We start from the raw sequence: 72,089 nt of genomic DNA, 5'->3' as shown, positions 1-72,089 counted from the left end.
CAGTATTTGAAGTAAATTCTCCATATATGAAATAAACATGCATATTATTTTGTTTACATTAATCCTTGACTATTACTGACTTTGCTGAAGCTTCCATCTGCCTGCCTACCTTAGAATTATTTAAATTACCAAGACAGCCAAGTGGATCTCAGACTAACATACCTCTAGTTGTCTCTCCGCTGCTACGTGCTCATATGGAAATTGTCTTTTCTTTTGAACATGGGCAGGAGAATGTTCTAGTCCAAGGAGACCATGAGATTTTCAGTCTTTACCTTTCCCCAGCCCTCTTGGCAACTCCCTGTCATTTTGTAAAACAATACTAAAATTGTCCAAATGTTCCTCACTGCCTCTTTCTACCTTCTATATTCCTTTAGCAGTGGATTTACTCTAAAGCAGTCTTCCTTGGGTTCTCGTTCCTGGTAGCTCATGATTTACTAGGGCTGAACATATGCAGAGTACATTATGAGAAACACTGGGCAGGAGGAAGTACAAGCTGGAATCAAGATTGCCGGGAGAAATATCAATAACCTCAGATAAGCAGATGACACCACCCTTATGGCAGAAAGTGAACAAGAACTAAAGAGCCTCTTGATGAAAGTGAAAGAGGAGTGTGAAAAAGTTGGCTTAAAACTCAGCATTCAGAAAACGAAGATCATGGCATCTGGTCCCATCACTTCATGGCAGATAGATGGGGAAACAGTGGCTGACTTTATTTTTCTGGGCTCCAAAATCACTGCAGATGGTGACTGCAGCCATGAAATTAAGAGACATTTACTCCTTGGAAGGAAAGTTATGATCAACCTAGACAACATATTAAAAACCAAAGACATTACTTTACCAACAAAGGTCCATCTAGTCAAGGCTATGTTTTTTCCAGTGGTCATGTATCAATGTGAGAGTTTGACTATAAAGAAAGCTGAGCACTGAAGAATTGATAGTTTTGAACTGTGGTGTTGAGAAGACTCTTGAGAGTCCCTTGGACTGAAGGAGATCCAACCAGTCCATCCTAAAGGAGATCAGTCCTGAGTGTTCCCTAAAAGGACTGATGTTGAAGCGAAACTCCAATACTTTGGCTACCTGATCCAAAGAGCTGACTCATTTGAAAAGACCCTGATGCTGGAAAAGATTGAAGGCAAGAGAAGGGGATGACAGATGGTTGGATGGCATCACTGACTCAATGGACATGAGTTTGGGTAAACTCCTGGAGTTGGTGATGGACAGGGAGGCCTGGTGTGCTACAGTCCATGGGGTTGCCAAGAGTCAGACACAACTGAGAAACTGAACTGAACTGCACATTAGCCTAGGAACTTCCAATCCTGCCCCAGACATATGTAGATGTTTACAATTCACACTGACCTTGAGGTTCATTTTTTTTTTTTTTTTGCATTTCAATTTTAACTTAATTTATTTATTTATTTTTAGTTTTTTTCATATTTATTTATTTATTTATTTATTTTTATTTTACTTTACAATACTGTATTGGTTTTGCCATACATTGACATGAATCCACCACGGGTGTACATGAATTCCCAATCCTGAACCCGCCTCCCACCTCTCTCCCCATATCATCTCTCTGAGTCATTTTTTGAGGACATTTTTGTTTATTTGTTTTTGCGTTAATTGGCAGTGAATTTTCTCTTCATATCATAGTATTCTGTGTAAGTAAAAAATCTTGATACAAAATAAAGGTTTTTTTGATATTTATCTTATCCACTGAGTAGCTTTGATAATAAAAAATTTTAATAAAAATACAAATATAATCCTGATTAAAGTAGCCAGATAATATAAGGAGGGAAAGAGAATATGTTGCAAAAATCTGTGTGTAAAAATTTCAACAACAGAAATAGAAACAAGTCAGAGATATCTGGAAATTAGTATATGGAAGACACAAAAATGTATCGTCACCGTCAATATTTTATATTAACTTCTTGAAGTAGAAATTAGTATATGGAAGACACAAAAATGTATCGTCACCATCAATATTTTATATTAACTTCTTGAATTATGAAATATTTCTCTTAGAATATTTCATGCCACTAATAGAACCAAGGACATTTGAGTAGCCCAAAGTTCTAGAACAGTGCTGTCCAATCAAATTTTCTGTTCTGATAGAAATTTCCTATATTTGTACTATTCCCTGGTGGCTCAAAGGTTAAAGCATCTGCCTCTAATGCAGGAGATCCGGGTTCAATCCCTGGGTCGGGAAGATCCCTTGGAGAAGGAAATGGTAACCCACTCCAGTACTCTTGCCTGGAGAATCCCATGGATGGAGAAGCCTGGTAGGCTACAGTCCACGGGGTCGCAAAGAGTGGGACATGACTGAGCGACTTCACTTTCACTTTCAGGAGATTTAAGAGACTTCCAAATTACCCTTAAGATTATCACCCATGCAAGCTTTCTAGGTCACCGTGTGGTCATTCTCAGGCCAGTGCCATCCTACAAAGTAACACAAGTCCTGTATCTAACAACAACCAACAGAACAAAACAACTCATCAACCAAAATAAAAAAAATTTTTTTAAAGCAATTTTTATATTTACTAATTATTTTTGGAAAACTGACAAAAATACTTAAGGGTTCTCTTAACTCTTTGCTCTTCTTGAAGACCTCTCACCATGCCTCAGGATTCCCTCTTCTCACTTCCCTTCCAAACACTGTCCCCAGCCGATCTTTTCATATCTTATGTCCCTTCACTCCGTTGGTCCCCTTATCTCACCTCTTCTCTAGACCTTTTCAGTTCTGCCTCTATACCCATCATTACATCCAACATATCAACAGGCCCCTGACTAAGAACAAGAAACACAAAACCCTCATCCCCAGAGAGAGTCTGGGCAGTCTATAATTGTGCTGTAAGAATAAATATTTGCAAGGTCTAACTTTGGGTTATATATTAGAATCATTTATAGATGTCACCCTTTTTCTACCCTCTAGGCAAGATTATTTCTAATCTGAATTTCATGAAGCCTCCAGAGTTTTAGAAAAAGCTAATGTTTACTGAATGCTTTGAGTAGTAGCAATACCCCAAGGCAAGAATAACATCTCAAGGTCTCTTCTGCCTCTTTGATCTGATGAAAAATTGAATAATAAATATGCACACTAGATATGATGGAAACCAATGAGCAAGTGAGTTTGTAAGTGAAAGTAACTATCAGAGGGAAAAACAAAAAAACAGATACCCTCCATTTTCTCTGAATTATGAACTTACCCCTTAGACTTTAGGGTTTAATCATTTGGAATTCATCCAACAAGTATTTGTTGAGATGTGACTGTGTGAGGCACTGTTTTTAGGATAATTTATATGTATTTCTAATAAAAAATAGAATGTAGTCTTTGCACATATAGAACCTACAAGCTATAAGGGAGTCAGTCAGAAAACAACTAAACTTATATCATAAATATAAAATTACCATGGATGAATGGATGGGATGAAATGATAAAATATAGCAGGATAGGGATGCTTTACTAATGCATGGCTTAGAAACTAAGACCTGCATAAAATATAGAGTAAGACATATGCATAGGTATTCTTTCATGGTTTGTAGATTTGACTTTGGTATTTATTGTTTTATATATTAAACATTGATATCTGTAAATGACCTTTGGTAAACCATAGTCTGACCTTTTGAATAGCAGATGTGATGACTTCAGGTCCTTCCATGAAACTGCTAAATGGCAGGCAAAAGTTGAGTTTGAGTGACATTTCCCTTTTTGCCTAATGAGCACTAGGAGTGCAGTTGTTTGCATTTTTGAAACTTGTCCATGTATTTCATGAAAATGAGTCAAAATAAATGAAATGCTGACATTGGTAAGGATAGTCCCATGAAAATTATACATGTTGCATTAGCCTTAGGTGCATCTAACATTAGAGATAAACTAATAGATAGTGGGCTCCACTAAAGAAAAGTTATCTCCATTAATGAAAAATAACAAAATCAAAGAGTACATACAACATGTTAGCCCTGAAACATTCTCAGAGTTGTGCCCAAAAGTTAAGATCTAATTGAGTGTTTTCAAAATGTATGCTAAGTCCTGGTAACTCGATGGTAAGGAATCCATCTGCAACATGGGAGACCTTACTTCGATCCAGGGGTTTGGAAGATCCCCTGGAGAATGGTTAGGCTACCCACTCCAGTATTCTTGCCTGCAGAATTTTACTGTCAGAGAAGCCTGACCGGCTGCAGTCCATGGTGTAGCAAAAAGCTGGACACGACTGAGTGACTTTCACTTTCACTTTGGGCTTCCAGTGGTGGCTCGGACAGTAAAGAATCTGCCTGTAGTGAGGGAGTCCCAGGTTCCATCCCTGGGTTGGGAAGATCCCCTGGAGAAGGAAATAGTAACCCACTCCAGTATCCTTGCCTGAAAATTTCCATGGACAGAGGAGCCTGGCAGGCTACAGTCCACGGGGTCACAAAGAATGGGACATGACTGAGCAATTAACACACACACACACATGCAATAGGAACCTGTTTCCTGTCATATATGTTCACTCAACTTGTGCACATTTTAAACTTCATTTAAAATTCATTATGTGTACATTACTTAGAGTATTTTTATATATTATATTTATTTCCAAGGTGTTATTTCTATTTATACCTGATAAAATGGATGTTAAGTAACTAGAGCAACATAATGTAGCTAGGAAATTGCATACATAGGTTTCAAATTCAGTATGATTTAGCTTCAAAGCTTATGATATTTTTGTGGTGAATGACTTAGTTTAAACAGTATGTTTATCATGGGTTTTAGTTGAATCATCACAAAACTATTTTCTTCCTTCATTCATGTAGACAGGAATAAAGAATGAAATTGCAGCAGATAAAGGAGTACTTGAAATATGTTCATTTTTCATGCTGTTGTCAAGGATGAGAACTTTGGATTCTATTTTCTTTTTAAAACCTAATTTACTTTCCTGCACAGAAAAGGCATCAATTTATTTTTAGATATTTAGTAAATTTTGGGGGGGCTAATCCAACAAGGAGGGTTATTTCTTAGGATTAAGTGTAGTCAGTTGGTATTAGGAAGATGGGAAGTAAAGTGAAAAATTCTATTAAAGACTTAGTGATTTGAATTTATCAAATGAAGAGCCATTCCCATTCTTTTAATGTATTTGTACTTTGATGTATATGCAAAGTTCTGTTTCGACTTCTAGACATAATTTTTGAATGTTCACCAATACCATAAGAAACATTAACTTATTTATATTTTAGGATTTATCTTTTAATTGTCTGAGATCCACATATATTGAAAGAATGTCTCCTTTTTGTGTTTAATTTTGAAATAATACCTATGGTCAATGCCCCACCATTAGGGAAAGTGCAGGTTTTGCTAGAAGTCTGAAAGTCTACACAGGAATATCGTTTTAGATAATATTCTGGAGATTACTTGGTTTAATGTAGCAGCAAAGTCAGTTTATATAGTAGTCTTCTTTGCAGAAACATGGACCTATCAGAGACTTGGTGCTCCAGTGTTGTGTGGGAAAATTATACTGGCTGATTGCAGGAGAAGTTACTGTGGGAACACATTTTATTTAGTATAGTTTTGCTGCTCAAGCCAGAAAGCTGGATGCTTTGTTTTTTCCTGAAGTCCCCAAAATAAAAATTCATGAAATCTGACATCCCACCTGCTCCCCTATCTGGGCTAAATGCTGTGGCAAACTTTTCTTGAGGTTGAAATATTTGAAAAGAAAATCAGTACATATACACATGCAGACACACACACACATATATATTAATTTCTTTACTTGAACAATGCTGTGGAATTCTAATTACTAAACTCATATACTGCTTCTTCCCAGGGAATATTGAATATTATTGTTATCAAGATATTATGCCATATGTATCCTCACTGGCTACCTTACCTCTCAGTTCTCCTTGGTGGTTGATTGCCTTAATATAGAGAAGCACAAGTCTTACATAGAAGGGATATGTTGACAAATGGTGGGTTTTGTCTTGAAAATTTTACCAAATGTATGAATTGACTTTGTCATTTATTGGGATATGTGTGTTGAATGCCCTCTGTGTGTCCATCAGGACAAGTGGTGTAATCAAGTTCAACTGTTCTGTGTCTATTTGGCTCGGCTTAATTAAAATTCAGCCCTGCTTTTGAGCAAGCCGCAGTGGTTTGGCAGACCTTCAAAGGGCTATACTGCAGCAGACAATAAAAGTGATAAAGGCACACAATAACAATCAATACAATGCAAACACCCCTGTTACTTATAAATCAAGGAGAAAGTGCTTCCTTGAAGTAATCTCATCTGCTTTTGGCAATAAAATTACAATTTTTGAAACACTTTATTTCTAAGTTTGCCTGCACTCTCCTTGTCAATGGGCTGCTTCCCCCCGCCCCCACCATTTTTGGCTACTAATGAAGCAAAAGAAAATGATAGCAAGATAAATCAGCACAGTGTAAGTCCTTTTTAAAATTTTACTCTTTATTTCATTTGTTCTACATGTGGATGAAAAACTGCATGAAGGGATTTTACCTGCATGAGGAAGAGAGCCCTAATTTATGCTTCCATTCATTCGTGATCATTGGTGGGGGGTTATATTCTTGGTGATCATCCTTTTTTATTCAGTCCACTGTTTTTGGCTGACTGCCCTGGTCCCAGATTTTCACACAAACTGCCATCTGGCATTGTCAGTGTCCCCCACATATAGCTCCTTCAGGACCTCCTGCAAGCAGACTGGAGAATTTCACAGCTTGGGGGCATAGGAGTATACATAAAGTTGCAGCCACTTCAGGATGGATTTCTCACCTACAACTGATATATCTGTCATTGCTATATGTTGAGTAGAAAGAGCTGCTTGTGTACTGGGATCTGGAGACCTGGGAGGAAGACCCAGAATACCTGTGGTTAGCTGTATATTTAACTAATCTGCATTTGAAGAATGGAGGTTGAAAAAGCCAGATAGATCTCTCTTCTTCACAGGTTCATCTTGGAGTGTTAGTGTGTAAAAATTATATGGAAAATGCTTTTATGCATGATACTGGATGCTTGGGGCTGGTGCACTGAGATGACCCAGAGGGATGGTACGGGGAGGGAGGAGGGAGGGAGGTTCAGGATGGGGAACACATGTATACCTGTGGCAGATTCATGTTGATGTATGGCAAAACCAATACAATATTGTAAAGTAATTAACCTCCAATTAAAATAAATAAATTTCTATTTTAAAAAATTCAAAGAGAGATTATTACTCTTACAGCAAAATTTATTATAGGGTTTGAAATTTATCAGTGACTGCTATCTTTCATTTGGGCAGCATATGTAAATATCACTTCACATTGTAACAGATATAAGAAAAAGAAAGTTTCACAAGCTATTAAAAATGTATACACAGGGACATGATTGTTCAGAAAGTCTGAGAATATTTTGTTATTTTCAGTCCACTGAAGCACTGTCTCTTCTCTTTGTAGGCTTTAGGTTTGATGTTTGACTTCTGGGTTTTATTCAAGCAGTGAGATAATTCTTATAAAAATATGTTTCACCATTGTCTTAGCTTTATCACTGACTTCTACAGCTGAAAGAGAGATGTGCTGGGATAGAGCCATCACAACTGTTCACAGGATTCTGGCCAGTGGAATTGCTGGTCTCAAGGCCAGGATTTTATGAACTGTTTCTATGGCTCCGTCTCACTACATCTCTTATCAGCTGTAATGGAAGCCATGTGCTTTTCACTTTCTCTTCTGTCCATTACCTACTCATTGCTCTCTTAAATTACCTAAAGGTTTCATTTTTTTGTTGTTCTGTTAAGACCACAAATGGAAAAAAGTAAATCTGAAAATGTTATTTGATTATTAAAGCAAGAACAACTACCTTAACACTTTGAAAAAAAAATTGCAAATTTGAGAAGCCAGCTCAGGTGTTAATTTGCATTGAAGATGCCATATTAAGATAAGTTAATAGTCTTTGTAAAAGACTTATGCCCGTAGTGATATACTAATACATGTACAAGAGTCAATGAAATTTCTGCTGTAGGATATTTACTATGACATTTCAATTTTGTATCAAACAATTATATAGATTCTAAATGTCTATAAGACAAAGTTGCAAGCACAACTAATACCATTTCTGTTCTTAGGTAATTTAATCAGAATCTCCAAGTGAACAGAAAATATAGAATAGTGAATGTTTATTCATTCTTGAAATTTCCATCATTTCTTTGTGTAGTCAATATTTTGGGAAAAAATATATGCTTGTAAAAACTGAAATTTTCATAAAATGTCATGAATATATTGCTGAACTTTAATATTGTTTATGGCAGAAAAATTATTTCTAGGTAGTTATGTTAAACAATTATGACATAAAACAATGACTGTCAGGTAAAATAAGTCAAGTATGCAATATATTTGGTAAAGGCTGATTTGGTCAATTTTTGTATTTTAGCAAGCATACGTCTTCTCTAATAATGTTCCTTATGTTCTGAATTATAATGTGTTAAACCTGCATTAGAGGAACTAAACAAAGGTAAAAATCTCAGAGCGTCATTTTACAAAGTCTAACACAAATAAAAACTCAAATGGATCAGCAGCCACCAAGTTGGTCCTGCTATTCTCCACTTGATCGGTTTCATTCTTTTTTTTTTTTTTTTTTCGGTTTCATTCTTGAATGGACATATCCTTAATCTGCTTTGGGCAACGTATTGAAACTTCATTAGTTTTTGTTTCAGTCTGTCCCTTTTCTGAGCCAAATCCTCCAGCTTCCCTTTGAGATCATATCTGGAATAAGCTTATATTGTTGTATTAGATCACAAAAGTTTCTTAAAGCTAAATCAAAGATCATATCATTGGTCAGTAAAGTTTCATAGGTCTGGAAAGGAGATATCTGCATCAAATGTGAATTAATCTAAAATCCTTTGACATAGTAAATAGTTCTCTGTATCTGGGAAACAGACACATATTCACTCTTTCTTTTCTTTTCTGACTCTTATCTCAAGCTTAAGTTTCCTAGTTTTCCCCCATTCTCTTGCTCACTTTTGACTTGTGTATAAGAGTGAGGTTAAAGATATATGCCATGAAGTTGCTAGAGGAGAAACAAGATATACGTGGGATCTGAGGCCAGCCACCCTGCCAGTGAACAGAGCTCTCAAACTTTTGAAGCTCTTCATAGAGCTTATGTTTTAGTCTGTAGTTCTAACATTTTCTGAGAAAGCTAGATAAAAAGTGAGAGTATTTTGTGCATGCTCACACAGATGAACACATGTACACACACATAGCAGAACATTCCATATGCAGAGTCCACCAACTACAAAGATATAGGAGACTAAGCCAGACCTTTGGACATCTACAAGTAAAGAAGTGAAATATCAGATTTGAGCACTGCTGTGTGAGTCACCCAATAATAATGATGTGTATATGTATGATGCTTTTATTTTGGACTATTTTCCTATCAAATCTGTGGGGGCTTTTGGAATAGGGATTTTTCTTCTGTGATTCCAAACACCTGAATGTCAATCAGTTATGAAATTCATAACACTAGCTTCTCTAAAAAACTGTAATTTGAAAATGAAATGGCTAAACGAGCGTGTATGGACATATATACCCTCACATACAAATGTTTTGATAATGAATGCTCCCTCTTAGAAATCAGAAATATATAGTTTGTTTGCTGTTATATCAACTTATATTTGACTTTAATTCTGTTCTAAATGTAACTCTTAGGTCTCCTTTTTAATTTGTTATGGGAGTCTTACTTTTTACTATTTAGTTGATTTTCAATATTAGTTTCAAATGTACAGCATAGCGATTCAGTATTTTGATAGATTATACTCCATATATCTTTGTTGCTTATCTGTTTTATACATAGTAGTTTGTATATCTTAATCCCTTATCATTATGGGAGTCTTTTAAAGAGATGAAATACAGCCAAAATAAAAACTAGATAGATTCTGCTGTGTGTGTGTGCATGTGTTTATCTGTGACAGCATGCACAAAATACTCTTACATTTTACCCAACTTCCTCAGAAAATGTTAAAACTGTAAACACTGAAACATTACTATCAAGAGCTTCAAAAGTTTTGAGAACTCTCAGCATATCAGATAAAATATGAAATGCTATTATAAAAATGTTTCTGGATCCCATTATGATAGTTTAAAACTGTATCAAAGAAAGATATATAGTGTGACAGGGTTATTGTTCTTCTGACCTCATACTTTATTAAAACTTAACCTTTGATTTCATGATAAATAAAATATAAAAGTCCCATGACAGTAGATTTGTATCTTATTTGTGCTCTTTCAGAAAACATAGGTTGAATTATGTCTTTAATGTTGACTGACTGGATGATTTTGAATTTGGATGTTTTTAAAGAAGATTATGTTTTAAATAGAGTTTGAAACTTGGTGGTCAGTAATGGAGCTGGGAAATGAGATCAAGCTTATCTCACCCTTAAGTTAATAAATTTTCCATTTTTCTAGATTAGATAATAAGTGTATAGGAGTTAATGCAAATTACAAAGTTTTTTTTTTTTGCTTTGAAATTTATTTTAAAAACACTACATTAAAGTGTACTTATCTGAATTACTGAGAGTTTTGGTGATCTTAAAATTTGCTTCTGAGGTAAGTAAAATTTGCTTCTGGGTGAAGTACTTAGTACTGGTCCTTAGTACTGGTCCTGCTTAACTATAGCTTTACACCCGTGGTGGATTCATGTCAATGTATGGCAAAACCAATACAGAATTGTAAAGTAAAATAAAAAAAAATAAATAAAAAAGAAATATGTAGGATATGATTTTGGCTCTGTAATACTTTTAAAACAGCTCCCTAATGACAATAAGTTAGGGAACCACTTTTCAATCATTTTATGACATTCGTTGTCTTTAGCTTGAGAGTGTAAATTATGCCTCTCTTTTTATTCAAACCACCCTCTACCATCTCAGAGATACTCAAAGGGATGGTACAGGGAGGGAGGAGGGAGGAGGATTCAGGATGGGGAACACGTGTACAGCTGTGGCGGATTCATGCCGATGCATGACAAAACCAATACAATATTGTAAAGCAATTAGCCTCCAACTAAAATAAATAAATTTATATTAATAAAAAAATTATAGAAATAACATAATTGTTATTCAATTTAGTTTAATATTTCTTGGAACTTCATTTACATAATCAAATGTTTATTAAATACTATTCAGCAAGCATAGCTTGAAATCTTGGGGATATTGTCAGAAATATAAAAACAGATGCCACTTTGCTCAAATTCTAGTGTGGAAATGTAGACAAGATAAAGATATACATGGGAAAATATCAAGTTTTGAGAAGTACTACGGTGAAAATAAATCAGGGAAACTATTTTAGACTAGATCATCAGGAAGTTTTCCCAAATGGGCCCAGATGACTAAAAGAGCCATCAATGCCAAGATGTGGGCAAGAATGTTTGAGACAGAGGGAAAAAAAAGAAAAGAAAACTAATGCAGAAACCCGGAGATTGGAATGAGTTTGACGTTTCAAGGACCTGAGAAAAGTCAAATGTGACTAGAACAGTAGCTATCAAAGGGTCATTACTGGACTAGCTGCCTGTGCCTCCGATTAGTTGAATATCATATTCTTGTTAATGTCCTTGACTTGAAAATTATGCTTTGATTAAGTAAGACCTTAACTTTGGGGGACCTTACTCTTTGTCCTATAGTTGAAACTTACCTGTAAGTCTGAAAATATTTGTAAATAAAAGTCTAAAAAGGTAACTAGAGGAACTGTAAAGCCAAAGTGAAGGATTTTAAACAGTGGAAGCAATGGAGTGCTGGGATCTAGTCTGTGTTTTAGGAAAAATATTCATGCTATGATGTGGAAAATGGTTTGGAAGAGAGAACTAATGTTCCTGGAATGACCAACAGAGGGACTGTTAACATTGTCCAGGGGAGAAATGGTGGGGTCAAGGTCAGGCATGATGGTGGTTGTGGTAAGAACTGTGAGCAAATCCATAATAGAAGACCTTGAAGTTCAAACTGACAAGGCTTGCAGATGGATTGGTTGTGTGAGAGAGTGACAGCAGTAGATCAAGAATGACTTAAGTTTCAGGCCTGAGCCATTGGATTGATGCCAATAGTAGTTATTGAGAAGGCAAAGACTGAAGTAGGAGGTTGACAAATAATGACCCATGATTAATTTTATAAGTGAATTATTAAATCTAAACAGACAATTCACAATGCTTTTATGAGTATTTGTGATTGGTAGCTTTAGTGACAAATTTAGCTTGATGGATGCCATGTTGACCGTAAATAAATTAACTCACTTGGGTAGTCTCATAGTTATCCTGAGATTTTTAATTGAATGCATTTTTGAAACATGAAACTTAACTATATTAAAGGAAATAATTAATGATACTAATTGATATTCTTAATTAGCTCTTCTGAATTTTTATGTTTGTGTGTAATTTGTCAATTAACAAAAATTCGTGGAGTGACTGCTTGTACCAGGTGCTGCTCTGATCACTGGGGATACACCAGAGAACAAAACAGACCAAAATTTCTGCCCTGATGGAGTTTGCATTCTAATATATTCTAGTAGAGGTGACCCAAACAATTTAGGAGAAATAACTTAAATGTATGGCCTATGGGTAAAATAAATACTCTGGACTTAAGCAGAATGATTCTTAAGTCATATGGTATAGAGACAGAAAGCAGAGAAGAATTGGTCAAGTGAGGGGAAGAAGAGATTGGAGTCTGGAATGGATTTTATTTTAAAATAAGATTGATATGAAAGATCTTGTAGATTGAGGGAGGAAGCTCTGAGGTGGATTACCCGGTGGCTTCGTGGTAAAGTATCCTACTGCCAATGCAGGAGATACAGAAGATGTGAGTTTGATCCCTGGATTGGGAAGATCCCCTGGAAGAGGAAGTAACAACTCACTCCAGTATTCTTGCCTAGAGAATCCCGTGGACAGAGAAGCCTGGTGGGCTACAGTCCGTAGGTCTCAAAGAGTCAGATATGACTGAGCGGCTGAACAAGCTTGCACATTCTGAGGTTAACTGTTGAAAGAGCTTTCCAGACAGAAGAAAGGTTAAATGCAAAGTCCCATCTGTGGTAGGCAGGGTGAACTATGTGTAGTCGTTAAGAGGTTAGATAAATGTGGGAACAGGCAGGTATAGAGGGCATTATGTGCATCACTGTGAGGACTTTGCTTTTTATTCTGCATGAGATGAAGAGCTTTGAGCACAAGGTGACATGATTTGCCTGGCTTAAAACTAACATTCTAGATCAGAGTGGGCCATAGACTGATATGGAGACCAATTAGTTACAAGACTATTTTAGTAATTTAAGTAAGAGAAAAGATTACCTAAACTTGGATGCTATTCCTGGAGGATAGTGAGAATTTGCTGGATTCTAGATATATTTTGAAACTAGAGCTAGTAGGATTTGCTGATGGATTGGACATAGGCTGTAAATGAAAGAGAAATTTCAAAGATGACCTTAAATGATTGACCTGAGCAGCTGAACAGATGGCATTGCCAAGTTTTGGTATGCAGAAGATGACAGGAACTGTTGATCTGAATTGTGGGCATGGTTAGAAAGTTACTTTGGAGCTGATAAGTTTGATATGCCCATTAGACTTCCAAGTGGAGATCTCAGTGGACAATAAGATGTAAGAAATCAGAGATCAAGTGAGGAGACCAGATCTCTGAGTAGCAAATATCACAGCACTTATATTTTAAATAGTTTTGTTTATGATGTTTTGCCAAGAATTGTAATGTATAAGAAGAGGGTCTTGTTAGGTTTAAATGCATTGAGGACTGATTTCCTCAATTCTTATGAGAATTTGGTTCAGAATGATTTTATTTCAAAGAATCTGGAAGATCAATCACAGGTTAATTACATTACTGTTATTAAAAGAATGGGACTTAAGCGTGAGGTAAATTTAATTAAAATATTATTCTCTTATAGGAGAATGATCATAGTAGGGAACTCTTCTTCTTTTTTAAAGTAAATTGTATGTCTTCAGCAGCACTTAATTTACAGAATGTGGAAGTCTAAACATAATAAGATCACTTCTATCTGCATCATATTATTATGGGATAGAGAAAGGAAGTACATGGAGCCATGCCATGCTAGCTTGGGTTATCTTTGAAGTCTTTGATTGGGATTGTTTACTAAATGCTATAAATGGAATATAAAAACTAAATTCTTCATGTCAGTATGACCTGGCATAGCTGTGAAGCCATTGAGTGCCCTCTGTTTTCCTGTCAAATGCGTGGAGGCAATCACATTAGCTGTTCAGTATTTATATTAAATAGTTTGAGAATTAAAACAATTAAAATACCTTCTTTTCTCAGGTCGATAGTAGGGAGAGTGTGTAGTGGCAGAGGAGAGAGACAGAAAGCTAACTTTGGGAAATATCAGTACAGCAGATGCATCCCCCCAGAGCTTCCTTTGTGCTGACATAGGTTCCCACACACTTAGGAACATCTACCAACCAAAAAAAAGTCTCACTGGAAGGTGAACTCTTAACCACTGGACCACCAGAGAAGTGGAAAGAATAGGTAGGCGAAAAGGAGGGAAATTCAGAGAAATTACTTCTCTGAAGTAGGGATTGTTTGACACTGAACAAATGATGAAAGGTTTCTTTCTTCTCTGAGGTTTTCACTTTTAATCCTTGAACTAATATTTGTATTATCACTGCCATGGTTTTTTGAGTTCCTAGTTATTAGTAGAGGGATTCAGAAAGAGAGGCAAAAACTCCTAAATAAACTCTTACACCATCCCCAGTCTTTGACAATTGATGGATTTGAGACTCTCCTTATAGAACATCTCATTGCCAAGCAAATTATTCTGCAACTATCTGTCCTCTTAATGTACCTGGAAATTGTTAGTTAGGTCTAATGTTACCCACCAGTGAGGATTATAGTCTAGATTCATTAATTCATTAGAGGTTGCAAAATGATATTTAAATTCTATTATTCCTTTTTCATAGATTAGGCAGAATACTGTCTCTAAAATGTCTCAACTGGTTACCTTCAAAGGCAGTTTGTACGGGAGAGAATGTTTGATTCTTTCCCCTTATTTACCAGTTTTAAAAATTATGAGCTGGTTTCTTAGAATCCTACAAAGATGAACAATAATTTTTATTCAATATTGTTATGAGCTTACGGATTTAAACATTTTTTTTTAATCTGGTCAGTCCATTCCATTTGATCTTCAAATTATGCCATCTTTTCAAGTTGCCTCCTGAGCTCTTTTAACATGATTTTAATTAATTGATTTATTTGATATACTTTTTTTGGCCATGCTTTGTCTTTGTTGCTTTGCATATGCTTTCTCAGTGGGGGCTACTCTCTAGTTGTGACTTGTGGGGTTAATTGCCTTGTGACATGTGGGATCTTCCTGCACCAGGGATCGAACTTGTGTCCCCTGTATTACAAGGTGGATTCTTAAACACTGGACCACCAGGGTAGCTTCTGAATTGTTTCATTATTTAACCACTGACGTCATAGGGGATATTAGGTGATATTTCATTGTGCTTTTGATTTTTATTTCTTTGGGAATAATTTTGAACATTCCTTCATTGGCCATTTGTGTTCTTACTTGGAGAAATGTGTATTAAAACCTGTTGTAAATTTTAAATTTGAGTTATTTATCTTTTCATTTGTTGAGTTATAAAAGTGAAAAGACACTATTAATTTAACTATGAATGTGTTAAATGAGAAAAATTAATCACCCAATGCTGTCACTTTAAATGTATTTGCCAGTGACTCTGGGCTTACCTAGTATGAATATATGACATCTTTATGACATCAGAACATTTAGGTTGGGTGACTATATGTCTGAGATAGCGTGGAAAAAATTGTCCATAAGGCAAACATTTTCACAGCCTTATCTCTGAGAATATCTATCTCTGAAAAAAAACACGTGAAGAAATATGTTGAAAGACATGAGCATTTGTGATATAAGAGCAGATTATAGGACATGAATTTGTTTTGTTATAAACAACAAGAAAGTGCTTTGAAGAGGTTTTTTCTTGAAATAAATTCTTGAGGAAAGTATTAGATAAAAAGATATTATTCCAGATTTCTTCACATAAGTGTACTCATTAGCAAGATATCTCTAATAGTTGATGTGCTGATGACATTTGGTCTATATTTTTGAGAGCTGAATGGAACTTTGTGTTTCCACTGTTGGGATGGAATGTGGTTCAAAATGAGACTTAGGATAGCTGATGGACGTTTTGCCCCCTTTTAGGTTCATCATTTATTTTGGTATGATTTCAGAAGGAGGAAATCATCTTATTGGCGTACTGTCTTATATAATTTATACAGTGTACTCAGTATGTGATAATGCAGGACTGAGTCAAGTGAGAGAGTGTGAGAGTTAATTTTATTTGCAAAGAGCTTCCCTCATAGCTCAGTCAGTAAAGAATCTGCCTGCAGTGCAGGAGACCTGGGTTCAGTTCTTGGGTTGGAAAGATCCCGTGGAGAAGGAAATGGCAACCCACTCTAGTATTCTTGCCTGGAAAATCTCATGGACAGAGGGGCCTGGCAGCTACAGTCCATGGGGTCGCAAGAGTTGGGCACAACTTAGTGAATAAACCACCACCAGGTAACTACAGACATGTACAGTTTTTAAACTGAAAAGGAATTGATGACAAAGCCAAGATCTTGGTTATCCTATTTACAGTTTCTTAGTATGCTTCTGAAAAAGTTGAGTGCCTTCCAAGATCCTAAGGCTCTTCCCATCCCCAATCCTCCCGCCCCAACCAGATTTCTTCCAGGCAATAGTAAATACACCTGGTATGCAAGGGAAAATATTCACTTTTAAGCCAGTTTTGAAGGAATCTCCAAGACATTGAAAGGCGCCAGATGGTGTGCAGACCATTCTATAAAGTTTACGATTACTTTGGTTAAAGCAGCTGGTCTCTGCAGTGAAAAAGTTGTCATGGCAGAAAAATCCCCTTTTCCCTCAGTGCAGCTGGGCTTGTCCAAGGAAAGCCTTTCCCAGGCTAGTGTTCTGTGTATGTTTGGCATTTGCAAGTCTGTTGTACTTCAAGAAGGTAAACCAGTTTTGTTGAACCAAATTCACAGAAAAAACACAAATGAGCTCCTATTAAGGTTTTTTTTTTTTTTTTCAGCTCAGTATGGCTTAATTGCCTTTTCCCCTCAAGTTTTGCCTCTTCACAGTCCTTTTCTGTCTTGCATCAGAAATAACAACTGAGACTATTCAGGAAAAAAAAAATGGCATTCTTCCAAAAGAGAAAGTGAACTTCAACACAATTCCTAGATTCAAAAGGATTGCAAAGGAGAATTATTTCTGCTAGCTTTGGTCATTTGACAGCTACAATTCTCCTTCTCAAAGATGTCATCTTAAATCTCCTTCAACATACTAATGAGAATCCTGCATTTAGTTCTTTCATGTTTGTGATGAGAGAGAAAGAGAGAGAGAGGGAGGGGGTAAGGGGAGGAGAGAAAGAGAACTTTTACTCTGTTTATGTGATAAGTTTCAATGTAAATAGCTGTTCTTTTGCCTTGAAAATGTTATTATTGCATCCACAGCCTATGGATTTTAAATTGACGTTCAATGTGTTTGCAAAAAATGATTTTGGAGTGAATCTATATATGTAAAATAACAGATTTTATTGCAGCTAAAAGAATATTTATCAGAATAGAATCATAAGTGTTCCTGTAAAGAATGGATCTATTTTACTTTATCAGCAACTAAAACAAAGGTTAATGAGTATGATGTTTCTTTTCTGTTGTGTGTGAAACTTGCAGTGTTCTACCCTGTTGAGATTTATGGTATGGAAGACAAAGCAAGTGCTATTCCAAGCCTTCTTTCACAGCAGAGTGTAAACTTGGGCCGGAACTTATCTGGTCAAAAAGTAAGTTAAAAGAATGTGAGGGAAATCCTTGAATTTCACACTTTTCCATACCTTCCAGTCTCTAGCTCAGGAATTTAGCCAGCGTGATTAATGATCACTGCTATTTGTGAGCTTTCCAAGTCCCTACAGAAATAATGAACTTGACTCTTCAGCCACGTAGAAGAAAACAGGCTGTGAGAGGTGCAAACACCATAACACATTCATGATTATGAGCTCTTTGTGCTTTGAAAGAGGAGGAAAGAAGGACTATCATCCCTACTCATTACATAAATATGCCTTAAAACATTTTCATCACCCTCTCTTGTTTCTTCTCCCACCTTTCTGCCCCCCCCAATACACACACACACACACACATCCATGCAGAATCTCTTCTCTGCTTTTTGATTATTCCCATCAAAGCCTAAGTCTTCTTAATCTTGCCTCTTTTTTGCCTTCATGTGAGGTCAGTCAATCAAGCCTACTGATTACTTTGACAAAAATATCTTTCAGATTATTTTTCCTCTGTTATATCCTACCTGCACCTCATGTTGGTGTTATTCTAACCCCTTAATTATTTTATGCTCCAAACCCTCTCCCCGTCTGGGGTCCTGTAGCCTCTTCTGTGTCCTTTGTTTTAACCCCAGTTGTTTCTTTTCTTGACACTCTTCTGACTCCACATCCGGGGTTGTACATTTCCTCGTTCCTTGTTCTCTCTAGTAGGCATATGTCTTTCTCACATTTACCACTTCCATCAAAATGCAATTTATAATGCATGTTCTTTCATCATCCTCCTCAGGCCAGCCTCATATAGTAATCGTATTCTTTACTTTTTTTGTGGAGATGAGAATCCATTCTGCTCAACTGCATGCAAGGGTTTTGCTCTGTAACATCAATCATGTCTTAGACTCTTTAAAGAAAAGACAACTTTGCAACATGAAGAAGCACTGACTGTAAATTTCCTGCAATTCCACTGATTCCCCAGTTCCTCCAGAGCACTCTTGGAAACTATATTCCTTATAACCCATTGAAAAATTTAAATGTATCACTTGGTAGAAGATTTCAGAGATTAGTCTGCTGGTTTATCCTGGTGCTATAAACCTCGTGTTGACCAAAGAAAGAGAACATTTCCTGAATCTCCCTGTGATATGATCAAGAAGTGGGGAAAATTAATTTGCATCCCCTACCAGTGTTTGTATAAGATGCTGCTTAGTGTCTGTCCCAGTTTGGAGTGTTCTTTTGACTAGAAAAAGGATTAGGTATCACCATGGGAGAAAGGCACAGTGTGATGAGGTTAATAGGGATTTTCACTCACATCCCATGTTTTCAGCTTGAATATGACAATTCTTTCTCTCTCGTTCCCACCCCAGAAGCCCAACAGGTGAATGGCAATAATATGACACCATCTTGCTTTTTGATTGCTTGCTAATTCACTTCTACTCAATTCCAAGGCTGTTGAATACAGACCCTATGTCTTATTCACCTTTGTGTGCCTACAGTTATCTCTGAGCCTTATACACAACAGGTGTTCAATCACTGTTTGCTGAAGAGAATTGTCATTTTCGAAAACTAGTCTATATAATTGACTCGGATGATTTCTGTTTATTCTACAAAAGGATTTTCTATCCTGATTTCCCTTAACCAGTATCATACCATTCACAATTCAGCATGCTCTTCCATCAGACCAGAAAATGTAGATGAACACAGCTGCTCAGGTATTCCTCATTTTTTTCCTTTGAACTAATTTTAAAGACATTGATTATCTCTCTTATGGAAAGTAATTATCCCATTTTGTGGTAGATCCCTTCTTACAAGTATGTCTTCCAGTGGACTGTGATTTTTTTTTTCTCTTTTCAAAAAGGAGACAATTTCTCAGTATTCTCAAGATTTAGCAATGTGTTTGATAGTTGTTGGTTGATGCATTTTTGCACAGGTTGATCTCCATGTGGTCTTTTCATGCTTTTTCTGTCCTCTCTTCAGATTGTGTTTAGTTTGTCATTGGATTTGTGTCATAGTCTCTTAGCCTTCTGCACCCTTTCACCACCTCCATCTTTCTTTCTATTGATACATTTCTCAGGTGAGACATGTGATTGTCTTTATTTATCCTTCTCCTTAAGGACAATGTCACATATGACATAGTATGCATTACCTGATCTGGAAAACAAGGCATAACACATTTGGGAATAGTTCCATAAATTTCACTATAAACCAAAAGTGTTTTTTTTAAATCCTACTTAAAATAATAAGTTTTCATTTCTCCCTGGTACCCAAGATGCCCTCACTTCTTAATAATAAGGAAATAAATAGGTTATTTGACTATAACATCTGGAAAGAGCCTTAGGGAAACTACTTGGTATATAATTAAGGTACAGAGAAGGTAAGAAGTTACTCTATATTCACACAAGTCGTCAGTGGCCGAGTGACTATATAGCCCAAGTCTTCTGGCATAATTATAAGGCCACATATCAATCATGGTGACTCATGGCTTTAATCACATTGATCTTGTCTTTAATTGTGTGGATTCCACAGAAAAAAAGATGGTAGCATCTTCACAGGTTAAATGAGTGAATACTTGGTGGTACATACATTTAAATGTGATCTTAGTAGATTTGAAATTTTTAATTTTGTTTTTAAGGAAATATATTTAAATACACATGCTTTAAAAAACCTTTAAAAGTTAATCTAAAAGGCAAAAAACTTAAGTGAATTTATGGAAATTGAACAAACTTATTCAAAGTAACATTAAATGCAATTTTTTTCCGAGATCATCAAATATTAAGATAATACATTTATCAGCATTATTTTTCATATTATAAAATTGAAGCAATTTCACTTAGAATGTTCTTGAATTGTAAATGGTTAAGACATTGTAGTAAATTTATACAATCAAGGATTTGGAAATTATAGACCTTCAACTATGTGCTATAGCATGGATGAAGCTTACAAACATAATCAAAAGAAATGAGACTCAGAAGAGTACTTCCTATGTGATTCCATTCATATGAAGATATAAATTTTCAATCTATCAGGTTAGAAATTAAGATAGTAGTTATTACTGAAAAGAGGGAAGTCATAGTGATTGGAAGGTGTTCCGCAGGAGCTTTTGAGTTCTGGTAATATTCTGTTTCCTGAACTGGTTGGTAGTTATACAGGCATGTTCATGCTGTGATAATTAAGCTTGTGATGTATATACTTTTTTGTATCTGTGTTTTTATTTAAAACAAATTTTAAAAAATCAGGAAAATTATTGAATACCATTGGCTTTTTTATGTATTATAATTTTAATTTAAGGGTTTTTAAAAGAGTCCTATTTCTTTCTTCAGTTTCTTTCTTATGTTTTAACTGAAATATCTAAAGAAAATTGTCTTGGTAAAGACGACTTTTGAGGTTGGAAAATTGTTTGAAACTAGATGACAGTTTTTTTTTTTTTCTGGTGACAGCACCATTAAAAAAAATTGCCAATGTAATCTGCCCTTGCACAACATAAAATAATTAATTGAAGCTTAAGAAATGTAACTAGTTATACTGTGTGTCTGAACATGCACATACACACATTTACAGTTTCATAAAGTGAAGCATTCATTGTAACGATGGCTTTATGTATATAATGTCCGAAGATATGTTTTAGGCAGAGGAGGCAAAAGGGGAAAAATGGACCCTTCCTGAGAGAAAATATTAACACAAGCTGGAATCAAGATTGCTGGGAGAAATATCAATAACTTCAGATATGCAGATGACACCCCCATTATGGCAGAAAGTGAAGAGGAACTAAAAAGCCTCTTGATGAAAGTGAAAGAGGAGAGTGAAAAAGTTGGCTTAAAGCTCAACATTCAGAAAACGAAGATCATGGCATCTGGTCCCATCACCTCATGGGAAATAGATGGGGAAACAGTGGAAACAGTGTCAGACTTTATATTTTTGGGCTCCAAAATCACTGCAGATGGTGACTGCAGCCATGAAATTAAAAGATGCTTACTCCTTGGAAGAAAAGTTATGACCAACCTAGATAGCATATTCAAAAGCAGAGACATTACTTTGCCAACTAAGGTCCGTCTAGTCAAGCCTATGGTTTTTCCTGTGGTCATGTATGGATGTGAGAGTTGGACTGTGAAGAAGGCTGAGTACCAAAGAATTGATGCTTTTCAACTGTGGTGTTGGAGAAGACTCTTGAGAATCCCTTGGACTGCAAGGAGATCCAACCAGTCCATTCTGAAGGAGATCAGCCCTGGGATTTCTTTGGAAGGAATGATGCTAAAGGTGAAACTCGAGTACTTTGGCCACCTCATGCGAAGAGTTGACTCATTGGAAAAGCCTCTGATGCTGGGAGGGATTGGGGGCAGGAGGACAAGGGGACGACCGAGGATGAGATGGCTGGATGGCATCACTGACTCGATGGTCGTAAGTCTGAGTGAACTCCGGGAGTTGGTGATGGACAGGGAGGCCCGGCGTGATGTGATTCATGGGGTCGCCAAGAGTCGGACACGACTGAGTGACTGAACTGAACTGATGGGATCTTTGAGGAGAAGTGAAGACCCCTCCTTTGAGATTGCTTATGTAAGATTTTGGGTGCCTAAAACTTTCACGCAAATAAAGCAATGAGGAAAGGAACTCCCAGCATAAAGTACTCTGTGTAACAAACTTTGGAGGTGAAAGCATAGACTTCCACATAGAACCAAGTGGATATGTGAGGGTGAATTTATAGAGAGGTGGGGATCAGCCTGATACATTTATGAGTTCAGTCTGCATTTAATCAGGAACTTGTAGATCCTCAAAGATTTGAATCAAGGGAGGTTTTTCAAAATGATAAGTACCTGAAAGCAGAAAGACTTTTTAAAAAGTATATAAACAAGGGAAGGTTTATATGGTTACAGTGATCAGGGTACATCTGAAAGACTTTGCCGCAATAAAATTGGTGGAACTTGTGTTTTGATAGGAAGTATGAATATTGGGAAGTCACTGTGGGTGATTTCTGAAGTTTGTTTTCTAGGAACTGCTACATAGTATGTCACAGACATAATGGGGAAATGCTTTTAAAGGGATTTGGGTTCTTCTAAAATTTTACTCAGTAAGTTTGAATGAGCTCCAATATGCATTGTGACTATAGCAATTTTATTCGGTTCTACAATCTCAGTACATGTTACTGAGTTCAGTTACTTGAAAATGAAAATATACTTGACAGTAAGCTGATGAGATATATGCTAATTTTATAGCATGGTAGATTAGAAATCTTATAATACCTGTTAAATGGGGAAATGAGGAAAAGCAAAACTGTATATTGTGAAAGAGGCCCCTGTTATATATGTAAGGTATAATTGGTTTAATAAATGCATATGATTAATATATATTATCAGCTTTGAAAACAAAGATGCATATGTTCATTACATATTTTAACAGATTTTTTATATGATAGCAGATCTTTGAAATCAAAGTCTTTATAGAAAATGTATTAGTTTTATGTATATACTCTAGTAAGTAAGTAAGTGTTAGTTGCTCAGTCGTGCCCGACTCTTTGCAACCCCATGGACTGCAGCCCACCAGGCTCCTCTGTCCATGAGATTTTCCAAGCAAGGATACTGGAGTGGGTTGCCATTTCCTTCTCCAGGGGACCTTCCCAACCCGTGGATCGAACCCGGGTTTCCTGCACTGTAAGCTGATTCTTTACTGACTGAGCTACAAGGGAAGCCCTAATAAAATAGAAAAAACTGATTTGGGCTATTTTGCAAATGCTAATAATTATCCAGAGTAGGTAAGGGACTTGATGTATAAAATATACCCAATATCTTACAATAAATTTATCTGGAGAAAACTACTTTTCTTAGGCAGTGAACACATAAAGAATGTGATTTAAGTCTTACCAAAGAGAAGATTAATAGAAAATAAATTATCTTCATAAAGGGATAAAATAATCCATGAAGCATTACTAACAAACACAGATTCAATTTTAGTGAAAATCTTTGGAAAAATTCTTATAAATCTCATAAGATCTATACCCAACATAAAGAGAAAAAATTCTAGTCAGCTCCAACTGTGGCTACTCCTTGTGGTTGTAATAAGTACAGAGTTTTGCTGACCTTTTAAAACATTTAAGTGAGCCAAATCATGTTGTTTAATGGGTTCCACCTGACATTTTGAACTTGTTTAGAGACATAGCAAATAGAGCTATTAATAGTGTGTTGAACTGTGAATTAATATGATCTATCTGAAGTCATTTGAGTTTTTGAACTTTATTAGAATGGAGAAAAACAACTTAAAGATTTTGAATAGCATGGACTTAAGAAGTTTGGTAGACTAAACTACCTTAGAATTAATTATGCAAAAATGAAGCATTTACTCAAAGGATCTGTTTAACAGTGCTTACTGTTGCTGTTTTATAAGGCTTTTTTTTTTAAGCATTGTAGTAAAAAAAATTCCCTCACATTGCCAGTAATTTGGAAAATTTATAACAAATGTGATAAAACACTAAAATTATAATGTGTGTTTATCTGCATACACACATGTGTATTTTATATATATACACAAACACACTGTGTTTCTAAAAGTACAGCTAGGGTATGGAGATCAAGATGGTGGAATAAAAGGACATGGAGCTCACCCCCTCCCACAAATATATCAAAAATACATCTATGTGTGGAGCAATTCTCACAGAATACCCACTGAACCCTGTCTGAAGATCTAATACAACCAAAGATGCAGGAAAGATCACCATGTAACCGGGTAGGACAAAAGAAAAAAAAGTTAATTGGGATGGAACTTGTGCTCCTGGGAGGGACCTGTGAAAGAGGAAAGATTCCCTCACCCTGGGAAACTCCTTCACCAGCTAGGATCTCAGCTGGGACAGAGAGGGAGCTTCAGAAGCTTGGAGAAGAGTGCAGCAGCTGTCTTGGAGTGGGCAGGACAGATGGTCCTTGCCACTTTGCTGCACTTACCAGCCCCAGATACCTGCCTGCTGGTGTGTGTGGTGCCTGGGTGCTAAAACTCTGCCTTTAGTGGACAGACTCAGGAAAGAACTTGGTTTGTCTGCATGGAGACAGTCTAAAGGGCCTGGTTTGTGGTCTGGACTGCAGGTAGTGGTTTGTACAGAAGAGAGCACAGACCTGACATAGGAGTCATACCCTTTCCCCTTGCAGTGAAAGTGTGGAGTCCTAACCACCGGATGACCAGGGAAGTTCCTACTGACACATTATGATACTCCTAGTAGATCATCCAGAGAAGGCGATGGCACCCCACTCCGGTACTCTTGCTGGGAAAATCCCATGGACGGAGGAGCTTGGTGGGCTGCAGTCCATGGAGTCACTAAGAGTTGGACACGACTAAGGAGCTTCACTTTCACTTTTCACTTTCATGTATTGGAGAAGGAAATGGCAACCCACTCCAGTGTTCTTGCCTGGAGAATCCCAGGGACAGGGGAGCCTGGTGGGCTGCCATCTACAGGGTCACACAGAGTCGGACACGACTGAAGCAACTTAGCAGCAGCAGCAGCAGTAGATCATCTTTCCTGGACCAAGAAATTCACAAGAAATAGATATCTGAACAGACTAGTCACTAGAAGTGAAATAGAATCTGTTAAAAAAAAAAAAAAGTCGAAGTCTTGATAGCTTTGCTGGGGAATTCTACCAAACATGCACAGAAGAACTTATGCCCATCCTTCTCAAACTCTTCCAAAGGTTGAAGAGTCTCCAAAATCATTCTGTGAAGCCACTGTTACCAAAACCAAAGAGACTACCAAAAAAAATTATAGGCCAATATCTTTGATGATAAAGAAGTAGAGTGCTAAAGAATTGATGCTTTCGAACTGTAGTGCTGGAGAGGACTCTTTGAGTCCCTTGAATGGCAAGGAGATCAAACCAGTCAATCCTAAAGGAAATCAACCCTAAATACTCTTTGGAAGGACTGATGCTGAAGCTGAAGCTCCAATATTTTGGTCACCTGATGCAAACAGCTGACTCACTGAAAAAGACCCTGATGCTGGGAAAGATTGAAGGCAGGAGGAGAAGGCAACGACAGAGGATGAGATGAATTTGAGCAAACTCCGGGAGATGGTGAAGGACAGGGAAACCTGACGTGCTGCAGTCCATGGGGTTGCAAAAAGTTGGGCATGACTTGGATACTGAACAACAACAATAATATCTTTGATGAACATAGATGCAAAAAGTCTCAAGAAAATATTAATGAACCAAATCCAACAACACATAAAAAGGATCATAAGCCATGATTAACTTGGATTCATCCTAGGATCAAAAGCATGGTTCACAATATACAAATCAATGTGCTACACCATATCAACAAAAGACAAAAACAACATGATCATCTCAATAGATGCAGAAAAGCATTTGATAAAATTCAACATTCATTCATCACATTTAATCTTTCCAAATAGTGTATAGAAGAAAAAACATGTCTGAACACAATAAAAGCTATTTATAACAAATCTACAACCAACATAATACTCCACAGTGAAAAGTTTAAAGCCTTCCCACTGACTTCTGGGACAAAATAATGCTTATTTTTATTCCACCCTCATCCTTCTGTTGAACTCAGTTTGGGAAGTCTTAGCCATAGAAGTAAGACAAGAAAAAAAAAAAAAGGTAAATGTTAAGAAGTAAAGCTATTATTTTACCAGCAGGAGGAGAAAGGGATGACAGAGGATGAGATGATTGGATGGCATCACCGACTCGATGGACATGCGTTTGAATGAGCTCCGGAGGTTGGTGATGGACAGGGAAGCCTGGTGTGCTGCACTCCGTGTGATTGCAAAGAGCTGGACATGACTGAGTGACTGAACTGAACTGAAAGTTATTATATGCAGAAAACATGATACTCTACATAGAAAACCCAAGAATGCCACACAAAAACTATTAGAACTGATTAACAGATTCTGCAAGGTGGTGGAATACAAGATTAACAAAAAGAAATCTCTTTAATTTCTTTCCTGAACAATGAAATATCAGAAAGAGAAAGAAAAAAATCACCTTTAAAAAAATCACATGAAAAAAGCTACTTAAGAATAATCCTGAACAAGGAGGTGAGAGACAGATAGACAAATATCATATGATATCACCTATTTGTATAATCTAGGAAAATTATAAAAATTAGCTTATTTACAAAATAGAAACAGATTCACAGATATAGAAAACAAACTTATGTTTACCAAAGGGGAAAGGGTTGGGAAATGAAAAGTTGGAAGCTGGGAATTAACAGATACACACTACTATATATAAAAAAGACAAACAATAGGGACCTACTGTATAGCACAAGGAACTCTATTCGATATTGTGTAATGACTTATGTGGGAAAAGAGTCTGAAAAGAAGATATGTTTACAACTGAATTACTTTGCCATATACCTGCAAGTACCACAAGCTTGTAAATCAACTAGAATGTTTTTAAGTGATACTAAATGCATGCTGTATATATTACTACACAATGTATGAGATTGGAATTTGGTGTTTTTTTTCTCCCATTTGAAATTTTAGCACACTAATACTGGTGAAACTGAGTATATGTTCCTTTAAGGTCTTATAAGATGAGATTTTTGTGTCATATTTTATCTGTCCTTTTAAAAATAGTAAACTTTGCATACTGAGACTTCCATGAAAGCAATTGCGGAAAGCACTTATATAGCTCCAGAGTTTTCATTATGGATACAGAGTAGTAAAAATCAATTCATTCTTGTTGCAGCAAGAAAGATGTTTGAACATTATTTTAGCAACTATTACTTTTGAAACCAAATTCTTAGGGGAAGATGGTCTGCATTTTCCTCCATTTGGATTTGTCCATGTTTGTGAACAAAGACATGTATTAATTAAAATGTTTTAAAATACAACTAAGATAAATATGTGAAAGCCCCAATAAAGGACCATGCTTCATCATCATCGTAATTCCCCTTGTCATTGTAAATGTACATATTTACAACAAGGTTGACACGTATAAACACTCAATTATGCACCTTGATGTTAGAACTTTGGAAAAATCTAGCTTACTAAAATAAAATCTTGTAAATGGACTGTGATTTAACAAATATATATATATATATGTATGTATACAGACACATATACTTATAAATATTTCTGTGTTAAGAAAGAGATGGAAGTCATGTTTCAGCTATAAACTCAGAGGTAATATCTTGAATATCTCTATTTCTTTTCCCCCAAATCCATCTCTAGTCATCCCCGCTATCATGTGTACCTTTGGATTAATATCTATAAGGAATGTGTCAGGGCTTCCCTGTCCTGTCTCTTCCAGGTGGATGTGGTCAGTGAAGAACACCAGAAAGAGTTTATTGAGAGGGAGAATACTCAGCGCAGCATATTTGTTTGTCTGATTCTCTTTCTGCCAGGTAGTTTTTGAAGTGGACTGGTGGTCAGATCCATGATCACAGCTCGTGTCAGAAAGCCCTCTCTTCTCAACTCACCCTCCATAACGGTGTTCTGATGTCTGTTCCATACCTTTGCTTTGTTTTGACAATATTGACAATACTGTTTTTAAAAATTAAAGTCTCAGATTTCTTGGTTCAGTGATGGAAATGTCTGGAATCTACTGATTGAAATGTCTGAAAATGTCTGGAATCTACTTCTAATTGGTGCTGAAAATCTTGCAGTGACAGTGGGGCTTAATTCCAAATACACTGAGATTTTAAATTTATATCATTTATATATTTATAAAATGTCTACATCCATTCATTTTAATCATAATAAAATACATATCAAGTAGTTGAGTGGTTTTAAAGGAAAACCATTCATTTTACTGATGTTTAAAATGTTATGTGTAGGCCATTTCAAAGTTTGGAATTTGTGTGTGGGAATGGGTATGAGCTTTACTAAAGAATTACAGTCTACTTGTAGAATACTTTTAGGTAAATATCAGCATTTTTGAATTGTACACTCTTTAACACTGGCAACATTTCTAGTAGGACAAACATGTAAATTGTGAAAGTACTAACTGAAGAAATATAATTATTAATAAAAACTAAGTGTCTGTTCAGAAATGCATTTTTAGAGACGACAGTTTTGGCTATTGGTCAGGTATGAAGATCAGTGACCTCTTTCCCCCAAAAATGAATAATAAGGCTGGACAGTATCAATTTAGCACTTTGCAAATTGACCCAAATCATGTAGTCATCTGAGCGGTCATTAATAGCTTTGAGTATAAATTAAAATTGTTTAGTAACATATAGATGAGGGGAAGCAGTGTCACACTGTGATGAAGAGCTACATCTCTGGGCGCAGGCAGCCAGGCTCAAAGCCTGACTCTGCCACTTGATTTTGTGATCATGGGCAACTTATTTATCTCTTCAGTTTTCTCATCCGTAAGATGGATTCAATTTTAGTACCTTTCCTCATAGGGTTATTATAGGTATGTATATGATATATATTAACCATTTTGAGACATGAACATGATAAGCATAATAAATGTTAGCTGTTCTTACTTATATATTTCACCACAATATCTTACTTGTGAGAAGGGAGGAAAAATCCAGTTTTATAATTATTTAGAATAGTCAACTTATGTGTCAGTGCCAATAAACGGATTTAATCATATATGGTACACATTAAATATTCAAAGGGATGCTCCTGTCCAGTAAATGTATGTGTCAGTTCAGTTCAGTCACTCGGTGGTGTCCGACTCTTTGCGACCCCATGGATTGCAGCACGCCAGACCTCCATGTCCATCACCAACTCCCGGAGTTCACTCAGACTTATGACCATCGAGTCAGTGATGCCATCCAGCCATCTCATCCTCTGTCATCCCCTTCTCCTGCCCCCAATCCCTCCCAGCATCAGAGTCTTTTCCAATGAGTCAAGTCTTCACATGAGGTGGCCAAAGTACTGGAGTTTCAGCTTTAGAATCATTCCTTCCAAAGAAATCCCAGGGCTGATCTCCTTAAGACCAAGGGACCGGTTGGATCTCCTTGCAGTCCAAGGGACTCTCAACAGTCTTTTCCAACACCACAGTTTGAAAGCATCAATTCTTTGGCACTCAGCTTTCTTCACAGTCCAACTCTTACATCCATACATGACCAATGGAAAAACCATAGCCTTGACTAGATGGACCTTTGTTGACAAAGTAATGTGTCTGCTTTTGAATATGCTATCTAGGTTGGTCATAACTTTTCTTCCAAGGAGTAAGTGTCTTTTAATTTCATGGCTGCAGTCACTATCTGCAGTCATTTTGGAGCCCCCAAAATAAAGTCTGACACTGTTTCCACTGTTTCCCCATCTATATCCCATGAAGTGATGGGACCAAATGCCATGATCTTCATTTTCTGAATGTTGAGCTTTAAGCCAACACGCTGGTAAAGTAATGCTCAAAATTCTCCAGGCTTCAGCAATATGTGAAAAATGTATGTATAGCCCTTGTGCTGTTAAGAGTACATGAACACAGAGCCTATAGGAACCAACTGACACAGGGATGTTAAATAGTATGGCCATGTTAGAAAATAGTGTAAGCTTTGAAAAAGTTAAAAATACATCTCTTATATAACCTAGTCTTTCTACTCCTGGGTGTTTACTCGTGAGAAATGAAAGCATATGTCCATGCAGTGTTGTCCATGAATGAAGAAAGCAGCTTTATTTTGTAATAGTGAAACACTGGAAACAGACCTGATGTTAATGAACAGACAGATGAGTTGAGTTTTTCAAATGGTGGTTATTCCATATGTGGAATCCAAGTCAGTAATAAAAAGAAAAGAACTATAGACACATTTAAATACATGAGTGAACCTCAAAATGATCATGCTGAGTGAAAGAAGCCATACAGAAAAAGAATACAGGTGGTATGATTCCATTTCTGTGACATTTTTGAAAATGCAAACTAATTTATAGTGAATAACTGCAGGCGAGTGGTTATATAAAGACAGTGGAAATAGGATAGAAAGAGAGAGATTACTAAGAAGCTTGAGGAAACTTTTGGATGTGATATATGTACTCATTATTTTTATTATGCTGATGGTTTCCTGGGTGTATACATAGGCTTCAGTTCAGTTCAGTCACTCAGTCGTGTCTGACTCTTTGCGACCCCATGGACTGCAGCACACCCGGCCTTCCTCTCCATCACCAACTCCCAGAGTTTACTCAAACTCATGTCCACTGAGTCGGTAATGCCATCCAACCATCTCATCCTCTGTTGTCCCTTTCTCCTCCACCTTCAATCTTTCCCAGCATCAGAGTCTTTTCAAATGGGTCAGCTCTTCTCATCAGGTGGCCAAAGTGTTGAAGTTTTAGCTTCAACATCAGTCCTTCCAATGAACACTCAGGACTGATTTCCTTTAGGATGGACTGGTTGGATCTCCTTGCAGTCCAAGGGACTCTCAAGAGTCTTCTTCAACACCACAGTTCAAAAGCATCAATTCTTTGGTGCTCAGCTTTCTTTATAGTCCAATTCTCAAATCCATACATGACTACTGGAAAAACCATAGCCTTGACTAGATGGAAGCATATCAAATTCTACTCATTCAATATGAACAGCCTTTATATTTATATGGCAATTATAGCTTAAGAAATCTGTTTTTTAAAATATATTTCTTCCATAGGCTAAATGGATATAAAAATTCAACATTTTCTTGAGTTGTTTTATTGCTGGTTTTTAATAGTGAGCTCAATTGGAATTTTCTCTTTAAAATTTAAACTTCAGGTTAGGTTCATTGTAAAAAGATGTCCTGCATTCTGTACAAGATTATTTATGCAAAGTAATAGATTATAAATTAGAAAAAGTGATATTTTATATTACAGTATTTCAGTTGATTGTGTTTTCTCTGTTAGGTATGGATTTCAGCAAGTTCAGTTCATGTAAATAGTTGTTTCCGTGCAGCTTCAATCCCACGTGCATATCTACACTGCAGTTCTTTGGAGAGGGGAGGTTATTGAAAATGTTATCCTAGAATGATTGATTTTACATACAGTGATTGAGTTGTAAATTTTTAATTTTTGTGTATATTATAAGGAGACTTGATTCATTCAAAGGGAGTCATGTGCATACAGTTATGATAGGAGCCATTTTTTTTATTTGTCAGTTTTTGGATAAAACTGGTTAATAATAAGCAAACTTTGGTAGGGTATTTTAACATAATTCTGAATATTCCATATTTCAGTCTGCCAAATACTAAAGTTATCAGGAATGTAATACTTTGTCATTATGTTAGGTCATCTATGTAAAATAGGCTCCATTTATTCCAAAATGAGAATTACTTTGAAACTTCTAATGCTTAGATATTTAAATGCTATGATTATGCTGTAATGAATATTTAAATCTTTGGAGTCAGACATAGTTGCTGCTAATGCCAATCAAATCTAGGATGACCAAAGAAACCCTGCTTTCATGAATAAGTAATCTTTCTCCCCATGAGTTTTCTGAATAGTCTGAGAACTCATGTGGGAATAGGGAAAACACTATTTGAATGACATTTTATCTAAAAAAGTGAAGCAACTACAGGAGCAGATGTAGTGTATTAGAGTCTGCTTGACCTGTTCACAAGGCTTTGTGAGTTTTGAACTCAAAATAAAATGCTTTCTTTGATTTTAAACTATAGCTAACAATATCAGATTGGTGTCTGAATATATAATGTCTTTATTATTCTTAGGAATTACATATTGGTAATCAGATATGAATTCTCAAATAATTTAATGGTTGCTATTTTAAGTTTATGATGGTAATAATGTTCTTGTACAAATAAGCTTCCTAAGTTTCAAAGGTCAGTATGACATTGCAGCTTTGCCTGTGAAATTTCGTAGTAGGCATGTTACTCTATTTTAAAACATTTTCTAAATATCACAGTGAACTGTATGAAATTGTTTAAAATTTGAACTATATTATATAAGTATTCTACTGGTGGTAGATGTCAAGATAGTTCAGTTCTAAGGTGTATTATTATAAGAAAATTTCTCAACAGGATAATTAAAGGTAAGTACTAAGAAAGACCTTATATTAGACTTAAATCTCTACTAATACCAGTGGACTTGTAGTCTCTTTGGGGAATATTCCTGACGTCTCAGGATAGAGCAGTATCCATTGTTTCTGTAAGGCCTCTCAAATCCATCACCCAAAGACAGGGCAAGAAATATTATCTTCAGAAAGAAGCTCATCTTGAAAACTAGAGCCTTGTGTATCAAAAGTCTTATTCCTATGGAGGGCAAAATTTCTCCAGTGTAACTCAAAAGAAAATGCAGAAAAGGGAATAACTATTACTGCTAAAAAAAAAAAAAACCATTTAAACAATGATAGGAAATTTTGTGATTTGTACTATTACTACTAAACTTTGCACATCTCTCATAAAATTTTAATATTTATTACACATCTAAGTAGTGTGCCAGAGGAAAAGATATCCAAATATTTATAGATATTAAGCAGACCTGCATTTCTTGATCATTTTATTATTCAGTGGATAGAGGAAGTGGTCATTAGACATGTATATAACTGCTAATAATACAGAGTAGATTACAATAAGTGCTATGCATTTATTACCATTTACTAATTCAGTAACTATTTATAGTCTGGCTCCATTGCTGGGAAGATCAAAATGCCTAAGGTGTGATTCTTGGTCTCAAAGAGCTCAGAGTGTAATGTGGAAGATAAGCACACCAGTATAGAAGAAAAAATCAATATTATCACAGGGAGTGTAGGCATACAGCATTGGTATCCTGGTCTCTTCGGGAACAGGTGTTCTTGCGGAAATTCTTTCTAGAGGTTTTCCCTGTTGTATAGGGTGTGCTTGCAAAATAGAGTGCAATAGAGGGAGTAATTCAAAATGTGCCACCTTTTTCCATTATTGTTGCTCTTTCAGAGAAACCTGTGTAGATATTTAGCCCAATAGGATCAAATGGGTAAAAACACCATAAATAAATTTAATAGATTTCATCTTGAATTTTGTAAACATTTGGAAATCTAGAACAGCATTTAGATACTGTTCAAAATAATTAAAAGTGAAATAGTTTAAATGTCATCATAGGTTGAATTTCTATACAAGTAAGAGGCTTTATACTTATATCCATACAGAAAAGAAGCAGAATGTGTATTTCAGTGATTGTCCTTTCAGTGTGCCAATGTATCATTTTGTTGAGGTTTTTACATACCAAGTATTCAAACATTGTATGTATATGTGTTATATAACATCAGTATAGTAGCTGTAATGCATTTCAAGCTTGAAGCCAGTTGTATGGACTTAATTGTGATATTTGAAAAATCTTTTTAAACAGAATAATATATAAACATATATGCACATACATATATTATATATGTATTTCCAATAGATGTCTGAAAGTTATATATCCTACAGTCATATGTTATTTCACAAGAACTGACAGTGAATTGCAAGTAAGAAAAAGTATTTTATTTTATTATTTTTAAAAATTGAGGCTTTGGATTATATTTAATAGTAAATCAATGCTTCACTTTTTTCCTTTACTTTGAACATTGTATTGAATGGATATAACTCTTTCCTATAAACTCTGACCACATATGATTCAGTGTGAAAATGTTAGAAGCAAATTGAATAATGAAAAAAGGTATAGAATTTCTCTTAAAATGTACTAGGACATTTTAAGAGAAAAGAAAACATGGAAGAAACATTCTGAATGAGTAGTGGCTCACTCCCACACATTGTATATTGCCTCCATGAATTAATTGAAGGTGGATTTGTGTGTCCACAGACTCCTTCTATAGACTAGAAATGACAGTCAAGTCTCTACTTGCTTACAGTAAATGATTCTCTCTTAAAAACCTTTAATCATATGAATATCACCAATGCAAAAATAGGATTCAGATCAATCAAAAAGTTCTTCTTTGATGCTTTAGGAACTAGACATTACTATAGAAACAAGGGACTTTAGTCTATAAGGTTTTAATACCTCTGCTCTATTTACCATTACAACAGAGGTTTACAAAAGGAGTCCTAAAGGTTTTGTTTGGATTTTCTAGAGCTTCAGCACAGTCATGGTGGATGTCAGAATGAAGGAACCTTAAGTCCATGCAGGAGAAAAAAACAATAAGCCAGACTTTAAATATAATCTCTGTTCATTGAGGATGACCATCACCGCATGCATGTAATGGACAGTTTTGGATGTTTCCAGAATATAATATTTATAGAGGGTTTCAGTTTTCTGTGACATAATATTATTTAGAAGATCTACACTGATCATATCATCAGTGATGGTAGGTATGTAGCTTATTTTCAAAACAGTTGATATGCCTTAAAAATATTGAATCTCCTCTCTGCTAATTACGATCCTATTGATCATCCAAGTCACTAATTTTCCTTGACACTCATTACATTCCATTTTCTCAATGCAAAATTGTCTATATCTATATGGACATATCGTTTATTATTGTTTTGTAATAAAATAATAAAATATTCATTTGTATGATCATGGAAATCATTAAATCTGACTCAGTTCTCAGTATAATTTTCCCCTTTCACCACCTCCAATTCATGATTATCAACCTTTGCATTGAAATTTTCTGATTAAAGGAAATTCACACTGTGCTAATTTCCAAATTTCAACTCTGATTATCTCTCTCTTTTCCTGTAGCAGCTGATCTGTGTCTTCTGTTTTGTTGCTTTATGGATCAAACCAGTTTTGCATATTATGTCTACTAATGTTTAAGTTCATTCAACTAATCACTACTCAGTGGGCTTACATATTAATCTACCGATGCACTATTTATTCATGCATCACAAATACATTTGGAAAGCCTACCATATTCAAAGAATTCTACAGAGACCTTGAGAAATAGAAATGAATATCTGGTCTTGTTATCCCAAAGACTGCAAAGTGTAGAGAGGAGAGAAGATACTTAAGCAGGTAATTATAAAATTATGTGATTGATGCAGTAATATGCTTCTTCATGGAATGTTATGGAAACATTGGGGAAGAGTATCTTATCCTGGCCTGTTAGGAGAAGCTTCATGAGTAATCAAAAGGTGACTCTTAAAGTACAAGCAAGTGTTGGCCAGGTAAGAAGAACATTCTGAGATGAAGGGACTTGAGCAGACACAGTGGGGGAAGAGCAGCATCGTGCTTGCAGGGAATTATTAAAATTTAGTAGTTTAGTAGTTGCACATCTTAAAGCATGAGACATTTGATATCAAGGTAGAGTTAGGCAAGGGTCAAATCATGGAATGACTTTTAAATCATGTTCAAGAACTTGGACTTCACCTGTGGGTGATTGTTAACCACTGAAGAGTTTTAAGCAGGAGAGTGATTTGGTCAGATTTATATTTTAGTTGAATCTACTGGCTGTGTGTCACAAGGATATGTGGAATAGTCCAGAGAAACAGGGATGGCCATGAGTATTGGGACTCTAGGAATTATTATGTGAAAACAGAACTAGATCAAGTACAAAAGACCATATGTTGCCTCAGATCCGTGATTCAGAAAGTAGATTGCCAGGTGCTAGGGAGAGTGTGGAATGGGGGGGTGACTGCTAATTGGTGCAGGGTTTCTTTGTGTGGTAATGAAAATATTCTGGAATTTGAATTGTGAATATACTACAAGTTGTGAATATACTAAAGAGCAGTGATTGTACAATTCACAGGAGTGAATTTTATGGTGTGTGATTTATGTCTCAAAAGAGCTGGCATTAAAAAAGTCCTTAGTGGTGACTGAAAAATGGAGAGAGATGGAAATATATAAGAAGACTTACACGTTTCTTGTTTTGGTGACCAGGGTAATGCTTGTGCTACCAATATAATAAAGGCTTCCAGACAAGGGGAGATTATTGGATGGGAGTGGTAATGAAATTGGGGGTAGGTGATGTTGATTTCAGATATAGAGAGTTTGAGGTCTGTTAAGCATTCTCTTGTACCCAAAATTGTGGTTGGTCTACTCCACAGATATAAATTTGGTAAGACTTATCCTAGGGTTTCAGTGGCTCCCCCAATTTTTCTGCTTCCATATATTTCAGAAGTGCAACAGAATTTCATGCATCCCTCTTGGCATGACAGTGATTTCCATTTCAGAAACAGACTGTATTAGAATCTACCATGTGGAGAATTATAGTTTAAACAGGGCTGCCTGTCAGAGATGTGTTCCATAGGGAATTTCTGGCCATGCTTCCCATGTCCCTCATTGGAAATTATTGATATCAATGATGGTCAAAACCATGAGGTTAGGTCCCATCGCCTAGAGTTTTATGTCAAGTGAGGAGAACATTTAATGGTCAGAAAAAGAAGTGTAGTACAAAAATGCTCACATAGAGAATGAAAACCAACTGGAGGAAAAATACTTAGAAGATCTTGTTTTAAAATTATTATTTATGTACTAAATGAATAAATAAGGAAATGAGTGTAATTTCCAGGAAACTAATGAAAGAATTTTAGGAGTGATAGAATGATCAAGTATTTTGTAATTAAGAGATAAGTTCAGTAAGATAAAATTGAAGCATATCCATTGGATTTGATGATTAGGGAGGGATTAGGTGGCCTTAGTAAAGCTGAATTTCAGGGATGACTAGGACACAGCCAGGAGGAGGGGAAGACAATGGGTGTGGACTATACCCCTAGGAAATGTGGGTGGTAAAGGAGAGAGGGATTGAGAACTTAGGAGGGTTCTGAAAGAAGTTTTAATACAACATTTTCAATATCAAGTAATTCTCATAAATAAGATTTCCTGTGATACTATTCAGGAATCATATTTAACCAATTTTTAACTCTTCTGTGATACCAGAATTAGATTGCCACCAAGTTTCTGATCATTTCTTTTCTTAATTAATGTAATATAGAAGTCTTTAAGGGGCCATCCATTCAAAATGTCATCCATCTATGTATTCTATTTAACCCTGTACTTGGAGGTTAAATTCACGTATCAGTCTTTTTTTTTTTTTTTTGTAGAATTGACTGATAAAACCTGGGACTTTAGTGATGTCATATCTGTAAGAGACATGTCAGAAATTGATGACATTTCCATTGTTAGTAATTCTGTGATGTTCTGTTTTATTCATCCCATTCGATTTTCTTGGTAAATCTTTGCTTTAAATCATAGAAATAAAAGTTCCACAGGTATTTGTTACACAAGCTATACATATTAATATTTTAAAATATTTCATTATGCACTGTTGAAGCACATATTTCTATCAATACCAGCATGTCTGTCATTGAGAGGTATCCCCTTTCCTTTTCTTATTTCGTACTTTCTTCTTTGATTCTTCCCTGGATCCCCTTTTATTTTCTCTATCATTCAAAAATGTAAACCAGTTTTATTCAGTGTCCTCCTTGCCTGTGACTGAAAGCAGGGTGTTGTCTTTCTGTTTTGTAGAACAACACCAACAAGTTTTATTTAAACATTTCGTTTTACTTTAAGAATGGAGAATTCTAGAATGAGGATCTATTGTTCCTATTTTTTTTCAATACCTGTATACTGACTCCTTCACCTGTTGCCCACAACTGTTCATTAAACTGTGCTTTTGAAATGCAAAAATCCTTTTATTATCAGTCTAGTGGCATTTGATAGATCATTATGCCTGAAATTCAGGCAGAAGTAGAGATGGTTAATCACTCCTTTTTCCACTTCTTGGCCTCCTTTCTAAAGTCTCTTCCCTGCATGATGTCCTGATTCTTTCTTTGCATTCCACTGTCACATCCACCCGCTCCTTCAGTGGTCCTTTTCATTCCTCACTGACAGTGTTTGTGTAAATAACACAGCTGCTTTTTCTGCTATTCTTTATCCCTGTTCACTCCCACCTTGCTCAAGACACTTATCACCCTCTCTGTGTCACCAATTTTGCAATGTAGATCACTCTCTAATCTTTGTCTCCTTCTAGACCCTGTCTGCTTGCTCTGACTTTGACTTGAATACTTATCTTTCCTACTGTAACTTTAAATTTGATATGTTTCAAGCTGTATTTGATAGATAAGTAGATTTCTTGCTCAGTAGAGAGGTAGCCTCAACACATGTCATAATATGAACCAAGAAAATATCATTTCAAGTACAGAATTTAATTGATCAGGATATAGAGAAGCCTCAGCTTGATGCTTTATGGTGACCTTGATGGGTGGGTTGGGGTTGGGTGGGAAGGAGATCCAAGATGGAAGATATATGTGTACATATGACTTACTCACTTTGTTGTACAGCAGAAGCTAACACAACATTGTAAAGCAACTATACTCCAATAAAATTAAAAAATGGTTTTGTTTAAAAAAAAGTGAACATTGAGAAAATAAAAATTCTTTTGAAATTCTCTTATGTCATTCCAAACATTGCCCAAAATGGTTTTGACATGCACATCAGCCACAATGATATTAAGTGTTTATCATTGTGCATTTTGAGTTATCAGAGCCATAATAGAGGTAATTAGTCTAGAAATCCCATATTGCAATTAAAAAACAAAAATCCAAATTTCTTCTTTGAAAGGATTATGCTTAAACCTGCCATTATTCTTCTCACCTAACACCCAAAATTGCACCTCATTTAATTATTTGTTTCCTGATTGAGCAGTAATATAATGCACAATCTTGTTTAAAAAAGTATTACAAGACAGAGTAGATTATATTTAAGCATTTATCACAAACCTTTAGGCTTTATAGGAATAGCAAAGTACTGTTGATTTTAATGTGTCACATTGTCATCATTCTTCTGATTTAAAAAGCAGATGGAATTTCCAATAAACCATTCACTGCAACCCACACTTGTTAGCATGATCAATTTATCACACTTGTTTTACAAAGTTGTAAGAAAACCCCACAGAAGGGTGTTACTAAAAATTACAGCTGATGTAAGCTTTTCACATTATGCCAAAGGAAGGGCAGTTGACACTACCAAGAAATAAACTCCACTGCGGCCTCCTTAATCATTTGTCAAGATATATTACGTCCTTGTCAATATCACGGGGTAAACACTGTCATTAATCTGCAAGTGAGGAAATAAGTAACCATGTCAGTGTTTGGATGCCTGGCTGTTAATGGAAATTCATCTTACTGCATCTTTCTTCCTTTTTAATTTTATCCTATTGTTCAGTTTCCATAAAATGTGCAGTTACATTGTAATGTTTGGAAAATACATATAATGCATTATTACAATGTTGGCCATTGTGAAATTTGCTGGGTGTGCTTAGTAAGACAGTCACTGACAATGCAGTAGTTAAGCTGAGCCAGCATAGATTAGTCTAAATGAGAACTCACCAGCCATAAATTTAACAAAGTGTTCATTTTCTGAAGTGATTGCTTTATGCATCTGCAAATAGAAAATAACAGAACATTCAACTTCATTTTTTTCCTAGAAAAATAAAAACTTGGATCTCAAATACCTTTTTTTAGACCCTTTAAATAGTTATTTTAATTTTAGATGCTATCGCTGATGTGTTATGAAAAAGAGGGATATTATTTACAATGGAAATGAAATGGAATTGCATTTAAAGCTCCTATTATTTGACTTAAATTGCCACTTATGTCTTGATACCTTCCAATGGAAAATCTATCAGTCATCTAAATTAATTAGATGAATATTAAATGAATGTAGTATATGATAATGTTTTATGTCCATCAGATTTTCCTATAAAATCCAGTGGCATGATATTTCTCCTTTGTGGGATTTCTAGTTAAAACCAATATATTAGCAATGTATCCTGTTTATTTATCAATAGCAAATCAGTAACAGTTACCTTCAAAGAATTAACAAATGAGAAGCATAACCATGAAAATGTTTAAACTCCAGGAGATAACATTGGCTGATTGCCCCAATATAATAAAGAATAATAAAACAGTATTTATTGGGTTTATATACAACCCACCTGCAATGTGGGTGACCTGGGTTCAATCCCTGGGTTGCAAAGATACCCTGGAGAAGGGAAAGGCTATCTACTCCAGTTTTTTGGCCTGGAGAATTCCCATGGACTGTATAGTCCATGGGGTTGCAAAGAGTTGTACATGACTTAGTGACTTTCACTTTATCTGTGTCAGATACTGTGTGTTATCTCATGTAATCCGCTGAAGAACACTATAAGATATGTATTATCATACTGATAAATTAAATGCCCTTCTTAGGACCACTCAGCTTAGTAAGTCATAAAATGTGAATTTGAACTCAAATGTGCCTGGCTTGAAAATCTCAACTGTTATGGAATGGGTTGTACTGCTTCTCAGAGCATTTGCTCAAGGAAAATATTCTTAGATTTTACTTTGAAAAATGTCAGATATGCTATGCCTAAGTCATTAAAGCATCTTAATTAGACATGAGGTATCTGCTTTCATGAAATCCTATATTTACTTCTTAGAATTGTGATAGGCTATTCTTTCATACCGAATATGATAGGCTGAATCACATAGAGATTAACAGCACAGATTCTGGATACCAAATGCCTGGGTTCAAATTACGGCAGTGATGTTTTGAGGATGTGTGGCTGTAGGCATGTTACTGAACTGTTCTGTGCATTGGCTTAATGACTTGTAAAATAGGCATAGTTATATTGGGTTATTATGAATATTAAATGTGATGATAGATGTATAGCAAATGAAACAAGGCCTGCAAAATAGTAACTGTGTAGTGAACAGCAGCTGTGGCTTACAATTTTAAGAAGCAGTGTCTCCAGCTCATGTGTTTCTTAACATGAATGAGAATATGGATTTCACTTAACTCTGAAGTGTCCTTAATACCAGTAATTACTGTACACATTTTCTACCAATTCCTACCTTGATTTATTCCCATTCATTCTCTCTTTCTCTACAGCTTTGATTGCAACATAAACCAAATAGCATCCAGTTCACCTATTTACAGGGCACAACTCAGTGGTTTAATATGTTCACAGGGTTGTGCAAACCTCATCACTATCTAATCTTAGAACAATTTGGTTCTTCCTAAAAGAGATACTGTGGGCTTCCCAGGTGGCACAGTGGTAATGAATCCACCTGCCAATGCAGGAAACATAAGAGATGCAGTTTCAATCCCTGGGTTGGGAATATCCCTTGGAGGAGGAAGTGGCAACCCACTCCAACATTTTGCCTGGAAAATTCCATGGAAAGAGGAGTCTGGTGAGCTGCAGTCCGTGGGGTCACAAAGAGCTGGACATGGCTGAGTGACTGAGTATGCACAAAAGAGACACTGTGCTCATTAGGAGTCACACTGTATTCCCCTCCCTCCTCTCCCTGGACATTGCCTATAAATGGGATTGTGTGACATGAAGTCTTTGTGCCTGAATTCTTGTACCTAGTATAATGTTTCAAAGTTAAGTTCTTTCATGTGTAGCATGTGTCTGCAGTTGATTCCTTTTCTTACTGAAAAGTATTGCATTGTGTGACTATACCAAATTTTATTTATCTCTTCATTAGTTATATTCATTTGGGTTATTTCCAGTTTTGGGCTATTATGGGTAATGCTGCTTTGAACATTCACATATGAGCATGAACACACTTTCATTTTTCTTGGGTATGTACCTATGAGTGAAATCATATCAACAGCCTGATTGTATCTTTTGAGAACCATGTGACCTACTTGGTCTTCCACCTTCTGGCCTAGTTCATTTGTGAATGTTTTTGCACTATTGCCAGGATGATCTTTATGAATTTCAAATGTGATCATGTTAATCTCACATTTATTGTCTTCAGTGGCTCTTCTGTTGTTTTGGAAATAAACTATGAACAACTAAGACAAAGATCTCTGCTTTAGTGTAGAGCACGTTCTACTAGATGGATCTTTAAATTATACCCTAATTTTGCATGAACATTTTACTGTTTTGTCATTGACTGTGTTCATTCTAACATATACCTGTGCCCTTTTTTCTACCTTCAGTTTGCTAACACCTGCATGTTTTTCAAATTCCACTGAAACATTATCTTCTATGAGAAGTCTTCTGAGACACAGGTCCCTTCCCCTGATCCTTGTGGCCTTCAGATTTAGATATATCTTCTCAACTGATTCATAACATGTTCTTCAAGGTTAGCAGACACACGGTTCTATCCAATGTCCATAAGACATTTGGTCTGCACCAAAAGATCCTTGATATTTCATCCTATTCAAAATGTCCATGAACGTATATAATCCATGAGCATATATAATCCATGATTAATGGTTTTGGATAGGACGAAACATCAAGAACCTTTTGGATTGGATTAAATAAGATAAAATATTAAAGAACTTTTGGTGTGGACTACCAAATGTATTATGGACGTTTTGGTGAGGACTCGATGTGCTGCAAGTGTTCTTCAAACTCACGTCATAGCCTGTACCATATTCCATTATAATAGACAATTTATTTTTCTGCCTTCGCCACTAAATTGTGAAGACCTACAGCAGAATCTTAACTCTTTTTATAGTTTTTGTTGCCATCACAAGATGGTAATAATTCCTGGAAGAAATTGGAAAAATAGTGTCTCTGCATAGATATACTGAACAATTATAAAGAGCACCACCATGTAGCACCCTTGAAATCAAGCCCTATTGGAATAAATTACTACTAAAATCAAAATAAATATTCTTTTTTGTTACACAGAGTGAAGTAAGCCAGAAAGAAAAACACCAACACAGTATACTAACGAATATATATGGAATTTAGAAAGATGGTAACGATAACCCTGTATGCGAGACAGCAAAAGAGACACAGATGTATAGAACAGTCTTTTGGACTCTGTGGGAGAGGGAGAAGGTGGCATGACTAGGGGAATGGCATTGAAACATGTATAATATCATATAAGAATCAAATCGCCAGTCCAGGTTCGGTGCAGGATACAGGATGCTTGGGGCTGGTGCACTGGGATGACCCAGAGGGATGGTATGGGGAGGGAGGTGGGAGGGGGGTTCAGGATTGGGAACACGTGTACACCCATGGCAGATTCATGTTGATGTATGGCAAAACCAATAAAATCAAAATAAATATTCTATAGGTGCTTTGATAATAAAAGGACATGTTACTATCTTTGCTTCTAGGCACCATGATGTATTTTTTACTACACCATGGTGCCTAGGAGTAAAGATAAATATGAAAAGACATTACATGACTTTCTAAGTTAAATTGTTAGTAAGTTATTTTGATTCATGGAATAATAATAATGTATCATGTTTTTTTCATTCCATATAGAGATGTTTGTTTTATATGATGTTTCAACATCCTTTTGAAAGACATGGCAAATTACTCGTTTCTATATTACATAGTAAAGTGTAGAGACTCAGTAGATAACCAAAAGCACAACACTTGTGAAACTGCTAAATGTCTGTTGAATTTAACTCCAAACTTAATTGAAAACCACTGGAATATTAACAAACTAACTTTTAATTTTTATTTTTATCAATGGAGAGAGATGTATGAAGTGGGTAAATGAAAGCTTAGAAAGTTCTGTGATTATATTTGCACCTTAGATTCCTGATTGTGTTTTCATCCCCTCTCATCTTATTCAGTTCAGTTTGGTCATTCAGTCATGTCCGACCCTTTGCAACCCCATGGATTGCAGCACACCAGGCTTCCCTGTCCATCACCAACACCCAGAGCATGCTCAAACTCATGTCCATTGAGTTGGTGATGCCATCCAACTATCTCATCCTCTGTCATCCCCTTCTCCTCCTGCCCTCAATCTTTCCCAGCATCAGAGGCTTTTCCAATAAGTCAACTCTTCACATCAGATGGCCAAAGTATTGGAGCTTTAGCTTCATCATCAGTCCTTCCAATGAATACCCAGGGTTGATTTCCTTTAGGATTGACTGGTTTGATCTCCTTGCACTCCAAGGGACTCTCAAGAGTCTTCGCCAACACCATAGTTCAAAAGCATCAATTCTTTGGTACTCAGCTTTCATATGGTCCAACTCTCACATCCATACATGACTACTGGAAAAACCATAACTTTGACTAGAGGGACATTTGTTGGCAAAGTAATGTCTCTGCTTTTTAGTATGTTGTCTAGATTCGTCATGGCTTTTCTTCCAAGGAGCAAACATCTTTTAATTTCATGGCTGCAGTCACCATCTGCAGTGATTTTGGAGCCCCCCCCCCAAAATAAAGTCTGTCACTGTTTCCATTGTTTCCCCATCTATTTGCTGTCAAGTGATGGGGCCAGATGCCATGGTATTCGTTTTTTGAATGCTAAGTTTTAAACCAGCTTTTTCACTCTCCTCTTTCACTTTTATCAAGGGGCTCTTTAGTTCTTCTTCACTTTTTGCCATAATGGTGGTATCATCTGCATATCTGAAATTATTGACATTTCTCCATGCAACCTTGATTTCAGCTTATGCTTCATCCAGTCTGGCGTTTTGCATGATGTACTCTGCATAAAAGTTAAATAAGCAAGGTGACAGTATACAGCCTTGACATAACCCTGTCCCAATTTGGAACTATTCCATTGTTCCATGTCCAGTTCTAATGTTGCTTCTTGACTTGCCTACATTGATGATAGCTCTAGTACTTTAAATAAATTGAATCAAATGATAGGTAGTATGACTACTGAAATCATTTGATTATCAGAAAACATGATAAGCTTTTTCTCTGTCAAATTGTAAAAGTCGTTAATCTTCAGTAAGACTTATTTTTCAAATCTTATTGGCAATTAGAGTACAGTACTATGGTTTTATTTGTATATATGTAATTAGAGCTTACAAATCTCATCATATAGCTTTTATTTTATCTGAGTTATATGATCATATATGGATATTTGATTATATTCATGATGTATTTTAGGTGAGATAACAGTTATATTTAAATGGCCTTTTATAATTTATTTTTTATTGACTGAAATGTTCTTTATATTTTATAACACTTTGCAATTTTCAGATATTTCACACACATGATTTCATATAATCTTATAGTAATCCTACTGTCTCTCCCCTTACCCACTTCCCACTGGTAACCGCTAGTTTGTTTTCTGTATCTGTAAATCTCTTTCTTTTTTTGTGTTATTCACTAGTTTGCTGTATTTTAAAATTCCATATATAAATGATATCATACAGTGTTTGTCTTTCTTTGACTTATTTTACTTAGCATAATGTCTTCCAAATCCAGCAATTTTGCTGCAAATGGCAAATTTTCATTATTTTGTATGGTTGAGTAGTAGCCCAATGTTTATATGGACAACATCTTCTTTATCCAGTCATCTGCTGATCGATACTTAGGTTGTCTCCATACCTTGGCAATTGTCAATAATGCTGCTATGATGTATCTTTCCAAATTAGGTTTTCATATTTTTTAAAAATACATACCCAGGAGTGGAGTTGTTGGGTCATAAGGTATTTCTGTTTTTAGTTTTCTTAGACGCCTCCATATTGTTTTATACAGTTGCTGCATCAATTTATAATCCCATCAGCAGTGTATGAGGGTATGAGGTCCCATTTCATTGTGTTTTTAATTTTTTTTTTAATTTGGCAGATAATTGCTTTATAGTGTTGTGTTTCTTTCTGCCATACAACTCAAATCAGCCATCTCCTCCCTCATGAACCTCCCTTTCCCTCTGATCCCACTCCTCTAGGTAGTCACAAAGCATCAGGCTGCTCATTGTGGCTTTGATTTGCATTTCCATGATGATTAGCATTGTTGAACATCTTTTCATCTGCCTGTTGGCCATCTGCATTTCCTCTTTGTAAAAATATCCATTCAATTCTTCTACTCATTTTTTCATTGGTTTGTTTGTATTTTTTGATGTTGAGTTGCATGAAGTGTTTTTATAGTTCATTGGTTACTAACCCCTTATCAGTCATATCATATGCAAATATCTTCTTCCATTGAGTAGATCATCTTTTCATTTCATCAATGATCTTTACTGTTCAAGAGCTTTTAAGTTTAATTAGATCCCATTTGTTTACTTTTGTTTTTATTTCCATTTCTCTAGAATATGGATCCAAGATTCATTGCTATGATTTATTTCAAAGAATGTTCTATGTTTTCCTCTAGGAGGTTTATAGTATCTGGTCTTACATTTAGGTCTTTACTCCATTTTATTTTCATATACGGTATTGGAGAATGTTCTAATTTCATTCTTTTATTTGTAGCTATCCAGTATTCGCAGCACCACTTATTGAAGAGGCTGTCTTTTCTCCATTGCATATCCTTGCCTTCTTTGTCATAAATTGACCTCAAGTGTGTTGGTTTATTTCCCTGCTCTCTATTCTGTTCCATTGATCTTTATGTTTTTTTTATATAGCACATTAATGAATTGAAGACTAAAAATCATATGATTATCTCAAAAGATTAGATCATCTTTTGATAAAGTTCCACATCCATTAATGATAAAAAAAATGGATTTTTGCTTATTTTCTCCAGAAAATGAGCATAGAGAGAATATGCCTTACCATAATAAAGGCTGTACTTGACAAACCCACAGCTAATATCATACTCAATAGTGAAAAGCTGAAGGCATCTCCTCTTAAGATTAGGAACAAGACAGGGATGTCCACTGTTATCTCTTTTTTTTTTTCAACACAACTGTAACAGAAGAAAAAGAAATAAAAGAAATCCAAATTGGAGGGGAAGAAGTAAAACTGTTACTGTTTGTAGATGACGTGATACTCTGCATAGAAAAATCATAAAAGTGCCACCAGAAAACTACTAGAGCTTATCAATGAATTTGGTAAAATTGCAGGATATAAAATTAGTACACAGAAATATGTTGCATTTCTATATGCTAACAACAAACTATCGGAAAGAGAAACTGAGGAAACAATCTCATGATCACATCCAAAAGAATAAAATGCCTAGAGATAAAGCAACCTAAGGAGGTAAAAGACCCCAGTAAACTTTAAGACACTGATGAAAGAAATTGAAGACAACATAAACAGATGGAAAGATATACTGTGTTCTTAGATCGGAAGAGTTGATATTGTTTAAGTGACGATACTACCCAAGGCATTCTATAGATTCAGTGCAATTCCAATCAAAATATTAATACTGATGGTGTTTTTCACACAAGCAGAACAAATAATTTCAAAATTTGTATGGAAACAAAGAAGACCTCAAATAGCCAAAATATTCTTGAGCAGGAAGATCAGAACTGTAAGTGTCACCCTGCTTGACTTCAGGCTATACTACAAAGCTACAGAAATGAAAATAGTATGGTACTAGCACAAAATGGCCTTCTTAATTTTTAGAAATATAAAGTGAAATAATTTGTGGATGAAAGATGTTTATATGGAGCTTGTATAAAAATAATATGATGGAAAGGTGAATGAGAATGGAAAGAAAACAAGATTTTATGTAGGTTACTTTTTGAAGCTCTGTAATAGATACATAGATACATGGGTATTCATTATACTCCTTTCTCTGTTTTTGTATGTGTTTGACTTTTTACATCAGTTCAGTTCAGTTCAGTTCAGTCGCTCAGTCGTGTCCGACTCTTTGCAACCCCATGAATCGCAGCACGCCAGGCCTCCCTGTCCATCACCAAGTCCTGGAGTTCACTCAGACTCACGTCCATCGAGTCAGATGTGTTAAAATATTTTGTAACTTTTTTTTTGTGATTTTTTTTTTTGCAAAAATGGGGCAGAATGCCTAATAGAACACTGATATTTTGACTTTCCAATTCCAAAGCAGCTAGAAAAAACTTTGAATGTAAAAGCTGCATGTGGTAATTTGGTGGTAAAGAGCTGTGGTATAGAGAGAGCAGATTGAGTATAATGGTAATTCCATTAAGATCTTGAAATAATCCTATTTGAAGAATAAAAATATCCTATTGGGTGTTCAGAAGAAGAGTAAAGTTTGTGAGAAAGCCAAAAATAACTTTGATATTATATTAAAGTACCTATGAAATTGAAATTGATACTTGGGTCCTTCTGGCTGATAGACAGTCTTAAATTATTTCTCAATTTTGCCATCATATTGTCTCCACTTTTCATCATCTTGTAAAACTTTTTTTGCTTAGTGCTAGCTTTTTAAATGATCTATTTAAAGCTGGTAATTAATTTACTTTGGTTTTGTAAGAATAACATTTCCTGGTATTCTACTTTGAGCTCACAGAGTATTTACATGTACTTTTTAATATCCTGGTTATTAATGGCTTACTTTAAGTGAAGGGCTTCCTCAGTGGCTTAGCAGTAAAGAATCCACCTTCCAATGTAGAAGACATGGATTTGATCCCTAGGTTGGGATGATCCCCTGGAGAAGGAAATAGCAACCCACTCTAATATTCTTGCCTGGGAAATCCCATGGACAGAGGAGCCTGGAAGGCTATAGCCCATGGGACTACAAGAGTCAGATACGACTTAGTGACTAAGCAAATACAACAACAAATTTTGAATGAAGGTAATAGCATATTCTTAATGAAAATGAGGAAACATTAAGAAGCTTGTGAAGCTAAAGCAGAACTAATTTTTTTTTTTTAATACTGGTTCCTGGATATAAGAAATCAATTAGTCATTTTCCTTTGCCAATTTTACTAACCATTTTAGAGAAGTGGTTCAGTACAATCATTGCCAATTTTACTCCAAATCAAGAAATCTTTTGAGTATCCCTAAAACTTACCAAAATAATCCCTTGGCAATGTGTGTCTTTAGAAGATAATTTTCTTTTTTGGGTATTATATTCACTTAATTACATAAAGAATGAATGGAAGAAAAGGCAATATCTTCTCCCAGGAAGATGGAGAAGAGTGGCTACTGTGGATCAGTTAGATTTTTAGGATAAATGAACATTTTAATTGCCTTGTGATTTTTAATGAAACCATTTGAACACTGCCTGATTTACAAGTAGGGTCCTTTGAGGTTGCATCAAATGTACGGAGAACTTTCTTGTTATCCTTACCAAGGATTTGACAGAGTAATGTACTCTGAAAACTTGTGGGTTTAAAAAAATGAAATGCTTATTTGATGACTTTCTTGGTCATTGCTGTAAGAGGGTGATATATCCAGTGAGAGCATACTGTAATACATTATGGATACGTACATATGGATCTTTTCCCAGTTTGGAACCTGTCTGTTGTTCCGTGTCCAGTTCTAACTGTTGCTTCTTGACCTGCATACAGATTTCTCAGGAGGCGGGTCAGGTGGCCTGGTATTCCCTTCGCTTTAAGAATTTTCCGCAGTTGTGATCCACACAAAGATTTTGGCGTAGTCAATAAAGCAGAAGTAGACGTTCTTTTCTGAAATGCTCTTGCTTTCTGTATGATCCAGCAGATGTTGGAAATTTGATCTCTTGTTCCTCTGCCGCTTCTAAATCCAGGTTGAACATCTGGAAGTTCACAGTTCACATACTGTTGAAGCCTTTCTTGGAGAATTTTGAGCATTACTTTACTAGCTTGTGAGACGAATGCAATTGTGCGGTAGTATCAACATTCTTTAGCATTGCCTTTCTTTGGGATTGGAATGAAAACTGACCTTTTCCAGTCCTGTGGCCACTGCTGAATTTTCTAGATATGCTGGCATATTGAGTGCAGCACTTTCACAACATCATCTAGGATTTGAAATAGCTCCACTGGAATGCCATCACCTCCACTAGCTTTGTTCATAGTGATGTTTCCTAAGGCCCACTTGACTTTACATTCCAGGATGTCTGGCTCTAGGTAAGTAATCACACCATCATGGTTATCTGAGTCATGGAGATCTTTTTGTACAATTCTTCTTTGTGTTCTTGCCACCTCTTCTTAATATCTTCCGCCAGGCTTATGGCAAATGTTAATTGCTTTGTATATCAAATTGACGAAGGAATAATTTCTAATTGTGTAACTTGAAGAATGCTATTTAAATTCCCTGAATGTAAATTTCTTCATAGGTCTAACAGAGATGATAATACCTAACTTTAAAAATGTTATTAAGATTGATATATAACTTCCATAAGCTATATCTGTCCTTCTTTCTGTCTTCTGTAGCATTACAAGTTGCAGATTGTAGGTACCAAGGAAATGTTAGTCCTCTCTTCTCCCATCATGCCATGTACTTTTAAGGAAATATCATTAACATCTGTCCAGGTGGTGTACTGTACAACTGCATAGAGTGACAGTCATTGAACATATAATATGAATGGCATCATGAATGATGGTGTGTGACCTGAAAAACTGAGTATAATGACTCTATTTTTTACTCTATGCTGGTGATTCTGAAAATGTGAAAAGTTAAACTCTTGCATCAGAATTAGCTAGAAAGGATTTCTAAAAATACAGATTGGTGTGTCCCTCTCCAAATCTATATAAACAGAATTCCTTGAGGCAGAACACATAACATTAGTTGCTCAGTTGTCTTCGACTCTTTGTGACCCAATGGACTATATATAGTCTGCTAGGCTCCTCTGTCCTTGAAATTCTCTAGGTTAGAATACTAGAATGGGATGCCATTTTCTTCTCCAGGGTATCTTTCCAACTCAGGGATCAAACCCACATCTCTTACATCTCCTGCATTGGCAGGCAGGTTCTTTACCACTAGATCCACCTGAGAAGGTAGATCTTTATTTTAAATGGTTCCTCAAATAATTATTTCAATAGTTGTATTGTGATATAATGCAGAACCTGTACAATTCATCTGTTTTGCCCAAGTCTTTCTTAATACCCCTGAGTCATTGCTCTTTGAATCCTTGGTTTAGTGCCCTTTGTCAGAGGAAAAAAAAAAATGTCCCCAACCTTTTCTTTCTTTGTGAATCTTCCTGGCTTCAAAGTAGCAAATGTTTGTGTGCATATTTTCCTGTAATTGTTTCTTCTGGAATTTTCATCACATCCCTTTATTCTTAGGGCTTTATATCTATGTTTTCTTTTACTAGCTGGCATGTGCACATGGGCACACACACACACACACACACACACACACACCCACAGACTTAGAGTCAAATTATGTTTTAAATTGGGTGTGCCACTTTTAGTCAAGATGCACTCTCTTGGTTACCTGAAAAATGAGGCTACTAAATACCTAGTTCATAGCGTTGTATGAGAATAAAAGTGAATGGAATGTAAGGTGCTTAGCATGTCATGTTCAACTTAGTCATGTGTAACTCTCTGTGAGCCCATGGACTGTAGCCTACTGGGCTCCTCCGTCCATGGAATTTTCCAGGCAAGAGTACTGAAGTGGGTTGCCAATTTCCTTCTCCAAGGGGATCTTCCTGACCTGGGGATCAAGCCCAGGTCTCCCGCATTGCAGGCGGACCCTTTACCATCTGAGCCACCAGGGAAACCTCAACAAATGAGATAAATAATACCTATTTCATCAAGCTGTGTGAGAATAAAATGGAAGTTACTTAGCATATTATGTGGAACATGCTGAACATCTGAAAATGATAGCTATAATTAAATTGGAGAGAGTAATATGTACCCCCTTATATTCCATAAATTTACTAATTTTAATAAATTAATCAAACATTTATTGATTACTTACTAAATACAAGATACTGTGCCTGTGGTGCGGTAGGGAACATAAGTATAAATATTTCATGAGCTCTGCCCTGAAGGACCTTAAAATTTATACAGTACACAAATAAACACAAATAATAAATATTTTATAGTAGAATAATAGAATAAATGCTAGTGTGGATTTACAAATTTTTACCAGACAGAAAGGGGAAAGAATTTTAATTTCAGATGGGGATGAGAGAGATTTCATGAAGGAAGTTAGTAGTATTTAGTCTGGAACTTCTCAGATGGTGAAAATATGATTCTGGAGAAAAGGAAACCTAGTTTTACTGGGTAATAGATACAGAATAGAGAGTTTAGGGGAATATGGCTAAGAGGAGGTTTGAATCTTGATCTTAAAGGTCTCAAATGACAATCTAGAGCCTTCAAATGACATGTTGTAAGCAGTTGAGAATTAGTAAGTCAAGTGGGCTTTAGGAAGCATCGCTATGAACAAAGTTAGTGGAGGTGATGGAATTCCAGTTGAGCTATTTCAAATCCTAAAAGATGATGCTGTGAAAGTGCTGCACTCAAAATGTCAGCAAATTTGGAAAACTCAAAAGTGGCCAGAGGACTAGAAAAGGTCAGTTTTCACTCCAATCCCAAAGAAAGGCAATGCCAAAGAATGCTCAAACTACCACACAATTGCACTCATCTCACACGCTAGTAAAGTAATGTTCAAAATTCTCCAAGCCAGACTTCAACAGTATGTGAATCGTGAACTTCCGGATATTCAAGCTGGTTTTAGAAAAGGCAGAGGAACCAGAGTCAAATTGCCAACATCAGCTGGATCATCAAAAAAGCAATAGAGTTTCAGAAAATCATCTATTTCTGCTTTATTGACTATGCCAAAGCTTTGACTGTATGGATCACAAGAAACTGTGGAAAATTCTGAAAGAGATGGGAATACCAGACCACCTGACCTGCCTATTGAGAAACCTGTATGCAGGTCAGGAAGCAACAGTTAGAACTGAACATGGAACAACAGACTGGTTCCAAATTGGGAAAGGAGTACGTCAAGGCTGTATATTGTCACCCTGCTTATTTAACTTCTATGCAGAGTACATCATGAGAAACACTGGGCTTGATGAAGCACAAGCTGGGATCAAGATTGCCAGGAGAAATATCAATAACCTCAGATATGCAAATGATACCACCCTTATGGCAAAAAGTGAAGAAGAACTAAAGGGCTTCTTGATGAAAGTGAAAGAGGAGAGTGAAAAAGTTGGCTTAAAGCTCAACATTCAGAAGACTAAGATCATGGCATCTGGTCCCATCACTTCAAGCCAAATAGATGGGGAAATAGTGGAAACAGTGTCAGACTTTATTTTTGGGGGTCCAAAATCACTGCAGATGGTGATTGCAGCCATGAAATTAAAAGACAGTTACTCCTTGGAAGGAAAGTTATGACCAACCTAGATAGCATTTTCAAAAGCAGAGACATTACTTTGTCAACAAAGGTCCATCTAGTCAAGGCTATGGTTTTTCCAGTGGTCATGTATGGATGTGAGAGTTGGACTATAAAGAAAGTTGAGCGCCGAAGAATTAATACTTTTGAACTGTGGTGTTGGAGAACAGTCTTGAAGTCCCTTGGAGTGCAAGGAGATCCAACCAGTCCATCCTAAAGGAGATCAGTCCTGGGTGTTCATTAGAAGGACTGATGTTGAAGTTGATAGAAACTCCAATACTTTGGCCACCTGATGCAAAGAGCTGACTCATTTGAAAATACCCTGATGTTGGGAAAGATTGAGGATAGGAGGAGAAGAGGACGACAGAGAATGAGATGGTTGGATGGCATCACCGACTCAATGGACATGGGTTTGGCTAGACTCTGGAAGTTGGAGATGGATAGGGAGGCCTGGCATTCTGTGGTTCATGGGGTAGCAAAGAGTTGGACACGATTGAGTGACTGAACTGAACTGAAAGGTTTTTGTTACATCAGCTCATCTGTATCTTAGAAAAGTTACGTTAGTAGTGTGTAGAATATTTTCATGGTGTAAGAGTTTTTATGTGGTTATTCAGAATATTAGCAAGATTGTGAAACAGCTGTTGAGCATGGAGGTGTAAAACTGTCCTTTCAAACTCCGAACATAGAAGATGTGTCAAAGTCCCTACTGGTAAAGTCTTGTGGAAAAATTACGTGATGAACGAGGGCAATGCCAGTGAGAATAGAGGGAAAAAAAGGAAAGAAAGGTAGGGGGAGGGGACAACACATACTCAAGAGAGAACTGAATTAACTAATGGCTATATAACATAAAAAGAAATGAAAATATCTGCAAAAAGAATGTAAATTTATTCTGAATAAATCAAGCAAGGCTGTGTTGGAAACTACAGCAACCCTTTATATTGTTTTCTATAACACGTTTTGGCAAAAATGAACATATATCAAAATATTGACTCTTTTCAGTTAAAAATTTTACCTGTTTTTCTATTGACGCATGTCATCTTTTGTGTCTCAAAGTATTTTGTTTTATTTGTGCATAGATTTTTAGGTATTTATGGATTTTTCTATTTTGTTTACTTATGTTGATAGAAAGGAAATGTATTGATTTATTTTAATATTTTTATTTTGTAACTGAGTTCTCTAATTAGTCCTAATTGTTTTTCAGATAGTATTTCCTATTTTTTCAGGCCATCCTCTTTCCAAGATTTATGTTTCTTATTTTTCTTGACTCATATCATTAACTAGAACTTCTAAAGTAATAGTAAATAGTAGCGATAATATTTGGCTACTTTTTCTCAACTTATTATTTTACTATTAAACAGGATTTTTTGTGATATAATTGACATATAACATTGTGTAAGTTTAAGGAGTACAAAGTGTTGATTTCATACATCAAAGTGATTACCATCATAGCTTCAGCTAATACTTCTCTTACCATATATTTTTTTGTTTTTTTGGTAGTAAGTGTGTTCAAAGCATACTCTCTTTGGAACCTTCTGGAATATAATAGAGTATTATTAGCTATAGTCACTGTCCTGTACATTACCAGAAATTACTCATTTTTTACTTGGCAGTATGTGCTCTTTGATCAATATCTCTCCACTGTTAAGTTCTTGTTAACCACCATTCTAGTTTCTGTGTCTATGAGTTCAAAATTGTAGACATAATGGTCATTTGAATTAAATTCACCCATTTCCATCCATTTTAGTTCACTGAGATGTCAGTGTTCACCCTTGCCATCTCCTGCTTAACAACATTCAATTTACCTTGATTCATGGACCTAAACTTCCAGGTTCTCATGCAGGTTCTTTACTGCATTGGACTTTACTTTCACCAGCAGACACATCCACAACTGAGCACTGTTCCCGCTTTGGCCCAGTTACTCCATCTTTCTGGAACTATTTGTAATTGCCCTCCACTCTTCCCAAGTAGCATATTGGACCTTCTGACCTGGGTGGGGAGCTCATCTTCCAGCGTCACATCTTTTTGCCTTTCCATACTGCCCATAAGTTTCTCCACTTGAGCATTCATCATTTTAGTGCTTTTTATTGATTTCATTGGCTTTGGAATCTTTTGATTTTGGAAAATTTCCCAGTGTTTACTGGCAAAATTATTAAGGCCTGGAACTTTATTAGAGAAACTTCTTCATCAGTGCTTCCAATTTACATGATGTAGTTAAAAAATCCTAGAATAAGTCCATGCAAAATGTTCAATTTTTCTCAAGAATAAAATGATCAATTTTACATTCTAATATTAAAGTACATATTATAGTTTCAATAATTTTTGTAAAGGTACTATTATTGTAAGGATAGACAGACACATTAGATACAATTATGGAACAGAATATACAAACTAAAAAGTTTAAATACAAACGTAGCACTTTAAAATATTTATTTCAAATAATGGCAGAAATGTTTTTCAAATGACATTTGGTGAAGTATTATCATTTTAAAACAAAGAAATCGGATGCTTACTATGTAGTATACACTAAAATTAACATTAGGTGGATTAAAGGTATAAACATAAAATTGAAACATTAAAACTACTGAGAAAATTTTAGATGACTATTTATGTGACTTTGGGGTGGAAAATGCTTTTAATAATATAACCGTAAAGGAGGAAAACCATACTGGAAAAAGGCAAATGGATTTAACTAAATCATAACCTTTAAAGGTTGTTATTAAATATTTGAACTACTAATATTAAATCCAAGAATGCCAGCAGTCCATGGTGAAAATTCTAAACTTTACTGTAATATACTTGTTATATTTAGGTGATAGGATTTTTGTTTGTTTGTTTTAATAGTTCAAAATGCAGCATTTTTCTTATCTGCCTCTGATTGCTTTCTGTAGAAATTCCCCCAGCTGCCAGGCCAAATTTCTGACCCAGACTCAGGGGGGACTTGCATCGCTTATCCAATAGGACATTGATGCTGCCAAGTTGGCATCAACTCTCTTATTAGCTTCAAGAAGACTTGAGACAGAAGCTGTCAACACTTCATCTTTGGCATCTAAGTGGCTGTGAAAGATGATCACAATTTAGTCAAAAGACATAATCTTGTCCAGTTATGTTTGAAGAAAATCATGTTTAAAGAATGCGTATGCTTTTCCTCTCCTATTTCTACACAGTTTCACAAACAGTATGTTTCACAAACATAAAAATGATTGTTAACTTCTGATACTATTTCCCTTTGTAATTTGAAGAAGAAATCCTGCAGAAATTTAGACAGAAAAAACACTGATTTTCTGAAATAACAAAATATTTATGAATCTGTAGCCAATAATATTTAATTCCCCAAAGCAGAGCAATTGAAGCCATTTCCAGTCATCAATACACAAATAGAATGCAAAATGTTATAATTATCTTGTGTTTAAAGACAATAGTTACTTAAAACAATTTGTTCTTACCTCTAGATATTCTTAAGTCTCTTCATTATTGCTAGAAAATATTGTCTAGGTCCTTTTAATCATATCTTAGCATATTAAATTTTGGTATCCATATAGGTAACAATCATTTACTTTTTAATCTTTTAGTTTGTGTTGGGAATTAATGATTCCCCTAGTTTTCTTACCTGAAAAAAAAAAAAGTGAATTATCTTGCCTGTTTCACCAGAGTTTGGTTCAAGACATATGTATAGCAGTGGAGCCAATTGCATCGTAGTGTGTCAATTTTCTATGAGATATTAATAAGTATTCATTGATAAATAATTTTGTGGTTGAACAACTTGGGAAAAACTGGTAGCAATATTTAATAAATGCCTGAAGGATTGCTCAGAACTTTTAATTTGCTAAAACGTATTTTGATGCCCTAAGGAACTTTCATAGAATCCAGTATATTTGAACACAGAATTCTTTTTGCACACAGTATATCTTTTGAGAAAGTTGCAGTAAATAGAATATAATTTGGAAACTGCTACTGCAGAGCCATATAGAATATCCAGTAAGAAAAACTGTACCTCATGTTACAATAGCTGTTGCTATTAATTCATCTAAATGATATTTATTGAGGACATTCCCTTGCAGAATCCATGCGGAATGGCTTTGTAACTAGAAATCTGTTCTACTTCATCTATTCTGTGGCTTAGATTGTGTTTAATGTATATACACAAATAAATATGACCAGATCAAGCAAATCCATTCATACATAAGAGTATTTCACACACACAAAAGAGAGATTATTTCAAGTTTGATTATTTAAATTAAGACAGTTCACTGGTTTTTCCTCCTTTAAACCTTTGAACATATGGTCAATAAGTAAAGTATGAATGCCTTTCAATATTTTCATATTAATATATTTTGATTATTGCCACTTTTAAAATTTGGTATGGGAGTGGTTAGTCCCTAGACAAGGATTAACATGGGAGTTTTCTATTCCTTAACTTGTTTCTAATTTTTTACAAGCTGCTTTTCTGAGTTTTAATGTACTAAAAATATAATCATATAGAATTTATATAATATAATTCCCTTTCTCTATTTTGGGAATCAGTTTACCTTTGAATCAGATAGTAATTACTTCATAGAAGTCACTATGTTTTTTAAATTATATCTTACATGTGTTCAAAGTGAAGGGTAAATTTGTGTTACAATACTTTGGCACATTGACTGTAAGGAAGAGGAGAGTACATGTTAACTTTGAGATGATATACTTCAAGAACTGTGGGTGGAAAGGCATAGTCTTTCCAAGACAAGAATGTACATCAGTTATTAGGGTGAACTGGAAATTACAGCTCTTATTGGGATGTAACATGAGCTCAAGTGACCACTGCACTCATTGTTCATCTATTTCCTGCATTTCTCATTAAGAAGACACAATTGGATTGCTATGCTGTGATCCAATATGGAATATTTCTGATAAACGGGGTTTCAAGTCAAGGTAGCTTAGAAAGGCAGTTGGCCTCCTAGTGTCCTGATTGCCCTTTGGCTTGTGCGCAAGTTCAGACCAGCTTCAGTCAGTGGAGGGCAACCCCTAGTTTAGCTTCTCTCCGTTCACATTCCATAAGATCCAGGCATATCTTGTGCTCGTGCTTAGTCATTCTGGCATGCCTGACTCTTTGTGACCCCATGGACTGTACCCTGCCAAGCACCTCTGTCCATGGAACTCTCCAGGCAGAATACTGGCGTGAGTTGCCATTTCCTTCTCCAGGGGATCTTCCCAATGCAGGGATGGAACCCAGGTCTCCCGCATGGCAGGCAGATTCTTTATCATCTGAGCTACCAGGGATCCAGGCAGAGCTGCTCTGCAAAAAAAGATTTCACATGGTGACTTATTTTTTCCTCAGAGGGGCAATGTTTTAGATACTTGGAGACTTCATGGCCTGTCAGGTAGACAAATTTAAAGTAATACAGGTGAGAGGTTTTCTGACAATTTATGGAAAGTAATGTTTTAATCTAGAGCTCTGCATTTGTGAGAGCATGGGACCAAGTGTAGATGTAAACCTGTGTGCTTTTATATATACTCTTCATAGATTTTGTAATTTGCTGAGTGTGTCCTCATAAATATAGTTAAATAGCTGTAATTAGAAAATGTGTTCTGGATGCACATCATAATTAAGTGGTAAACTTCATATAAGGCTATTTGAATTTGCTACAAATAGTAATAGAACATTACAAAATATATGCGTGAAATAAGCATGTGTCTGTATTTAATGATTCTCAATATTGTTTTATTCCTGAACACAGGACTCATGACCCAGCACATTCCCCATAGTGATTCTCTCTCTACACACTGGGCTTCTAGAATGAGGGCAGTTGGCTCCAATCTTTTTGGTTAGGGGAATTGTGAAGATTGAGAACATGTTGAAGCTTTTTCCAAGTGGAGGTGACTTATCTGGCATAATCAAGACAGATGGTATTTAGGCTAAAGCAAGATACCATACAAATAGATGATATACTTGAAATAAACATTTTTAAAATAAAAATGCAAGTACGTTCATTTATAAACTTTTCATGTAGGGCCAAGACTTCTCCCTTAAATATCAATTTCCTTATTGAAATTTGAGTCTTTGGCAAAAACTCTATTCTTAATCTATCATCTACAATTTCCAATTTCAATTCTTTACAATGGAATAAAACAAAAAATGCAATTGTGAAGCAACATGACTAGAAAATCCTATACTTTTTATTTGCCCCCATCTTTGAGCTGACTCATCCATACCTAATTTAACCAGGAGTTGGTTTTAGTGACCTTTTAGCCTTTTTGTGGTCAGAGTATGAGAGACAGTTTTACTTATTTAAAAGCTTTTTTTATGGAGGCATGCCTGGTATTTTAAAAAGATATAAGTAATTAACATATATATAATTTTTTGAGTTTGGAGTTATATACACACCCATGAGACCATCACTACCATCCAAGGCTAAGCCTCTTGAAGTTTCCTCCTGCCTTCATCATTGTTCTTTTTGTGTGTGGTAAAAACACTTAACGTGAGATCTGCCCTTTTTAGTAATGTGATACAGCAATCCTATTTGTGGGTATTCAACCAAAATTTTAATAAGAGTCTTGAACAGATAACCTGTACCCTCATGTTCCTTGCCAAAGTATTCACAATAGCCCAGACATAGAAAAAACCTACATGTCCATTGACAGATGAATGGATAAAGAAAATGTGATATACACATACCATGGATTGTTACACCACCTTAAAAAAGAAGAAAATTCTGCTATTTACAACAGCATGGATGGACATGCAGTACATTATGCTAAGTGAAATAAGCCAGACACAGAATGACAAAAATGACCAATCCTGTACGATTTCACTTATATGTAGAGACTCTCTTCAATCTAGCCTTTCAAAAAGTTTCAACTTGGTTTTTATAGAAATAGTCTTTTTTGTTTGCACTCACATTTCATCCCTTTGCATAATTTGTAATTGTATAATTACATGTAGGAAACTAGCACACGTAGTTTCTAGGACAAACACAGTAGACTGTTGTTAAGTAGACACCTCTCTAGTCTAGGAAGCATACAGTGTGTTGAGGGAACAGAAATACCCTGTGATCCAAAAAGTCGATTATAAAAATGTTTTTTTATCTCAAAACCTCCTTTCAGGAGTTTATAAATCCTTCCTAGTTCCTGGGCCTTTGCTCTACATTTCTATTCACCTGCTTCCTTGATTGAGGTCAATACCATCTGTTAAATACAGTTTTTAAAATCAGTCAATACTATCTGTTGAATACAGTTGACTCTTGAACAACACAGGTTTGAACTGTGTAGATCCACTTATGTGCAGATTTTTTTCAATAGTAAAAATTACAGTATAACAGGATCTGAATTTGACTGAATTTGTGGGTATAGGGGCACCATGGGTAGGGAGGGCTATAAGTTATACTCGGATTTTGAACTGCCCAAAGGATCAGTGCCTCTAACTCCTGCATTGTTCAATGGTCAAATGTACTGTCATTATCCTGAATGAGTTGATTAACTCTTCCTATAAAAGTGGAATCTGTTGATATTTTTAGTCCCCTGATGTATCTTATTTATTAAGGAGGAGGGTCACTTCTTGATTATCCATGAATTTATGAGCCTGGCATGGCCCAGGCAAGAGCAGGGAAGAGGCTCCATTCAATCTTATTTGTCTGCTTTTACCTCTTTTCCTCCCTAGTTTTTCAACGGTGTAATTTGCCCCATCTATCACAGAATGTTTTCAGAAGCTGCCGCTCAACTTAAGCAGGATGAATTGTGAGCATCAACTTTAGAGGGCGCTTCCAAATTTATGAACCTTATAGAAAAAAAAAATATTGGGTGCAGTCCAACAGACACTGCTCCAAGACCTAATCAAGAGATTGAAGTTGCCAGGTTTGGCATCCCTCAGGAGGCACCCTTTTGCAGCACCCCACATATGAACAGCTAAAGAATAAAGCCATAAATCTTCATCTGAATTATGCATCAAGATCAACTGTTGAGGTTTGAAAATACAGAAACCTGGGTCATCTCTCACAATCACCAAATTGGAATATTCCAGAGCAGGGGCCCAGATGAAGGAATTAGTTTTTAAAACATTACGGGGGAGTATAATCTTCAGCCAAGTTTGAAAAGTCGCTGGAATAAATAGATGAAACATAGTTGTATTTTTGGAAAAGTGAGTTTCTAAATGATAAATGTTTTCCTTCTTACATATGGATGTGCCTTTTAGTTTGGAATTGCTTCTATGATGACAAATGAAGTCATTGCAGAAACTGAAAAACACACCTTCTGATGTGAATCTGTCTGAAAAAAAAAAAAAAAGAGGTTGGCTCAGTAAATAGGTACCAGGCAGCCAGCCTGTCCTCCAAGGTTCTTTGCTATTCCCTGTGAATCCAAAGGGAGGCTCTTGCTTAAATCACCTACTTCTCAAAATATTAATGTGCCTAAGGATCTCCTGGAGTGGGTGGAGGAAGTTGTTAAATCTAAGTGCTGTTTCAGTAGGTCTGATATGGGGCCTGGATCATGCATTTCTGATGAACTCCTTGGTGGTACTGCTACTGGTCCAGGGCTCACACTGCATAGCTAGTTTAAGCCACGGTTTAAACAACATTAATCCACCAGTTTTCAACAGCTGCATATTCTTGGCATTCAAAAATAGGTCTGTGTTCTCTGGTATTTGTTTTTCATTTACACCTGCTAAAAATTATTTTCTACCATCCATGAATTCTTTCTATAAGAAATAAAAGGAGAAGAAAAGAAATACAAACCTTTAATCACCTTACATGGAGAGATGAAGTATGGGATATATTCATGCTAGACCATTCATGATGTCAGCGTTTTGCTTGTGAATACAAGGAATGCTGTGTAATCAAGGAGATCAGATCAGTTCCATTCCTAATAGAGCTGCTGCTGCTGCTAAGTCACGTCAGTCGTGTCTGACTCTGTGCAACCCCATAGACAGCGGCCCACCAGGCTCCCGTCCCTGGGGTTCTCCAGGCAAGAATACTGGAGTGGGTTGCCATTTCCTTCTCCAATACGTGAAAGTGAAAAGTGAAAGTGAAGTCACTCCGTCCTGTCTGACTCTTAGTGACCCCATGGGCTGTAGCTTACCAGGCTCTTCTGTCCATGGGATTTCCCATCTGGAGTGGGGTGCCATTGCCTTCTCTGCCTAATAGAGCTAGCCACCTCCAATACATCTGCGCTCCAGGCTTAAGTCACTAAATGTCTTGTTTTTCTTCAGGGTTATTTATTAATTGTAGATGTTGTAGATGATTGATCAGTATGGCTGTCCAAAATTGATGTACATCATGGGGATGTTTGCCTTCCTTTCAATGTATTATCATTGGTGCAGCACTTCTAGGATGATAGTAATTTTTTTTCTTTTATAGTGAAGTGTGAATTTTTGGACTGAATTCTAACGCTGAGTATATGAATCCTTCTTAGAGATAACTGTGTTCCTATGTTTCCTCAAAGAGCATAAATATTTTAGTGAATGTTGTCACTGTGTTTGTCTTCATGCAGCCCAGTGAATGTCTGCACCCTTGAGTATTGAGGAAAAACTCTCTTTCTTTTTCACATATAAAAAGGCCTGTATTGCATTGAAAATTGTAAACCTGTCTCAAATCCTAATCTACTTTCCCTGAGATCCCATGGGAAATATTCACTGGGGAGAAACTACTCTCATCTTTATTGCTTCTATCTGCTTTTCTTCGTTAGCATGTAGATGCCAGCCTTCATTTATCAACATTTGCTGGCACTCTACCCATGCTAAGCAGTATGCTCTGCCCATGGATATAGCCTTAAAGGCCTGAGCTTTCAACCCTGCCCCTGAGAGGCTTGCCATCCATTTGGTCTCAATTTACACAAGAAGCTGAGCAGAAAATTATCAAGTTAAAAGATGATAATATGTTTAGATTTTAAAATACTTTCAAGATTCATTGTCACTTTTGTTTTCATGCACATTTGGGGGGAGAAAAAGAGAAGAAAGAAACAGTATAGGTTAGCAAGGAAGAGAGTATTCTTAAGGAGGAGATGAACTGTACTGGAGTAGAGATGCTGGGAATTCTAATAACCCACACCCTGAATCCGTGCTTCCTTTCTTCCACCAGCATTTACTGAACACATACTAGGTTCAACCAAAAAGACCATAATTTTATGACAACGGTATGTTCCAGATACAGTATCAAAATATTGTCTCAGTAAGAGGTTTCTATGGAGAAGGCAATGGCAACCCACTCCAGTGTTCTTGCCTGGAGAATCCCAGGGATGGGGGAGCCTGGTGGGCTGCCGTCTATGGTGGGGTCACACAAAGTCGGACACGACTAAAGTCACTTAGCAGCAGCAGCAAGAGGTTTCTGCAAACACTGAGATTCTGTTCCCTCATTTGTAAGAACAGACAATATTTTCCTCACTGTCCAAAGGCAGTGAGCTGAAAAGTGGTTTCTGGTTTTCTGTCTATGAAATAACCTCTGAGACATAAGGAGGACAGAGGTGGGGAAAACGATGAGATGGCACTTAAAATGACTTTCTCAGGTAGTCTCAAAAGTGAGTTAGCCAGCTCAACTAACACAAAACCGTAAATCAACTATACTCCAATAAAAATTATTTAAAAAAAAGTGAAACCCAACTAGCAGTTTCTCTTATTAAATATCAGATTCATGCCCCCCCCCAACACATACACAACAGATATCAGTTTTCCTTTTACCAGTTGACCAGTAATAGCTGGAAATGAAACATAGACCCACATGGCCATTTCCGCTATGAGCAATATATATATATAATATATATATATATGAGCAATTATTTATACACACACACACACACACACACACACACACACACACACTATGCTATTTAGATGTTTCTGCTTGTTCTTATTCCATAAAAACCAAGTAGGTTTGGGGTCTAAGGCCATTTAAACTTGGTGTCACAACACTGCCTCTGAAACATTCCTTCCACTGGATGCTACCAGAAGACAACTCGTAGTTAATGTGCATAAGATTTTGAACCATGACTAGGCTCTGTCCTCTAATTCCCCCTGGAACTTCCAAGAATGACTCTTATCATATTGACTCTGTGGCCAACACAAAAGTGTTCAGTGACTTTGTAACTTTAGGCAAGATCCCTAAACTTCTCTCAGGTTCTCATTTATAACAGGAATAGAACTGTTTCAGTATTTAATGAGTTCATGTACACATAGTGCCTAGTAAATAGAGCTGTGCATTTTCAGCCCTCATTACATTTGTAATTATGGCATTATTGAGTTTTATTATAGGGAAAATTGTACTGACCTGGAGAACAACAGAAGAGACATAAGACCTCTATCCTTCATTACAGAAGACACATAAAAATAGATATTTCTCTGCAGATTTTCTTACTGTTAGGTATCAGTTCAGTTCAGTTCAGTCGCTCAGTCGTGTCCGACTCTTTGCAATGCCACGAATCACAGCACGCCAGGCCTCCCTGTCCATCACCATCTCCTGGAGTTCACTCAGACTCACGTCCATCGAGTCGGTGATGCCATCCAGCCATCTCATCCTTGGTCGTCCCCTTCTCCTCCTGCCCCCAATCCCTCCCAGCATCAGAGTCTTTTCCAATGAGTCAACTCTTCGCATGAGGTGGCCAAAGTACTGGAGTTTCAGCTTTAGCATCATCCCTTCCAGAGAAATCCCAGAGCTGATCTCCTTCAGAATGGACTGGTTGGATTTCCTTGCAGTCCAAGGGACTCTCAAGAGTCTTCTCCAACACCACAGTTGAAAAGCATCAATTCTGAGGTGCTCAGCTTTCTTCACAGTTCAAATCTCGCAACCATACATGACTACTGGAAAAACCATAGCCTTGACTAGATGGACTTTTGTTGGCAAAGTAATGTCTCTGCTTTTCAACATGCTATCTAGGTTGGTCATAACTTTTCTTCCAAGGAGTAAGCGTCTTTTAATTTCATGGCTGCAGTCACCATCTGCAGTGATTTTGGAGCCCCCCAAAATAAAGTCTGACACTGTTTCCACTGTTTCCCCATCTATTTCCCATGAAGTGATGGGACCAGATGCCATGATCTTCGTTTTCTGAATGTTGAGCTTTAAGCCAACTTTTTCACTCTCCTCTTTCACTTTCATCAAGAGGCTTTTTAGTTCCTCTTCACTTTCTGCCATAAGGGTGGTGTCATCTGCATATCTGAGGTTATTGATATTTCTCCCAGCAATCTTGATTCCAGCTTGTGTTTCTTCCAGTCCAGCATTTCTCATGATGTACTCTGCATAGAAGTTAAATAAGCAGGGTGACAATATACAGCCTTGACGTACTCCTTTTCCTATTTGGAACCAGTCTGTTGTTCCATGTCCAGTTCTAACTGTTGCTTCCTGACCTGCATATTGGTTTCTCAAGAGGCAGGTTACGTGGTCTGGTATTCCCATCTCTTTCAGAATTTTCCACAGTTTCTTGTGATCCACACAGCAAAGGCTTTGGCATAGTCAATAAGGCAGAAATAGATGTTTTTCTGGAACTCTCTTGCTTTTTTGATGATCCAGCTGATGTGGGCAATTTGATCTCTGGTTCCTCTGCCTTTTCTAAAACCAGCTTGGACATCTGGAACTTCATGGTTCACGTATTGCTGAAGCCTGGCTTGGAGAATTTTGAGCATTACATTACTAGCGTGTGAAATGAGTATAAAAGTTAGTAAATTAAAAAATTCGTAACTACTTGAGCTTTCTGTGAAAACTTAGGGAATAATATACCTTAATTGGTGTTTTGATTCCAAGCAAAAGCAAAGCAAAACAAAAGAAAAAAGAAAAAAAAACACTTAGAAATAATTTAAAACTAAAAATTGCCTTTGGATACACTTCTTACCTGGTAGAAGTAGGAAAATTGATACAAATATTTCAGTGGCTGTCACATGCCTGTCCTTGTCCCTAAAGCAAGTCAATCAGAGGCATGATATTGAAAGAAAGTAGAGATGGTTACCAACTACATATAAAATCCTTGTTTTACGGAACTACAGCCCTGTTGATGATGACGCATAAAGTACTTACTCTTCTCATTGGCTGGCATGGTGCTTTATACTGACTTTGGGTCTTTTTACCCTTGTAACCTCTTTCTCTATAAAATCAATTTCCTTTGCCCGCTACTGAAAATCCATTTCCTGGATTTGGTCTTCAAACTCCATCCAATTCTTTCATCTGTTCAGGATAATGTATGTCTGTTGCCAAGTGTGTAGCCAGATATACTCTTTTCTTTCAGGTCCTTAAACCCAGCAAATAATGTCTTAAAAGGACAGTACATTATGTTGCCACTTATTATTTTTTCCTAGTCCACCTGTTCTCTTGGAGCTTTCTGCTCGTTTAATAATGCATCCAAAGCTTACCTATCCAGAGTTCATCCCAGTGATGCCAAAGCTCACCACTGTTTTTAAATATTTCCCTCCACGTGGCATCTCTCCATTTGGGCATAAATCACAAAGTCACCCCTAGTGTTCTCTACCTCATGAAAACATGACTGTGCCAGAAAGCCAATAGCCTTCATCAGCCTGGCTAATCTGTGAATCTGAATTCTCCTGAAATTCATTAAAGTAAAACTAGCTAATTGAAAATGAATGTAAAGACACCCAATGGGATCTTAAAACCTCATCTTTCAAAGTGATGTGCTTTACTCTTAATAGGGCTTTTATTTATTTAATTCCAGGCTTCCCTTGGTTTTTGTGACAGGGTTTGTGGAGGAAACAAACCCAAATGTCTTGTAAACTGTCAAACTGGATGCTCATCTCAGGGGAGCTCAGAGAGTATCACGTTTTAAGTGTTATCTTTTTGGAGCTTGGTACGTGTCTGCTGACAGACGGCTCCCCTAGCAATGCAATGCTGTTCAGATAATTGCATAAGCTGAATTAGACAAAGTTATTTATTAAAATAACAACCGGATGGAACTTTGAAAGTACTTTCTTGTATTGTTGTTTTTTTTAAATTTTTTCCTGAAGATTTAGATGTTAGGTTTTGTTACAGAAGTCATTTAAAACATATTAATAGTGACTTTTCCTATTTCAAGTAGAAAAACTCAGAAACTTGTGGCTATTTTAACATTAATATGTGGCCAATGACAGAATCTTTCAGCCAAACCATGGTATATGCAAATTAATACCATTCTTTTGTATTTGCAGATCTTATTTCTTCAGAGTAATAGAAAATGCTGCCTGGCATTGTCTTATTAATCTTCATAATGAATGCTAAGGGGCTAGGTATGCAGTGTTTGGCATTATCCACATGTAATAGAGTTTTAAAAAGTGGGGCACAGGAAACAAAATAAGTCTAGCAACTTGTTAACACTCAAAGTGGAAGTTTAGCAGTGGAAATTAACTAATGTTACTAGCCAAGCTCTTACTCTCTGTTACTTTTCATAAAGACAAAATTGTCTATGCTGTATTTGACACATGCTGGTTTTCCAGTTTGCATCAGACTATGTGTATGGATGTGTCTATGTGATGAATAAAATACGCAGGTATTTGATAGATTGGGACTATTTTGCCCTCTAGAGGCAGCTCAGTGGAAGAGGCAGAAACTATCATTGAGTGTTAAGGATTGAAAGATGGTAGGTCAATCTTTGGCAGGGCAATTTGAATGGTTCAAAGGCACCACCTCATTAGACTCCAGGTCTCGCAGTGGACTAGATCACAATGAGACAGGTAGAGCTCAAACCCCTTGCTATAGCCACATACAATGGTTAATGATAACAGCAGAAGCTCAGGTTTTATTTTAACTCAGGTACTTCAACAGCCAGGGTGTCTGGGCCTGCCACCTAGTTCAGAATTCACTGTACTTTTTAGTTCACTGTAAGCTCTCAAAATATGCTAACTGAATGGATAAATGAAAATACTGCCAACTAATATGAGTTGCAGAGTGTATGATAGCCAAGTAAAAATATTTTTCTTTGTTGCATTTTTTTACATGCACATGTGCATATGAAAAAACAATTTTTTTCCTTTTTTTTTTTAAAGCTAGCTTTCAACTTGCTACTTATTACATATTGGTCTATAATGTTCCTAAAATCCAATTACTCCTCTGGTGGTTTTAAAAACTGGTTCCCAAGTGGCATGCCACTTGATTTGCTGTATTATCTTTGAAGTAATATATTGATGGAAAGAGGTGTGAACAGGGGTAAAGAGCAGCAGAAGAGTGTACATATTTGCTAAATGCCCTTTATATGTCAGACCAAGTACTTAGTACCTTGATTCTCACAACAAGAATACAATGAATTGTGCCATTATTTAGATGACAAAACCAAGTCTTTAAGAAGTTAAGTAATTTACCAGGATCACATAACCACAGAACTGAGATGTGAATTTGTGTGCTCTGATGATTGAGTCAGATTATCTCATGACCCAGAACTAGGGACTGGCCTCGGCTTTGCTCAGCACTGTCAGATATGGAAGCTGGTGTTGCCAGATTCTCTACCTCACCACCACTTTGGAGCAAGGCAGTGATCACATCCTAGATTTTGATTGTCATAAGAAAGAAGGATGCCTGCTGGTGGTGGTGAGCAGACTTATATTCATTCACAGACTTGAATGGGTTAAACGGTCACAGGCATCATCCTGTCCTACGAATTGTTGCCATTTAGAAATAAGGGGAGGGGGGCGGGAAGTACCTTTTCCTTTACAGTTTATAAAACCCAGTGAAGTTAAGGGATATCAAGGGTTATACTCAAGCACACAGTACTTTTGTGTGGCAGAGTCTGAAATGGAATCCACATGCCTTGATGCTAACTGCAGTGTAATCCCCACCCTTCTACATGGCCTGAACTTCTTGTAGTTGTTGCTTGGTTGATAATACCTTTGAATAGAAAGTAAAAACCGGTTGGATATTTTCCAGAATATCTTTCATTTCAGATACATTCTTAATCCATCAAATAAGACATTCTACATAAAGGCACATCTCTACATGATATGTTAATGAAGAATGGCAGGGAAAAATAAAACGAAACCCTTTCAGTGAAGGTTTTTCAAGCCAAACTCCAGCTGTTTGAAGAATGACAATACGATATCACACAACTGCCACTACTCCTAGTTAATTGACTTTGGAGGTTTTAGATATTCACTGACATGCCTTGTACTTATGACTAAAAACACTCACTAACGATCTAGAGCTGTGTTACAACACAGATAGCACATTGTCAAATGCTGCCATGGCTATAAACCTCTCATTTGCTCTCGATCTGTTAGGATGAACCACTTGTGAATTACAGATGCATTTATCACCTGCATTTTCTAAATGGCAAGGACATTTGTTGCTAACAGTCTCTGATGGGAAGGAGGAATTTGGGATTAAGGTTAAAGTTAGGTAACACTTCTGGAACTAGAGAGGGGGTTGAATAGGGAACATCTGATATTACTTGTGACCATTGAGCCTGAATCATGTTTAATGAAGATACCTTCTTTTACCTTTTTTCAATATAAATCCAACCTTTGTCCTAAAATTTCCTCCCTTCACTTAACTGAACATCCCGTTTTATTTTTCCTCCTCTTATCTCTTATATAATGTGCCCCGCATCTTTGTACAGATTTGTCATATTCTTCTCTTGTATGGGAACTATTTATGTATCATACTTCCCTATTTACTCCTCTGTCCATTCTCTACCTTCTTCCTTAAGAAAACTGCATTTTCCCTGAAAGAAAGGCTCATACAAATTTTGTGTGTGTGTGTGTCATCAGCCTCTAGCACTTATTACTGTTATATATTAATGGATCTGTCTTCTATTAGTGTCTCATTATATGAATGAAGAAATGAATTAATGGAGAGTGAATTAAATTAACGATATAAAGTAAACCATCCCACCCTAAATTTTTCAGTTTGAATCAAAACCAACATCCTGCTAAAATATGTTTTTTTTTGCATGAAGGTGGTAAAATTACTAGCCAAATGTTTTGTTAGCATCTCATGCCAAAACTTCCACTCATCAATGATTTATTTCAACAATAATTACCCAAAATCTCCAAGTGTAGGTATCAGATGTTGAATATTAGTGTCCTGGTGCTTGGGGAGCTTTTCCCAGGATTTTACATATGCTTCTCAATGTGATTCCAATTTCAGCATACAGATCTTTTAGTTACTACCAAGTCACTTAGCTGATTGGTTAAGGAAATAGAGTCTTCATAGCATTTCTTGAATATTCTACATATTATCATAACAAATTCCTACTTGGCTGCTCTATTAACATTCAGGTAGAGAGGAAAATTAGGGAAGGATGCCAATCCCACGTGTAAAACCGAAGTATAAGTCATTCACAAGTATAATTTGCATCAGTCGTTTTCATCCTGTGTGGTTCAGTATTAGTGCTAAATATAATAGTACCAACTTGCATATGAAAAACAAAGAACTGGTCACCATTTTTTTTCAAATGTAATATGCCATCAATTTCAAAACACATCACTATTTTATGAACCATGGAAGAAGGAAAAACTGCTGCTAAATTAAACAATGTGGGTTATTTTAAGCTATATTTTAATTTTAGAGATATTAAAATGGATTAAAGATCTGGTTCTTAAATGAAATATGGTATTTTTCAGTAATTAGTTATATAGTATATATTCAAATGATCTATTATTTTCAGTATCGATAACCTTCCTTTTTGAAGGGTGGAAATACATAGACTGTTCATGACACATACTCTTCTAGGAAAGTGTTTAAAGCCTACTGTACTTTGCAAGACCTGTCACTGCAAGTGTAATTTCTGAATGTGTTCAGGTCTGTTCACTCTTTCAGAGTCTTACATACAAACTTAAATCATGTGCTGTTGCAGCTCTCCAGAAAGTAACGTCTATCCCACTAAGCTTTCAAATCTTTTCTTCAGGCACTTTTCATGGCATTCATTGGCCTGTCCTATGGCAGGCTAACTCAAACAGTTTTCTGTACACAGAAAGTTAAATATTTTTAAATATTAAAATCATTCACCAACATTAGTATGCTGCTGTTGCTGCTAAGCCGCTTCAGTCGTGTCCGACTCTGTGCGACCCCATAGATGGTAGCCCACCAGGCCCCCCCATCCCTGGGATTCTCCAGGCAAGAACACCGGAGTGGGTTGCCATTTCCTTCTCCGATGCATGAAAGTGAAAATTGAAAGTGAAGTCGCTCAGTCGTGTCCGACTCCTGGCGACCCCATGGACTGCAGCCTGCCAGGCTCCTCCGTCCATGGGATTTTCTAGGCAAGAGTACTGGAGGGGGTGCCATTGCCGTCTCTGAACAAAACATTAGTATAATGACTTTCAATTAGCTACCAACAAAACATATTCCTTATATACCCTCTAAGTTTTAATGGTAGTCAAAGAGTATGAGTACAAATCTTAGCATACAATTATAACAAAGGTGAAGTAAGAAGGGTGTTGGAATAGGATGGTAAAGATGAGGGGACTTGGGCTTGCTGTTGTCTATTCTGCACATAACTGACCTTCAGTCCTTCAACTGCAGGACAGCAAACTGACTGAGCCTGCTCCTGTGATCCTTCATCATTACTTTCTTCTCAGCTTTGTCTCCCATATTTATCTTCATTTCTGCTATGAATGCAGTGGATAGTACATACTACCATTACCACCACTGCCATCACTGCTACTACTATGACCAAGTCATATATATTTAGCATTGTTATGTGCCTGGCAGCACTATGTCATATATATATATATTCTTATTATATATATAATCAAGATATATATTCATGCATTTACTGAAATATAGAATATACTTCATTTACAATGCTTCTACTATACAGGAAAGTGATTTAGTTATACATATATATACTCAGTTATA

Source organism: Oryx dammah, unplaced genomic scaffold (genome assembly GCF_014754425.2).
Source record: "Oryx dammah isolate SB20612 unplaced genomic scaffold, SCBI_Odam_1.1 HiC_scaffold_23, whole genome shotgun sequence".
Classification (NCBI taxonomy): Eukaryota; Metazoa; Chordata; class Mammalia; order Artiodactyla; family Bovidae; genus Oryx; species Oryx dammah.
This window is presented reverse-complemented; position numbering follows the sequence as displayed.